The sequence below is a fragment of the Anolis sagrei genome, chromosome 6, assembly GCF_037176765.1.
Source record: "Anolis sagrei isolate rAnoSag1 chromosome 6, rAnoSag1.mat, whole genome shotgun sequence".
Lineage (NCBI taxonomy): Eukaryota > Metazoa > Chordata > Lepidosauria > Squamata > Dactyloidae > Anolis > Anolis sagrei.
Genome location: NC_090026.1, coordinates 74,961,846 through 75,033,934, shown reverse-complemented (window position 1 = coordinate 75,033,934; position 72,089 = coordinate 74,961,846). Strand labels below are relative to the sequence as shown.

General features: G+C 40.1%; 2 protein-coding genes across 34 annotated transcripts in view; one reads left to right on the top strand and one right to left on the bottom strand.

Annotated features, from left to right (window-relative positions):
• CLASP2 (cytoplasmic linker associated protein 2) overlaps window positions 1-3,226 on the bottom strand; it is a 153,907-nt gene extending 150,681 nt beyond the window's left edge. For 20 of the 32 annotated variants that reach the window (XM_060781713.2, XM_060781719.2, XM_060781695.2 and 17 more), the window contains exon 1: window positions 2,384-3,225. In XM_060781713.2, the coding sequence (XP_060637696.2) occupies window positions 2,384-2,578 (195 nt within the window). In that variant the 5' untranslated portion in view covers window positions 2,579-3,225. Of the gene's footprint in view, window positions 1-2,383 lie in introns of all 32 variants that reach the window. The other 12 variants (XM_060781692.2, XM_060781697.2, XM_060781694.2 and 9 more) reach the window with 2 other exon arrangements.
• A 26,980-nt stretch (window positions 3,227-30,206) lies between these two features.
• Window positions 30,207-65,757, top strand: PDCD6IP (programmed cell death 6 interacting protein). 2 transcript variants are annotated; one of them, XM_060781690.2, is made up of 18 exons: window positions 30,207-30,559; window positions 35,344-35,398; window positions 35,960-36,029; window positions 38,763-38,890; window positions 39,899-40,052; window positions 41,012-41,112; window positions 45,403-45,519; window positions 47,166-47,388; window positions 49,922-50,045; window positions 50,833-51,010; window positions 52,745-52,856; window positions 54,019-54,188; window positions 56,790-57,038; window positions 57,211-57,345; window positions 58,687-58,781; window positions 60,275-60,410; window positions 60,704-60,882; window positions 64,751-65,757. In XM_060781690.2, the coding sequence occupies exons 1-18, from the start codon at window positions 30,345-30,347 to the stop codon at window positions 64,923-64,925; spliced, it is 2,616 nt and encodes an 871-aa protein (XP_060637673.2). In that variant the 5' UTR covers window positions 30,207-30,344; the 3' UTR covers window positions 64,926-65,757. The 2 variants fall into 2 exon arrangements, with proteins under 2 accessions (XP_060637673.2, XP_060637672.2); XM_060781689.2 differs by having other exon boundaries at window positions 45,388-45,519.
• The last annotated feature ends 6,332 nt before the right edge of the window (window positions 65,758-72,089 follow it).

Sequence of the window (72,089 nt, the reverse complement as noted above, 5' to 3'; positions counted from 1 at the left end):
GATGTCTGTTGGAAACTAGGCATGTTTATATATCTTTGGAATGTCCATGATGGGAGCCAGGCTTTGAAGCTGCAAGGCCGTTAAATGCTAATCAAGGTGGTCAATTGCAACATTTACACTTGCCTCAAACACAAGAGTTCTTTCTCCCACCCTGGACATTTCTGATATATAAAGCTTACTTGCCTATCTTCTAACATTCCTCACAACATCTGAGGATGCCTGCCATAAAAGTGGGTGAAACATCAGGAGAGAATGCTTTTGGAATGTGGCCATACAGTCTTGAAAACGCACAGCAACCCAGTGATTCTGGCCATGAAAGCCTTCGACAACAAAGTGATTGTTGTGTTGTCGAAGGCTTTCATGGCAGAATCACTGGGTTGATGTGAGCTTTCCAGACTGTATGGCCATGTTCCAGAAACATTCTCTCCTGAAGTTTCGCCCACATCTATGGCAGGCATCTTCAGAGGTTAATGGATCTGTTGGAAACTAGGCAAGTGAGGTTTATATATCTGGAATGTCCAGGGTGATTATTGTTTCAAAAATCCACCCAACGGGCAAGATAGGGACCAATTCTTAACCCAGGGCAATAGTACAATTATACTGATATGTGTGTGTGTGTGTGTGTGTGTGTGTGTGTAAAAGGAGTGACTTGAAAAACTGCAAATTGCTTCTGGTGTGAGAGAATTGGGATAAATAAACTTTATTTTTGGGTTGTTGTAGGTTTTTTTCGGGCTATATGGTCATGTTCTAGAGGCATTCTCGCCTGACATTTCGCCTGCATCTATGGCAAGCATCCTCAGAGGTAGTGAGGTCTATAGGAACTAGGAAAATTGGGTTTATATATCTGTGGAATGTCCAGGGTGGGAGAAAGAACTCTTGTCTGCTGGAACTAGGTGTGAATGTTTCAACTGGCCACCTTGATTAGCATTTGATGCCCTGGCAGTTTTTTGGTGCGGCTTGTTAGTGCCTGGGGGAGTCTTTTGTCTTGTCTTAAAAACTTTATTTTTAACCTGCCCTCTCTCCCTGGAGGGACCCAGGGCGGCTTCCAAAAAGGAAAAATGGTCAACATTTAATGCCATGTGCAAATAACATTTTAAAACAATTAAAGCAAACAGTTTTTATATTGTTTATACGGTTTTATACTGTTTATATTGTTATTATTACATTACTGTTCATTGTATATTTATGTTTTGATGTGGGCGCCATGGGGTGCCACTTTGTTAACTGTCTTGAGTCCCTCTGCAGAGGTTGAGAAAGGACGGGATATAAAAGCCCTAAATCATCGGAGGTCGCAACGACCATCCCAACATGACTTACTTTATATACCGGGTCCTAGAGAAGTGCACTTGGAAAGGACCAGATGCAGAGCTTCTTCTATTTCTGCCCCTGCCTTATGGAATTCCTTGCCGCCCTACATGAGAGCCATGCATGAGTTAGGGCCTTTTACCCTAGCACTTAAGACCTGGCTTTTTACTAGAGCTTTTGATCTATGTTAATTTTATGAATATCTGTATGTATGTATTTTTATCCATTACAATTTTAGCTTGTAAATCGCCTAGAGCAGGGGTCCTCAAACATTTTAAACAGAGGTCCAGGTCACAGTCCCTCAAACTGTTGGAGGGCCGAAATATAATTTGAAAAAAAAGGAATGAATTCCTACACAAACTGCACATATCTTATTTGTAGTGCAAAACACACTTTAAAACTATACAATTAAAATGTAGAACAATTTTAACAAATATGAACTTATTAGTATTTCAATGGGAAGTGTTCGCCTGCTTTTGGCTGATGGGATAGGATTGTTGATGTTGTTGCTGTGTGCTTTCAAGTCATTTCAGACTTAGGTTGACCCTGAGCGAGGGCCGGGTAAATAACTTGGAGGGCCGTATCCGGCCCTCGGACCTTAGTTTGAGGACCCCTGGCCTAGAGCATCTTGGATGGAGGGCGATTAATAAGTAATTAAATGATGATGATGATAAATAAATAAATAACCAGTCAATAATAAAACAATTGACCAACTTTGGCTAAAACAAGGAACATATAACTCCGTCAGGCCCCTTACCAGAGGGCAAAGCAGCCTTACCAGGCCCGTAGCCAGGATTTCGTTTCGGGGGGGGGGGCTGAATTTTTTTTCAGGGGGGTTCAGGGGACTGAGTCTGAGTGAAAGAGGGTCTAGCCTAGCAAACCTTTTGTATCATTACCCCAATACCCCCATGCATATGGGATATATTGAGTATGGCGATCAGATCATGATATGAATAAACATAACAGTTTAAATAATGCACCAGTAAGGCCTTTTCGCGAACCACCATGAGAATTTCGGGGGGGGGGGGGGGGCTGAAGCCCCCCCCCCCCCCCCCCCGGCTACATGCCTGAGCCTTACCTTATAATTGCTGGAGTTCACCCATCCTGTTAATTCATCAATCACTTTGTCAAGGCGTTGGTGATCCTGCTCCAGATCTGTAGAGACGCTGGGGTCGCTCAGATACTCCAGAAACTCCTGCCCGACCTGCATCCTGCGGCCCACATCTTTCTGTTGCACCTGATCGCAAAAGTAATCCATTTTGCCATGCTCCATCTTTTGTGTGGAGGCCAGAAGCCCACTTTGTACCACTCCTTATTTATCTCGAACGAAGTAGTGTCTATTCCAAACTGCAGCGAGAAAAGTTCTCCAGGGAAAGAAGAAAAATCCGCCCAGCAGAAAAAGGTGATATAAACAAAACCCTCCCAAAGGACAAAAGGCCTGCAAGGAGAACACTAAGTCATCCTGAGTTGCCAAAAATACAAAAGGGTTAAAGGGAGGAGGGTGAAAGGGAGTTTTGAATGGGAGGTTTTGTTTCTGAGGAGGGGCGACAGACAGGCGCGCTGCTGTCTCCTTCCTTCTCGGTGTTCCCTCCACAACTCAGCCTCTCCCTGGAAGGAGGCAAGGGGCTTGCTGAGGAAAGGAAGGGCCCGAAGGAGCCTGGCCGCCTTCCTCCCTCTCAGCGGGACGCCCCTCCGCGCAAGGGCCGAGCTCGGCCGCTCCTTCCGAGCCTTGTGGGAAGCAGGAAGCGGCGGGAAGAAGCGCCTCGCCGGAGCTGAGGCCCAGGCGGAACTTTCATGCTCCCCGCCCGCCCGGCTGAGGCGACTTGAGGGCCGCGCGAGGAGGCGCTTCCGCCGGCTCTCCTCCTCCGTCCTGTGGAAGTTGCGTCCACTTGGAGGCGCCGCCGACCAGCCACTCAGCGGGGGCGTCACTCACCCTGCGGAGGCCCCGCCCCTTCCTTCCCCTTTCGCCGCGCACGCGCTCCCCGCCCCCTCTCCCTCCTCCTTTCCCTTCTCTTTTTTTGGACTACTAGGCAGGCACACTTCCTCTCCCGCTCCTGCGCATGCGCCACGTCCAGACACCATGTGTGGATTTGTGTGTCTTCGCGCGCGCAGGCCACGCCCCCTTCCCTCTTTTCTCCACGGCGCGCGCCTTGCCCGGGCGGCGTTCCAAGCAAGGTGCGTGCGCATGCGCCCGGGGTCCTCACTGCACCTCTTCTCCAGCCGCCGCCCGTCTTCCTCTTTCGACTTCCTCCGCCAATAGCATCCTACATAAGATGTGACCTAGCTTCATGGTCGTCTAGCAAGGTGCCTGTACCTTTTTGTCTACATAGGGACCACCACCAAACGCAGCATTGCCCAAACATGAATCAAGCAAGCAACGTGAAAGGCGCTGCAGACTACTTCCGCCAGAGAAGTCAGTCATAGCAGAGCACCTGATGAACCAACCTGGGCACAGCATATTATTTGAGAACACAGAAATGCTGGACCACTCTCACAACCACCATGTCAGACTACACAGAGAAGCCACTGAAATCCACAAGCATGTGGACAATTTTAATGCTACTCTGCTGCTGAGTATGCATGCTCAGTGTGGAACACATCTCACCACACTAAAACAGTAGATGTGGCTCTTAGTGAGACATGCCGCATTATCACGGGGTGTCTGCGCCCTACACCACTGAAGAAATTACACTGCTTAGCCGGTATTGCACCACCTGACATCCACCGGGAAGTAGCAGCCAATAGTGAAAGGACCAAGGCAGAGACATCTCCAGCTCATCCCCTGTTTGGGTATCAGCCAGCACGTCAACAACTTAAATCTAGAAATAGTTTTCTAGGATCTACAGAGACACTCGCTGGAACACCTCAGCAAGCGAGTGTCCAAAAGTGGCAGGCTCAAACCCAGAACCTCAACCAATGGCTGATACCAAATGAGAGACTCCCCCCTGGGCACACAGAGGACTGGGCGACTTGGAAGGCGCTGAACAGACTGCACTCTGGCACCATGAGATGCAGAGCCAACCTCAAGAAATGGGGCCACAAAGTGGAATCCACGACATGCGAGTGTGGAGAAGAGCATACCACTGATCACCTGCTGCAATGCAACCTGAGCCCTGCCACATGTACAATGGAGGACTTTCTTACAGAAGCACTCAAAGTGGTCAGCTACTGGTCAAAGGACATTTAATCAACTACCAAACTTGCAAATTTTGTATTTTGTCTGTTTGTTTGTTTGTTTTGTTCTGTTAGAAATGTAATACAATTGACTGGTTGCCCTGACACAACAAAATAAATTTCAACAGAAAGGAGGAAACCATGAAAATGAACAAAATTTGGCTACCAGTATTAAAAAAAAACTCAAAAATTACAACAGCAAAACAACAGAGAGGAAACAAACAAGGACATCCAATCACTTCTCAACAAAAAATTGCCCCAGGCACTGCCAGGCTATCAAATGCTAATCAAGGTGGTCAGTTGAAACATTCACACCTAGCTCCCAACAGACAAGAGTCCTTTGTCCCACCCTGGTCATTTCACAGAAACCCTTTTTCCTAGTTCCAGCAGACCTCACTACCTCTGAGGATGCTTGCCATAGATGCAGGCGAAACATCAGGAGAGAATGCTTCTAGAACATGGCCATATAGCCCGAAAAAAATTCAACAACCCAATGCAGAGAGTGTCTTGATTTGACTGTCTCCTCGCATTCAGAAAGGAAAATAGCTGCTTCTCTGCCAGCTTTGGGTCATGGGTTGGGGGCTGATCTCATCACACTAGAGCAGGGGTCCCCAAACTTTTTAAGCAGAGGGCCAGGTCACAGTCCCTCAAACCGTTGGAGGGCCGGATTATAATTTGGAAAAAAATGAATGTATTCCTATGCACAGTGCACATATCTTATTTGTAGTGCACTTAAAAACAATACAATTATTAAAATGAAGAACAATTTTAACAAATATAACCTTATTAGTGTTTCAATGGGAAGTGTGGGCCTGCTTTTAGCTGATGAGATAGGGTTGTTGTTGTTGTGTGCTTTCAAGTCGTTTCAGACTTAAGTTGACCCTGAACAAGGGCTGGGTAAATGACCTTGGAGGGCCACATCCAGCCCTGGGGCCATAGTTTGAGGACCCCTGCATTAGAGAATGAATCTGCAGAACTGTGGGGTTTGCAGTTTAGGGAGGATCATAGAATCCTAGAGTTGGAAGAGACCTCATGGGCCATCCAGTCCAACCCCATTCTGCCAAGAAGCAGGAAAATCGCATTCAAAGCACCCCCGACAGATGGCCATCCAGCCTCTGTTTAAAAGCCTCCAAAGAAGGAGCATCCACCACAGAAACTATTCTTTTTTAAAGTAACATCTTCATAAGGGAATACTCAATAAACCTCATTGTAACCACCAGGCATCTGTACTGTGTATATATTATTGAAACCATCATGCTTATGTACCTCAAAAGAGACAAACAAACAAACAGTTATTGTTTCATCTTATGCAAAGTCTCACTCTCATCTTTAAACCCCAACATAAATAGAGCAAGGCACCTGAACACAAAAGGTGGCAGCATAAGGAGACTTTAACTACCTCACTAAACCACAAACCCCAGAATTCTGCAAGGGGTAAAAACCGGATTTAAAGTGGATTCATTCCCTTTACATGTACAATGGCACAGTCTGCGACTGGTTTGGGAATGCAGTGCAAGTTATAATAAAAGGTAAAGGTTTCCCTTGACATTAAGTCTAGTCATGTCCAACTTGGGGGATTGGTGCTCATCTCCATGTATAAGCTGAAGAACCGGCATTGTCCGTAGACAAGGTCATGTAGCTGGCGTGACTGCATTGATTGCTGTTACCTTCCTGCAGAAGCGCTACCTATTGATCTACTCACATTTGCATGTTTTCAAACTGCCAGGTTAGCAGAAGCTGAGGCTAACAGTGGAAACTCACCTCACTCCCCAGATCTAAACTGCCAACCTTTCGGGCAGCAAATTCAGCACCTCAGCGGTTTAACCTGCTACACCACCGGGGGCTCCATATATTATAATTATATTATAACTATATTATAATTATATTATAACTATATTATAATTATATTATAATTATATTATAATTATATTATAATTATATTATAATAATCTTTATTTATATCTCACTCCATCTCCCCTAAAGGACTCAGGGCTGCTTACAACATAAATAAGTACAATAAATAATATGCAAAATAAAATAAGATAGATAATAACGACATGTCAATATAAAAGAGAAAACAAAACAAAATAGACAAACAATTATCAGTATGAAACATTAGTTAAAACACTGGTTCCTATAAATTAAAGTTATAATTCTAATTTAATTTAATTGCTTGGGCCATCGTTTATAGATTCCATTTTCTGAGAGTGCATCTATTTATTACTTAATATTTCATTACTTAATATTTATGCCTACATAACTTATTCTGGTACCAACTCTGGGAAGAGTTGTATATGCTATAAAATGTCCAGAAAGACAACTTCTCAGCTAAATCAACCAAATTTACCAGGTAAGATTTCTGTGAGAAGCCAAAAACTAGCAATAACATTTACCGGGCATCCTGCTCTCCAAATATGCATTATTGTGGAGCCCTTGTGGCACAGTGGGTTAAACTGTTGAGCTGCTGAACCTGCTAACCGAAAGGTCGCAGGTTTGAATCTAGGGAGCAGCATGAGCTCCTGCTGTTAGCTCCAGCTTCTGCCAACCTAGCAGTCCGAAAACATGCAAATGTGAGTAGATCAATAGGTACTGCCCTGGCAGGAAGGTAACGGTGCTCCATTACCTTGGAGGTGTCTATGAACAGCGCCGACTCTTCGGCTTAGAAATTGAAATGAGCACCAACCCCCAGAGTCGGACATGACTGGAACTAATGTCAGGGGAAAACCTTTACCTTTACTTGGCCACAATAACACATGTCACCGAAGAGAAGTGTTATTAAGAAGAAAAATCACAGAAAACAAATTTTGGGCCCCATTCTGGGCTAAAAGCCCAGATTTCAGAAAATGGCTTGGAACACCAACCCACTAGTCTAAATGGGAATGACCACAAGCCAAAACCATATTCTGAAATCCATTGAGTAGTTACAAATTCAAAAGAGATTGTGGAATTCAGTAGGTTAAATGTTTAACATAATTAGATGTTATTGATGAAATAAGCCACAGAAACCACACTGGAGGACAGATAAAAAACCCCATATTCCAGAAAAATACCATGAATGCCAACTTCCTAGTAGGCAAGATTAACTGAATTCACCGATTACACATAAGTAGATGGCAGTGATTCAACAACCAAAGCAAAATCCACCCCTCAACAGAACACAGATTCAAGTGGTCTTTCTAGCCTTAAAAATGTGTCTCAGAAAAGGGATTTCACAACATGACTTCAAACAGTGACAGCATTGCTTAATCACATGTGACTAGGGGAAAATAGCACAAGCTTAAAAAACCTGTATGGAAACTACATTCCAATACCAGTGCCAGAGAAAAGAGCAAAATCCACCATGTGTGGATATCTGGCGGTCTCTGATACTGGATACTAAAAAAAAAACAAACCCAAAAACCCAATGTTGCAACATAAATTTTGATGCTTCTAAAGATGGAGTTGTTATATCTGTTAGTACATTTCACCCTGTTCCCATGAGCGCCAACATTTATAAATATTGTTCAGGCACAGCAAAGTGCCGCATGTGTCTTGAGACCAGAACCATTAAGTCTTGGCTGGTATAAAATTGTAAAAAAAATGTTGCTGGAGAACGTTTTCCCAGTACAACTTGGGTATACTTTTTCTGAAATGCTTGGGACTAGAAGTTTTCTATATTTTGGATTCCCCCCCCCCCCCAGATTTTGAAATATTTGCATATGCATAATGAGATATCTTAACAATGGGATAAACATGAAATTAATTTATATTTCATATACACCTTCTACACATTTCTAAAGGTTATTTTATACAGTATTTTAAATAATTTGCACACGAAAGAATGTTTGTGTGCATTGAACCATCAGAAAACAAAAGTGTCACTATCTCAGGGAACAACTTCACCGACCATTTAACATAGATTGAATGAAAGCATCTTGAAAATGCAGTGTTCAAATGACGTATGGCATGAACATGTGCAAGAATGAGCTGTACAGGCCCTAAACCAGGAGAAGCAATCTGAGGCCCCATCAACACTTACCATTTAATACAGTATGAAACTAGTATTGGAGAAAGTGGTTTCTTCGTGCAGATGATTAAATAGCATATTCTGGATCCAATTTGAGGCTCGGATGACAAAAACCACAAAGCATTGGTGCACAGTGAGAGCTTGTTTTTGTTTGTTTGTTTGTTTGTTTGCTTTTATGGGAGTTCATTGTCTGCCCACCAGAGTTTGAAACTAGCTTCAAATTGCATTAAATGGTCAATGTTGATGGGACCTGAAACAACCCCCATAACGCACATCAGCACATGTAGGTGTAAACCACACCATATGGCAAAACCAATTAAAGGATGTGGCAATCTGCACATGCCCCATGGAGTGAGGGCAGTTGAGGGGAATCATCATCATCATCATCATCATCATCTTTATTTCTATACTGCCCTATCTCCCCGAAGGGACTCAGGGCAGTTTACAACAGAAAATTGACAAACATTCAATGCCAGCATAACATAACAAACAAATCAAATCATAAACAATAAAATAAACTCACATGGCGTGTATCTACATGTAAAATTAATGCACTGTTTTAATTGCCATGGATTAATGATAAGGAATCTTAGAGTTTGTAGTTTGATGAGGTGCACACACTCTTTGGCAGACAATCATAAACAATAAAATAAACAACATCAAGTGTACTTATAGAACAACTCAAAAATAACAAACGTAGACATTTAAATATATAAATCAAACGTTTAGAACATGTTTACTACTAGATCTAATGATAGCAAACACTCAAAACATTAAAAGTAAAAAGGCATTTACAAGTCAACAGGGCTGAGGTGGTGTCCAAGTCAGAGTGATTAAGGTGCTGGCCGAAGAAAATTAGAGGACCTATAGAGGTCTAGTTACCATCCCTCTCCCACACCCGCCTCCCCATAATATCCACCCCCATTCTTTATGTCCTCCCAGAGATTCCCAGATCCTCACAATTAAGGAGTCCTCTGAATACTGTTCAAGGATAGGAATGCAACCCAGCTCTTAATAGGGGGGAGGGGGTATAAACTGTGATATGAGGTCCTTTGGGGCGTGTTTTTTCTCGTGCTGGTAAGGTGTCTCTATCCATGTTGGTAAAAGTCCTATAGTGCCAAGATCTTATTGATTGGCTTAACTTAGTTGGATTGCAAAGCAGGCTCTGGGTCTAGTGCTGGCTGTTTTATCTGCTGCTGGCATCAGGTGAGATGGCACAGCTGTGAGGGCCACGCCCAGTATGTTTGGAAAGGCTGGCCCCAGACAGGAGTTATATTTATTTATTTATTAAAAACTTTTATATCCCGATCTTCTCTACCTCTGCAGAGGGACTCAGACCGGCTAACAGCAAAGATTCAGTGGTAACCCTGAAAATCTAAAACATAATACACAACATTAAGTTACCAATTACATTCCATAAATTACATAAAATTACATAAAAGCTGTTCGCCAGGATAAAATCGTGTCCAACTCAGTCCGTATGTCCAGTCCATATATTGTGATCAGTACCATTAGTCGATTGCCGGTCTCAAACATCATTCCACAAATCTACCCAAATCCTCCATCACCATGAATCCACAGATACTTCAGACCCTGGAATCAAATTGGAGCTGAATTCTCATGTGTATATAAGCACCACTCAGGACACGACCTGGCTCCAGGACTATGTATGATTAGGTGCACATTTGCTTCTCTTCTGCCTCTGCTGCTTTCATCCTGCATTACCTGTGCCCTCAGCGTTCCAGATAAGGGATTCTCAACCTTTATTTTTACCAATGGGTTTGTGTTTTCCTGTGATTAATTCAGACATTGCCAAGCTTTATTATCAGGACAGTGCTGTGATTTTGAAAAGTCTTTGTGAGTGCATGATCCCCTTCTGAGTTGATTCTAGATTTAAGAAAAAGAATTACAACACTCCTCAGGGACTGGGTTTAGTGAAAAGACTGCAACAACATTTCTTCTAACCAGAAAGTCATCCTAAACCTGTCTGTTCTGCACACACCCAAACCGCCAGAACATTAACTTCTGCTACATGTAGTATCATGTTCTGAAATGTGCAGAGAAAAGGGGAAAACGAGTGAGACCTGAATCATAGTGTTATGGTGTATGCCCGTCTCCTGGCAGAGATGCTTCCATTCAGAGTAATTTTAGGAATAGGGGGGCAGTTAAGGGAATTTCCCCCTTTTCATTCCCCAAGGCTTTTTCTGCCCTGCAACATACTGTTAGGTGCTTGCCAGCCCTCAATCTGAGCATATGAGAATGATATAGTTGAGAAGGGAGAGGTTATTTTTTAAAAAATGAATCGTTCCTTTCTAGTGAAGTGTCTAAAACAAATTTTTTTTTGAGGCAGATCATTACTCCCTCCTACTTTTCCCCAGATGCATCCTTTAGTCTCCCTGTCTCTTATTTTCATTTGAGGCAACCAATTGTTTTCATGGGAAATAGTAATACAATATCCTGTGTCGCTCCACTCATCATTTTAAACTAATGAACTCACACAGGCTGGGTCTACACTGTCATATAATGCAGTTTGAAACTGCATTGTATGGTCAGTGAAACCCAGTACAATGCAGATCAAACTGCATTACATGAGACTACACTGACCATGTAATGCAGTTCCGAACCGCATTATATGGCAGTGTAGATAGAACCACATTTTGCCTGATAACTATAGGTAAAGGTAAAGGTTTCCCCCTAACATGAAGTCCAGTTGTGTCCGACTCGGGGGGTTGGTGCTCATCTCCATTTCTAAGCCAAAGAGCCGGCGTTGTCTGTAGACACCTCCAAGGTCATGTGGCTGGCATGACTGCATGGAGCACCGTTACCTTCCCGCCTGAGGGGTATCTATTGATCACATTTGCATGTCTTTGAACTGCTAGGTTGGCAGAAGCTGGGGCTGACAGTGGAAGCTCATGCCACTCCCGGATTAGAACCTGAGACCTTTCAGTCAACAAGTTTTTGATAACTATACAGATCCTTTAAAAATCCTATACGCCCAGCTGCCATCAAACGAAAAAAAATACTCTGGACATTACACAGATATATAAACCTCTCAGAACCCTAAACCTCTGAGGATTCCTGCCATAGATGTGGGTGAAATGTCAGGAGAGAATGCTTCTGGAACATGACCATACAGCCCGGAAGACTCACAACAACTCAGTGATTCTGGCTATGAAAGCCTTCGACAACACACACAAAATAACCTTTTAATAAACTTCCCAATGTCTCCATACTAAATATGTAGAAACCAGCATCTTGTTTTGGTTGACCCCTAATTTGCTTCCAAGATAAGTGACATACAAGAACCTGCATTGATTCACAAGGGAGAGATATTCAAGTTAAAGGGTGAGAGACAATAAGCTCTCTTTCCGCTGGCTGAGGAAAATATGACTCTGAAGCTCCCAACCCTTTTAACTCGCAGCAAAATCTGAGGTCTTGACTTATGTCATATTTCAAACTATTTTTTCTCATGGGTTTTACACATTCTTTCCATACGTCACGGCTTGCTTTTTGACAATTAGCCATTTTCTTTTAAAGAGACAGCTGTGTTGTGGTCATACTAGGTTCTACCCTCTCGGCACTTCAGTATTATAAAGGAAACAATCATATTCTTTATTAGCGCCATAGAGAAAAAAAAGCTGTCCTTCTATACCGGCACCCAGAACAGATAATAATAATATAACAGTATGAGAAAATACAGAAACCGCAGGGTCAGTTCAGTAAGCCAGTGTGAATCATAAAACAGCAATTAGATCCTGTTAGATAGCAAATGGGACTTACTGGGCAAATAAAAAAAATCATTTGGTACCTAAAAAACATGACAGTGGGCACTATGTTTCTCTGTGGAGGACATTTCATAGGTAAGATACCAGAAACAGGACAGTGTAGACCAGTGTTTCTTAACCTTCCTAATGCCATGACCCCTTAATACAGTTCCTTATGTGGTGGTGACCCCCAACCATAACATTATTTTCATTGCTACTTCATAACTGTAATTTTGCTACTGTTATGAATCATAATGTAAATATCTGATATGCAGGATGTATCTTCATTCATTCATTGGACCAAACTTGGCACAAAGAACTGCTACATCCACATTTGAATACTGGTGGGTTCGGCAGGGTGTGTGTGCGTGCATGCATTTTGTAATTTGTCATGAACCCCCCCCCCCGGGGTCCTGACCCCCAGGTTGCGAAACACTGGTGTAGACCTCCAGATACTGGACTGCATCTCTCCCCTTATGACCAATGGTAAGGAATGCTGCATGTTGTAGTCCAACAAACTCCACTGGGCCATATTTTTACCACCTCTGCTGTATAGTTCTATGTGATAACCACCATATAGAGAGCCAGCATAGTGTAGTAGTTTGAACATTGGACTATGATTCGAATCCTCGCTACGCCATGCAAACCTACTGGATGACCTTAGGCAAGCCACAGTATTTCAACCTTAGAGGAAAACAAATACAAGCATCCTCTGAACAAATCTTGCTAAGAAAATTTAATGATAGCTTTGCCTTAAGCTTGCCATGGAGGTATACAGCAGCAACAATGACCTAGAGCAGTGTTTCTCAACCTTCCTAATGCCGCAACCCCTTAATACAGATCCTCATGTAGTGGTGATCCCCAACCATAACATTATTTTTGTTGCTACTTCATAACTGTAGTTTTGCTACTGTCATGTAAATATCTGGTATGCTGGATGTATTTTCATTCACTGGACCAAATTCGACACAAATACCTGATATGCCCCAATTTGAAAGCTGGTGGGGTGGGACTGGTTTTGTCATTTGGGAGTTGTAGTTGCTGGTATTTATAGTTCATCTATCATCAAAGAGCATTCTGAACTCCACCAACAATGGAATTGAACCAAACTTGGCATACAGAACTCCCATGAACAACAGAAAATACTGGAAACGTTTGGTGGGCATTGACCTTGAGGTTTAGAGTTGTAGTTCACCTACATCCACAGGTGGACTCAAACAATGATGGATATAGAGCAAACTTGGCATGAATTCTCAATATGCCCAAATGTGAACACTGGTGGAGTTTGGGGAAAACAGACCTTGACATTTGGGAGTTTTAGTTGCTGGGATTTATAGTTCACCTACAATCAAAGCGCATTCCGAACCCCACCAATGATAGAATTGGGCCAAACTTCCCACACAGAACCCCCATGACCAACAGAAAAACCCGTGTTTTCTGGTCATCTTTGGTGACCTCTCTACCACCCTCTTGTGACCCCTCCAGGGGTCCCGACCCCCAGGTTGAGAAATGCTGACCTAGAGATATATTCAAGAACTGCTAGGATATGTTCCTGATAGTCAGTTGCACATAGTAATTTCTCAGTTGAGTTGAGTCTCAACTGATAAATATTGCAACGGGTATGAATATATGAAACGTCTTCTTTTAGACAATACATTGATTCTTAATCATTGTTTAGAAGTTTTGGACCACTCAGCAAAAACTCAGTTGGATGACAATGCAAGGTCACAATATTCATACATACAAACACATGTGCTTTCGAATTGTCGATCAACTTAAGGCACCCCCTTGAATTTCAAAAGGTTTTTTAAAAATAGTTCTACACAGACACTATATTCCAGTTAGGAAGCAGATTAAAACAAACTGGCATTGCTGTGCAGTACCTACATAAACTTTCCAACCATAAGTCTGAGGGCCCTTTCACACAGCCATATAACCCAGAATATCAAAGCAGATAATCCACAATATCTCCTTTGAACTGGGTTATCTTAATCTACACTGTTATATAATCCACTTCAATGTTGATTTTATATAGCTTTGTGGAAGGGGCCCGAGGCTGGGATGGTGGGTATAAGTATTGCACTGATTGCAGATCAGAACCAGATCTAGGAACCACAGTATCCACAGTTAGACAGCCACCAAAAATGTTCCTTTTTCTTAACCAGTCTGTTGAAATGTACTGATCAGAGTGTATCCCAGTTTTGAGCCCTGCATGGAATATACTCTGATCAGCTCCAGGACATTATCTGGCTTGTCCTGGACTTCGTAGTGAGTTTTAATGCACTGTTTATGGCTTGATGTGTGCTTCAGCACACATTGGGAGCATACATTTTCTAGAGAATTAACCCTCAAGACGGCTTTGAACTGCATTATAATATCTGTGTAGAACTGCCCTAAGGCAGGGAATACTGAAAAGTGGTGTTTTGCCAGTTTCTTCTTTTGAAATATAGCCTACAGTCCTTGAATTTAATTAGTGGTTTCCTATCCAAGTCTTAACCAAGGCTGACTTTGCTTAGCTTCCAATATCAGACAGGATCTGATGCCTTTAGGGTAGTTAGGCCTTGGGGAACAATAGTGACATCAAAATATTGTTTATTTTCTGCTACCACCATCACAAAGTGGCTTCCTTCGTGAGCTCTCACCAGTGCTTCATCAGACTGGTTGCATGTTTTCCTCCCTTTGCATTCTTAGCTTTAAAGTACTTCAATTATCATCCAATAAGTCTGGAGTAATTAAATTTTGAGAATTGTCTATCTTAATTAAAAACGACAGTTCGCTAAGGGAATAAAAGGGATAGGTTTTTAATGGTGTGCTTTTTGTTGACTTTGCTATCATAGATAAAGGTAAAGGTTTCTCTTGACACTAAATGTAGTCGTGTTCGATGCTGGGGGAGTTGGTGCTCATCTCCATTTCTAAGCCGAAGAGCCGGCATTGTCCATAGACATCTCCAAGGTCATATGGCTGGCATGACTGCATGGAGCACCCTTAGCTTCCTGCGAGAGTAGTACCTATTGATCTACTCACATTTGCATGTTTTCGAACTGCTAGATTGGCAGAAGCTGGGGCTAAAAGCAGGAGCTCACCCTGCTCCCCAGATTCAAACTGCCAACCTTTCGCTCGGTAATTTCAGCTTAAACCGCTGCGCCACTAGGCTATCATCTTTTAATTGATTTTAAGTGGTTTTAATTGTGTAGATTCTTTGTTTTAAAATAGTACAGATACAGAAATATATGTGGATTTTTATGTTTTTAATCTGTATTGGTTTTAATTTGTCAGCAACCTTAAAAATGGCAACAACAATATGAATACACTTATTGAGTTTTTATAAATGCTAATTAATTGATGCAGTTTATTTTCAAAACATATTGAAGAAATGTTAAGATGAAGTTGCATTTGTAACCTATTTGATACTGTAATTTAAAACCACTTGTTCGATGACAAGTCCTAGTACTTAATTTTGATGAACGAGAGTCCGCCTTCTAATAGCTTTTCATTTTTTACAAAGCCAGTATATAGTTACTAGTAGTTTTAGTCGATCAGCCATGACACTACCTTTCTCTTGCTTGAAAACAAATAGGATGTAAGCCTCCTTGAGTCCCCTTGGGGTTGAAAAGGGCGGGTATAAATATGATAAATAACTAAATCAAAAGCAAAGTGAGTCCCTTCTGTGGAAGGAAACGATATAAGAACCATTTGCTTTGAATTTGTAGAATTTCATATACTATCTCAGAAGTATTATCTTGTTCTGCAAACCTTTTCACTTGGACATTAGTGTGTGAGTAAGAAGCAAAGGGTGTGGAGCCATTATCTGATGAAAAAAGGTAGACAATTTCAATATGCCTTTCTGTTTGGCTTAGGAAGAAAAATGTGTATGAATGAAATATGATTTCAATGAAGTGCTGATTTTATTAACATCTTGGCACACATTTTAAGCTGACACCAAATTCCTGGGCACCTACATAATATTAATGTGTTTTCCCTTTGGCACTTTGCTTTCCTTTCATTTTTCTGATGGCACTGGAGCTCCCTCTTGTGGTCTATGTATATATTTTATGGAATCTGGAATAGTTGCTAGACTAGAGCATGTTGATTAAGATGTAGCTACTCCAGTTACATTTATAAGGTTACATTTATATTAAGATGTAGCTACTCCAGTTACATTTTTTATTGTGTCAGACACGACTTGAGAAACTGCAAATCACCTCTGGTGCGAGAGAATTGGCTGTCTGCAAGGACGTTGCCCAGGGGACACCTGGGTGTTTTACCATCCTGTAGGAGGCTTCTCTCATGTCCCTGCAAGGAAAGCTGGAGCTAACAGACAGGAGCTCACCCCATCTCACGGATTCGAACCACCAACCTTCAGGTCAGCAGTTCAGCCAGCACAAGAGTTTAACCCACTGCGCCACCGCGGCTCACCTAGAATTTGGTTACTTCAGCTGCATTTATAAGACTCACCTTATTTATAAAGCCACCCACGAATCTGTTTTCATTCCACCCCTCCTTGCTACATACAGACACACAAAAAGAGCAATGAGTTTTTTCCCTGGAAACTGTGGAGGAGGTTTTAAAAAATGCATTAAAGCCTAAAAATAACTGTTTGGAAACTACAGAAAATTCAGAAGCATACAACATTGCATGGCTTCTTCATTAATAACATTTTAACCTACCTAGCATTTCTTCTAAACAAATCTCTCAGTGTGGGATCCAAAGAGCAATAACTTCCTCCTCTTTCAGGCCCCTTCTACACTGCCATATAAGATCCAGATTATCTGCTTTGAACTGGATTATATGGCAGTTTAGAAGCATATCATCTAGTTAAACTGGATTATCTGCTTTGATAATCTGGATTATTTTATTCGATAATCCGGATTATATGGCAGTGTAGAAGGAGCCTTAGTCTAGCATCCCTTCTACGCTGCTTTATGAAATGCAGATTATCTGATTTGAACTAGATTATATGGCAGACCCATATGATCTAATTCAAAGTGGATAATGTGGATTATCTGATTTGATAATCTGGATTACATGGCAGTGTAGAAGGGGCCTCAGGCCCCTGCTTCATTGTTATATAAACTGCAGATTATCTGCTTTGAACTGGATTATATTGCATTGTAGACTCATATGACCCAGTTCAAAGCAGATAATTTGGATTATTTGATTTGAAAAGGCCTCTTCTACCCTGCCCTATTCCCCAGGATCTGATCCCAGATTATCTGCTTTAAACTGGATTCTATTAGTCTACACTGCTGGATAATCTGATATAAGAAAATAATCTGTGATCAAATCCTAGGATATAGGAGCAGTATGGAAGGGGCATATGAGACTAAGATTGGACACTAATACTTAGGGCCCTTTCATGCAGCAATATAACCCAGAATATCGAGGCAGATAATCCACAATATCTGCTTTGAACTGGGTTATCTGAGTCCACACTGCCATATAACCCAGTTCAAAACAAATAATGTGGTATTTTCTACAGTTGTATGGAAGGGGCCTAGGCATCATCCACACAGCATCCAAAATGCGGGCCCTCTCAAACTTTTACCTGAGGCATCCAAACGCCACCTCAGGTAAAAGCGAATTAATTTGGGACAAAGCAGGAAAATCCTGCTTCGTTTTGAATTAATTTGAGACCTGGAAGACACGGGTCTTTCCAGGTGTTGGCCCTGTGTGGATTGGGCCTGGGGATCACTTAACATAATTTCCGGCCCAATTCAGACAGCTGTCTCAGGATTTCCAGTTTCCTGGAGCCCGAAAAACCCAAAACAGCACCCCCAAGCCCCCCCCCTCTCCCAGGGCTAAAAAATAAAAATTACTTATCCAGCCACCATTAAAATGGTACAGAAGCTCTCTTGGTGCATCGTTGTTCCACTACTGTTAGTTGTAGGCAGGTTCCAGTTGTCATATGTTGCCTCCACTTTTCGAAATTTCTGGAAACTTAAAATGGATTAAGACAAGGCATGTAATATACTTGTTACATATATATTTTCTGCCTTCTTCACTGATCAGTCCCACAATGGCTAAATGTCACACAGACATGATCCTGTTAATCCAGGAGAAGCTACCTTAGCACTGCCTTCTCTCAAAGTAAGCTAATTTGGGGAAACCCAGAACCTGACTTAGGATCCGGGCTTCCCCCCAACTTCAGGATTGTCAAGACAACTGGGCGAGTTCCTAAATGGAACTAGTGACAGTTGTCTGACTGCTATCCCGCATCTCGAGCCTAGGTGGCTCAGGGATGCAGGATAGCAGAGACCTGTTGTCTCCTCTCCGCATGTCTCAGCAGTCCCCAGCTACAACACCCCACTGGTGGGTAGTCAAGACCCTCTGCTGCCTGCGAGGTGGTTGAAAAAGTCCATACTGGCCATCATGTGGGCCTAATCCAGGATGTCGAATTGGGCCCAAATTAGTGATCAATATAGAAAAAGATCCCGAATTGTCTTGCTAAAAGGAGCTTAGAACAAACTTGTAGTTATGTGAAAGTGATTAACTTGGTTAGTAGGAATAGTCAGACGCCTGATTTGCAATAAGACCAGACCATGGCAAGGGTGTAAATTTTGTATCCAATTACGCTGTCTATTCCAGATTTTATTACTTCTTCCAAGGAAGCCAATTGTTGTGTTTATATCTATCTAAACAGTTGCCCATGTAGTATCCCTATTATATATGCATACAAAAATGAAAAGTTAATGTAAATGAGGCAGTGAAACTGTCTTTAGCACAATTCATTGCTCCTCCTAATTTTCAAAAGAAAAAAGTCATAACGAAAGCATCTAGAGATGCAAGGGTGCTGATTCAGCCTTGTGGTTGTTATGTGAGGCATGGAGCTGATCTTGCTTAATGCAGCCTTGACCTATGTTACCTGAAGTTGCTTGATACTCTGGAGGTTTCCCAAAGCCCTGGAGTATCTAGTAATTGTGGGCCTCTATAAACAACTGTGCCGCTTCCCATTGGAGAAGCTGATTACATGCCAACCTGGGGAGAGGGGATGACACCTACTTTGCCTGCTCCCAACGTATCATAGCAGTGTTAGCCAGGAACCATGTCATCAATGAATAGGTGGGTGGGAAAAAAGAGCATTGGGAGGTGGCCAGATAGGGGTGTTGTTTATATGGGTAACTCCCCATCTATATATATAAATTTGTTAGGGGCATCCAACGAGGAAACAAAACTCAAAAACCCCCCAACGAAACTTAACCAAAATTCCCATGCCCATAACACAACCCACAAGGTACAAACATATCTACTCAAAATGAAAAAAAACACAACAACACACTCACAAAACGGCAAAACAACAAAACTCAAAAAAACCGCAACGAAACTTAACCAAAATCCCCGTGCCCATAACACAACCCACAAGGTACAAACATATCTACTCAAAATGAAAAACAACACAACAACACACTCACAAAACGGCAAAACAACAAAACTCAAAAATCCCCCAACGAAACTTAACTAAAATCCCCGTGCCCATAACACAACCCACAAGGTACAAACATATCTACTCAAAATGAAAAACAACACAGCAACACACTCACAAAACGGCAAAAGAACAAAACTCAAAAATCCCCCAACGAAACTTAACTAAAATCCCCGTGCCCATAACACAACCCACAAGGTACAAACATATCTACTCAAAATGAAAAACAACACAGCAACACACTCACAAAACGGCAAAAGAACAAAACTCAAAAAAACCCCAACGAAACTTAACCAAAATTAACCAACGAAACTTAACCAACTTAACCATAACACAACCCACAAGGTACAAACATATCTACTCAAAATGAAAAACAACACAACAACACACTCACAAAATGGCAAAACAACTGAGCATGCGCATTGGCGCCCAGCCGCAAGTTCCCTGGCGCGCGCACATGGCCTTCCGGCCAACGTTCCCTCTGCGGAAACCATGCCCACTCCAAGCCCCGCCGCGCCACTTCCCGAACACACACACACCTCCTGCCGCACACACACACGCAACCCCACACTCCATCACTCCCCCCGCCGCCGCATACACACACGCAACCCCACTCCCCCCGCCGCCACACACACACACGCAACCCCACGCTCCATCACTCCCCCCACCGCCGCACACACACACGCAACCCCACTCCCCCCGCCGCCGCACATACACACGCAACCCCAAGCTCCATCACTCCCCCCGCTGCCGCACACACACACGCAACCCCACGCTCCATTACTCCCCTGCCCCAATCTTACCTCCTTTTACTTCACGCCACCTCCAAACCCCACCCCGCCCCTTCCCGCCCTGTCAAAATCTAGGAAAGACAGGAAGGAAGGAAAAAAGGAAGAAAGAGAAAGGGAGGTAAAGAAAAAGGGGGGAGGAAGGAAAGTTAGAGGAAGAAGAAAAGGAAAGAAAAGGAAAGATGGAAGGAAAGGAAAGAGAGACAGCAGAAGAGAAAGAAAAAGGGGGAAGGAAGGAAAGAGATAGAGAAAGAAGAGGAGAAGGAAAGATAGGAAGGAAGGAAGGAAGGAAGGAAGGAAGGAAGGAGGGAGGGAGGGAGGGAAAGAAGGAGAGAAAGAGGGAAGGTTGGCCACAGCAATGCGTGGCGGGTAAAGGTTGTTATTTCTATGATTATTATGATGCTATTATTCCTATGAGACCCTTTTAGGGGGAATGGGAGAGGTGTCAGGTCCCAGAGGCAATGCATTGCATTATTGTTATTGTTATGATGGTGGTGAAATAAAAGGAAATAAAAAGTGAAAGAAGGAAGCAAACAGGGAGGGAAGAAAGGCAAAGGAAGAAAGGGGGAGGGAATGAAGGAAAGAGAGAAGGATGAAACCAAGTAGTGAAAGAAGGAAAGAAAGAAAGAGGTAGAGAAGGAAGAAAGGAGAGAAAGGGGGAGGAAAAGGGGGAAGGAATAGGTAGGGACCTCTCTTTCATAATAGTCCAGATATCTACCTCAACTTTGATAAGTTTTACTATAGGCCACAGCAACGCGTGGCAGGGCACAGCTAGTGATCATATATAGGATATAGTAGCAGTCACTGTAGTAACTGGACCATATGGATTCATTTATTCCTGGAGGGATGAATGAACTCCAGTTCCCAAACTATGAACTGGAGGGATGAATGAGGTCCATCATAAAAAGCACATACCATAATCAAATCACTACTAAAATCCCATCTATACTACCGGATAATGCAGTATAGAGGGTGTATTAGCCTGAGGTGTCCAAATGTTGCACCTGGTTAATGCAAGTTAACCCATAATAAACCTGTTATGGGTTATTATGAGTTTTCTTTTGGGGTGACCAAAATATCTGCAAAGATCCAGATCTTCACTGAACTCACAGAAGCTTTCCTCTGATTACAAAGACCGAACTTGCCAAACACATTGAGTTTCAACAAAAAGTTCTTTAACTTTTGTTAATGCAGCTTTTACTTTTTTTTATTATAAAAGCAAACAGTCTTGCAAAGTGATCTTCCAATTTAAAGAGCTAGCATGGAGGGGAAACATCAAAGAAGAGAAATGCGGTATCTATCTCTTGCCTGTTTCTTTTTCTTTTTCTTAGTTTTCTGTTTCAGTGTGTTGCAAACAACAGTAAAATTCTAAAGTCTCCAGGAGATTCAAGAGGAATAAAATTGGCCTTCACCAAGTTGCCTGCACTGGTTTATATGATCTGCACATGAGACAGATGTGCTACTTAATTATGGAACTCCATTCAGGACTCACTACTGCCAGTGGCATGTAGTAGGTAGAATGATATTCAGATCCTTACTTGGTTTTGAAACTTATTGGGTGATGTAGATCAGCTGGTGTTACTAATTCTAACTTACTTGCAGGGTTGTGGTGTTGGGAGGACCATATATTCAAATTTTGTTCTGATTTCTGAGAAAATTAGGATAGAAAAAGATAACAAATAAATGAAGAAAAAAGTGGCATCACTTGAATAGGACATGTGCCTTAGTATGACCGGACATATCCAGTTCTAAACTGTATGATCCTCAAAAGTGCCCCCAACTCTCACTCTTGCTGAAGTGGCAAATACCTCAGTAGCATGTGTATGGGATCATGATTAATTAAAAAGAATTACTAGGCAATGAACACAATGATTTACACAAATCAAACTGAAAGGTTGAATCACATGCATGAGTTATTATTAAATTGTCTGTGCAGCAGCAGATGTCTACTCTGGCTTATATGTTCTGTATTTGCATATATGCTAAACAAAGATTTCGAGATACAGCAAACCAGGCATCTTGGGTATACAGTATATGATTTCTAGAGAGTAAAATAGGTATTTTTACATAGTCATCTTTAAGTTAACTTTCTGCTGCAGACAAGTCACATTATTCTTGTTCAGTATGCTAATTCTCATCATAAAAAATGGGAAATACAGCCTTCAGTATGAGGTATCGGCTTGCAACAGGGAAATGAACTGCTTCATTATGATGAGTCACGGGCACCTTGATGCTAACACACACCCTGCTGCTGGAGGAGATAAAAGTGTTTAGAGGGTGTGTGCATTTGAAGAAAATGTAGAAAAGTTGACTAGGTTTACTGTGTCATATACTGCTAGGACAGTCAAATGATTATTCTCTTTTCTCAGAAGGCACATAACCTCCGTCCTATTTTACCTGTAGGTTGATTAAAACCTTATGAAGTCGTCAAAATAGGTTGGATTCATACTGGCATCCCCCACTATTATTTAACATCTTGAATTTAAGATTAGGAGGCACAGAGGCAGGCATATCATGAAAACATTGAGCAAGGAAGCAGCTGCTACACAGTCCTTGGTCCTGCTATTGCAGTCTTTAAGCCTGATTAAAATGTTTGCACTCAAGACAAATAAGAATCATGATTAATCAAGACTTGCCCCTTCACCATCCCCAAAGTCAACCTTCAGTTTGAAGCCCTTGCAAATGTTTTCTTTGTTCTCACCCTAATTAAGAGTTTCCCAACATGGAAAATAACCTCTCTCCTCACTCGGCAGCCAGTGAACACTCTACCAAGGTAACGCTGGTTGCTCAGGTAAACATATGGCCAGCAGAAGCAGGTGGCAGGTGTGGCACGTATGCTAGGGAGGGAGATGAGATTTGTGAATAGAAATGTGCTGAATAATTTTGTGCATATTTTGCTAGAGGTATAAGCATCTATCGATTACATAACACTAAGTACTTAAATAAAGGTTGAGATCATATGGTTCTCTAGATACTGTTGGATTACAACTTCCAGAAGTCTTAGACAGCTCAAGAATTCTGGGAGCTGAACTCAGCAACATATGGAGGACTGCATGATTCCTAACCTGTTCTTAAAAAATACTGAAAGGTAGATATGTAGTGATTTCAGCTAGGACCGGGGTTAAAGATTCTGTGCCGGGCAAGTGCATAGTAAACCAGAATGGACAGGACAAACAAGCTCACCAGGTTGAAGGCAAGCCACAGAGGTTTATTTCGATCTGGCCAAAAAGGATGCTGGTAAAAGCAATTTGCTTCAAAAGGTACAAGCATAAGCATACAAAGAAATAAATTACATCTTATACAGTTCTGGCAGCTATTCAGATTTCCTGCTCCCTCCCCTGATTGGCTGGAAAAGAGGCAAGCTAGGATCCGCACCAGGATTGGCTGGGGATTCCCTTGATGTCACAGCCTCCATGGCAGGAAGAACAGCAGCTAGGGATTGGTCTTTTCAATGAATCAATCTGTTACAGAGATGACCTTTGGGAAAGCATAGTTCAAAAGGAAACAATGGTGAAGATACGCTGATGAGTTTCTGATTAACTCGTGTCCAACAAGTCAAATTTGTCAAAATCCAGTTATTGCAGGGACAGAAAGTGAGGTGAAATCTCCTGAACAGGGGCACAAACAGCAAAACAAACACCACAGGGATGTTCCCCCTTCTCTATGCTATCCTATATTTTTCAACTTAAGAAGAAACCTACTTGGGGACTGTCTGTACACCCATTTCTATAAGAGCAATCCATAGTTTTTCATGATCTGCACCAGGCATGGACAAACTTCAGCCTTCCAGTTGTTTTGGACTTCAACTCCCACAATTCGGGAGCTGAAGTCCAAAACATCTGAAGGGCCAAAGTTTGCCCATGTCTGATCTACACAAACAAGGGCTTTCTATAAGGCACAGGCTGATTTTCTTCTGAAATTCCATTATCCAACATAAGTTTGCAATATGATCCCTTGTGCATTTTCCTATTCCAAACCCAGCTTAGATATCTGACATCTCTCTTGTTCCATACACTATATAAGTCTTTGTTGTAGAATTTTGCTCAAATTGGAAATTAATGTTAGTGATTAAGTTATTGCAATCCCTGGTGTCCCCTACTGGAATGGATATTAAGCCATTTATATATGTTCCATTTTCTGTTTTACAGTGTTTAGCTTCCCCTTGTTCATGCTTCTCATGTTCTATGTTCATATAATATTTGTTGTGCAGCTTTGGACTTTCTTTTCCCCTCTGAGCAAGTCAGGAGCTGAATGTTTTATCAGCTTAAGTATAGTTTCATTATTAACCACAGTACTATTCATAAGTAGTCCTCTGCTCTTCCCATGTAACTCATTGAGGCCTTCTCACCTGGACAGCCCATGTTCTGGCACTATCACTTGTTTTATTGTGGATTATTTATCAAAGGATTTTAAAACTTACACCAAATATAGCAGGGGTCCTCAAGCATTTTAAACTGAGGGCTGGTTCACAGTCCTTGAGACTGTTGGTGGTATGATTGTAGTTTGAAAAAAAAAACCCAATGATTTCCTATGCACATATCTTATTTATAATGCAAAATACATGAAAGAACAATGCAATATTTAAAATGAAGGACAATTTTAACCAACATAAAATCACCACTATTGTTATAGAAAACAGGTAGCCTCCAGAAATGTTGGGTGAGGATAGATGCCCAGCGTGTACCACCACTGAAGTCAGGATCAAGGAGACACACCGGGTTAAGGCAGCAGAAACAGAGGTTTGTTTAACTGGCTAGATGGATGTCAGAACAGCATAATCACTCAAAGATCTGACATGACCCATACAGAGAAGCATAGCATATTTTATACATTTGACAGTTATTCAGACCTCCTGTTCCCTCCCTTGGTTGGTCAGGAGACATGCCTCCTAGATCCGCCTTCTCATTGGCCGAGGCTACTTCCTGACATTAGAAACCGGGGTGAAGAGCTCCATGGTGAGAAGAAAGAACAGTTTGAATTGGTAGAGTCTGTTGCTTGTGCCCACCTCTGGGGTGTGCAAGCTCTATTGTGCAGACTAGAAATAATGGGTACTTGGCACTAGTGGACTTTGTAGCTTGGAATAATCTTTTCATAAAGAGTAAGGCTTAGGAAATCGGAAAATCAATTAAGTGAGTAAATAAAGTTCTTTATGAGATCTGGATCCTGGGGGTTGCTGGAAATCAATCTCCCAGCAGGTAGTCCCCTTGCCCACTGGAAGAACCAGTGTTGTTTCCGAAAGTAGGTACATAGTCCAAAGTCACATAAGCACTGCACAATATTAATTATAATAAATTATAATCTTTGGGTACGGTAGATCTTGCACTGGTTGTCTGCATTGCAAGGGCTCAGTTGCAAAAGCAGAATGGTAACATATTGGAGCTGGCAGTTTGGTCATGAAAAGATCCATGATAGTAAAGAGTTCGGTAAGAAAGGAAAAGAAAGAGACAACCCAGCAGACTCAGCGAGGAGAGCCGAATCAATTTGTTCAAGAAAAGTGGGATTTCATATGGGCATTATATTGGTGTTTCTTGGGATGACAGAGTTAAGGGAATTGCATTTTCTTTATTTTATTTATCTTAAGGCTGAGAAAGTGAGACTTGAACAGTGAGGGAAAAGACAACCCAGAGGTTTTGGAGTCACATCCTAATCTTGGCTCTGGGTGCTCCCTTAGAATCACAAAGGAGGGTTGATCAGATTAAGGTGTTTTAGGGTTTTCTGTGAAGGGTGCAGGCATGCCTTCCCATCATCTGGGGTGGACTTAATACTTATTATTTAATATTCATAGTTAACATGGGTTTGAATGAGGGTTTTGCTCTGAGGAATCTTGGCTTAGGTTAGGGAACCTTCAGAAAGACAGGGACAGGATTCCGTAACCACTGAAACTATACATAGAGAGAAATGCAGTTTTGATTGCTTTGCATCTAGTCCAGGGCAATATAATAAAATATGGTGGTCAATTTTTTATAAAAGTATTTCAATGGAAAGTATGGGCCTGCTTTTGACTGATGAGATAGTCAAGTTAATTAGGATTGTTGTTGTGTGCCTTCAAATTGTTTCAGGCATAGGGCAACCATACTTCTAAAGTTTAGGGTAGGGGTCAGGTAAATGATCGGCCCACGGACCTTAGTTTGGGGGCTCCAGAAACACAGGGTACAAAATCAACATATAGTGGTAATAGCATGTAAATTAAAAACTCATGACTCAGAATTGACTCGGTAGGCCTGCCAGAGGAGTTAGGTCTTTAATTCTGTTTTAAATTCAGACATCTCATTTAGAAGGCTTCAGGAGTGGTTTACTGCACGGTGTAGCTCTGGTGCCACTGCTGTTGTCTGAGAGATCCTGTGCCAGTGCCACCCACATTACTGCTGCCACCCAGTAGCTGTTAGGCACATTTAACATGGCTTCTCAGCAAAAGCCTATTTGACATGTGAGACCCTACCAGCACTGATAAACATCAGCATAGCCTCTTGCCTTAGATACATGCAATTTCAGCACCACGGAAACGTAGTGGATTCCTGTCTTATCTTCTTATTATTGCATCCATATAATGCCCGAGCTAAGGTATACATAAGCTTTAACTATTTCAATGTCATTACCCACTCTAAAGTGATTTTAAAAATATTTTACTATAATTCTGGTTTTGTACAACCCCCCTGCCCCCCACAATAAATTTAGTCAATAAATGTTCCAAGGTTTCAGCCCAACACATTTTCAATTAGAGTTTTCAATTAGAGATAGGTTTTGGTGTGTAACTTTTATGGAGGTACAATCTAGGCCCCTTCCACACAGCTCAATAAAATCCCACATTTTCCGCTTTGAACTGGGATATATGGCAGTGTGGACTCAGATAACCCAGTTCAAAGCATATATTGTGGGATTTTCTGTCTTGATATTCTGGGTTATATGGGCTGTGTGGAAGGGCCCAGAATATCAAGTCAGATAATCCACAATATGTGCTTTGAACTGCCCCCCCCCCTCCACATAGCTGAATAAAACCTTAAATTTTCTGCTTTGAACTGGAATACATGGCAGTGTGAACTCTGGGTCCTTCCACACAGTCCTATATCCAAGAATACCAAGGCAGACAATCCCACATTATCTGAGTTTGGACTTAGGGCGGATCCAGACAGGCCTGTTTCCCAGGAGAATCCGCGTTTTCAAAATGCGGATCTTCCTGAGGACCTGTTCACACACATCCCAGAAAGTGCGTGCTTTCTGAGGTGGGTGTCCAGATGCTCTCACAGGACTGGCCTGTGAGAACATCTGGAGGCCCTAACCCTCTCCCCTGAATTTTGAAAAGTAAAACAAACTTATCCGGCCTCCAGTACACTCCTGGAGCAGCTCTTCTGGCTGGTAGAAATGATGCGGCAAGAAAGTGGATGGGGGGTGGGGGATTTTCCTCCCCTCCGCCGCTGTCCTGGCGCGTCATTTCTACCAGCTGGAAGAGCTGCTCCAGGAGTGTACTGGAGGCCGGATAAGTTTATTTTACTTTTCAAAGGGATCTCGAGGCTTCGGGGGAAAGGATTGGATATTCCCACAGTTTTTCTAATTTAGTTTGGAAAATTGTGGGAATGGTGCCTGGACTGCAGTCCAGACACCGGAAATAGTGGGTTTATCCAAGAAGCCGCAGAATAAATCCACTATCTAATTAACTACAAACCAGGGTTTTTACTGGTTTGTAGCGAATTACTTTGGGACTGTCCAGAATGTTGCCTGGACAGCCCCCTTTTTATTGTGGGAGTTGATGTAGGTTTTTTCGGCTATATGGCCATGTTCTAGAGCAGTGGTTCTCAACCTGGGGTCCCCAGATGTTTTTGGCCTACAATTCCCAGAAATCCTTACAGCTGGTAAACTGGGTTCTTGTAGGTTTTTTCGGGCTATAGGGCCATGTTCTAGAGGCATTTCTCCTGACGTTTCGCCTGCATCTATGGCAAGCATCCTCAGAGGTAGTGAGGTCTGTTTGAAATAGGAAAATGGGTTTATATATCTGTGGAATGACTGGGGTGGGGCAAAGAGCTCTCTGCTGAAGCTAGGTGTGAATGTTTCAGCTGACCACCTTCATTAGCATTTGAAGGCTTGGCTGAGCCTGGGAAAATGTTCTGTTGAGAGGTGTTAAGATGTGCCTGGTTGTTTCCTCTCTGCTGTTTTGCTGTAGTAATTTTAGAGTTTTTTAATACTGGCAGCCAGATTTTGTTCATTTTCATGGTCTCCTCCTTTCTGTTGAAATTGTCCACATGCTTGTGGATTTCAATAGCTTCTCTGTGTAGTCTGACATGGTGGTTGTTGGAGTGGTCCAGCATTTCTGTGTTCTCAAATAATATGCTGTGTCCAGGCTGGTTCATCAGGTGCTCTGCTATGACTGACTTCTCTGGTTGAAGTAGTCTGCAGTGCCTTTCATGTTTCTTGATACGTGTTTGGGCGCTGTGTTTGGTGGTCCCTATGTAGACTTGTCCACAGCTGCATGGTATACGGTAGACTCCTGCAGAGGTGAGAGGATCCCTCTTGTCCTTTGCTGAACGTAGCATTTGTTGGATTTTCTTGGTGGGTTTGTAGATTGTTTGTATGTTGTGTTTCCTCATCAGCTTCCCTATGCGGTCAGTGGTTCCCTTGATGTATGGCAGGAACACTTTTCCTCTGGGTGGATCTTCATCTTTACTCTCGTGGCTTGTTCTTGGTCTTGCAGCTCTTCTGATGTCTGAGGTGGAGTATCCATTGGTCTGGAGAGCCCAGTTGAGGTAGTTCAGTTCATCTTGGGAGGTGGGGTTCGCAGATTCTTTTTGCACGGTCTGCCAAGGCTTTAATGGTGCTTCTTTTTTTACTTGGGTGATGGTTGGAGTTTTTATGTAGATATCTATCTCTGTGTGTGGGTTTTGTGTAGACGGTGTGACCCAATTGTTGATCTGGTTTGCGGATGACTAGGACATCTAGAAAAGGCAGTCTTCCTTCATTTTTTTTCCATTGTGAATTGGATTTTTGGGTGGATGCTGTTAAGATGGTCCAGGAACCTGTTGAGTTCTTCTCCTCCATGGCTCCAAATGGTGAAGGTGTCATCCACATATCTGGACCATATCGTGGGCTTTTTGGTTGCTGTCTCCAGGGCTTGTTTTTCAAAGTGTTCCATGTAGAAGTTAGCTATGACCGGGCTGAGAGGGCTCCCCATAGCTACTCCATCTGGTAAACTGGCTGGGATTTCTGGGAGTTGTAGGCCAAAAACATCTGGGGATCCAAGGTTGAGAACCACTGTTCTAGAGGCATTCTCTCCTGGCCATATAGCCCGAAAAAACCTACAACACAGTGATTTCGGCCATGAAAGCCTTCAACAATACAATAAAGATACTGTCTGGACAGGCCCTCAGATAACCCAGTTGAAAGCAGATATTGTGGGATTTTCTGCCTTGATATTCTGGGTTATATGGCTGTGTGGAAGGGCCCTGGGTTATCGGAGGCCCCTTCCACACAGCTGAATAAAATCTCACATTTTCTGCTTTGAACTGGAATATATGGCAGTGTGGACTCAGATAACTCAGTCTAAAGCAGATATTGTTGGCTTTCCTGCCTTGATCTTTTGGCCTGTGTGGAAGGGCCCTTGGAAACACCGGAAGTGTGTGCAAAGCCCGGCGCTCTGGAGAGTGGGGCGGAGCGATGCAAATCGGGGAAAGGCGATTGGGCGGAGCGAGGGAAATCAGCGAAAGGCGATTGGGCGGCGCTGGAGTGGGCGGGGCCAATGCCTCCCGACGCTGAGCGCGTGACCGTGACGCCGCTGGGCTGAGGACGCCGTCGCCGCGACTCAGAACTTTCACGTCGATCCCGGAAGTGAGTTGGGGAGAGCGGCGAGAAGTCTCCCGGGCGGGCAGGCGGGTGGGTCAGGCCCGAGGCCGCCGAGGAAGATGGCGTCTCCGTCGTCGTTCATCACGGTTCAGCTGAAGAAGGCCTCGGAGGTGGACCTGGCCAAGCCGCTGGGCAAGTTCATCCAGCAGACGTACCCGGGCGGGGAGTCCCAGGCCGAGCACTGCCGCGCCGCCGAGGAGCTCAACAAGCTGCGCAAGAGCGCGCTCGGACGCTCCCTCGACAAGCACGAGAGCTCGCTCGAGACGCTCCTGAGGTGAGGCGAGGCAGGCCCGGGAAGGCGGGAGTGGGGCCAGGTGAGGCAGGAGGGAGAGAGAGGCGGGCGGGCGGGCGGGCCCAAGGGTTGCCTGCCTGACTGGCTGACTGACTGAGAGCGGCCGCACCCTGCCTGGCGAGGGATCCTTCCAGAGCCGCCTCCTGGGCCTTTTTCAGGCTTCTTCCTCCTCAGTCTCCCTTCTCTCCGTTAAAAGCTTCAGGCCCCACAGCGTTTCAATGTGTTGCAGTCTAGTAAACATTAGGAAGGACTTCCTAAGGGGGAAGAAGGGGAATGTACTGCCTCGGAGTGTGGTGGCCTCTTCTCTCGAGTTTTTTTTATGGATGGCCATCTATTGGGAGTGCTTTGATTGTGTCTGGGGTAGGACTGGATGGCCCATGTGGCCAACTCTAGGGTTTTCGGAAGCGCTGCTGTTTCTCTAGAGCAGGGGTCCTCAAACTTTTTAAACAGAGGGCCAGGTCACAGTCCCTCAAACTGTTGGAGGGCCGGATTATAATTTTTTAAAAAATATGAATGAATTGCTGTCCACACTGCACATATCTTATCAGATTTTGGTCTTCATGGGATCCTCGAACCAAACTCCAGCAGATGGCTAAGGGTATATATTATACTTGCGTTGACCTTAGGTATACATTGAGCATGGGTTTGAAAGCCAAAAGTATGAATTTTGACAAGTCAAAGCTAATTTAAAGGTTTCTGAATGTTTTGGGCCTGGTGGTTATGGTACAGAAACAGGAATTGTGGGAGTTGAAGGAATTGTGGGAAATGCAGTCCAAAACACCTGGATGGCTGGAGTTTACCTACATCTGTTTTTGCTTCTTCTCTTTTGGGCTACTCGGAACAGTCAGAAGAGGTTTAATCATGAGCAAGCAAGTAAAAGCCCCCGTCTAGATTGCTTCCTTTCTCACTGGTTGCTGCTGCTGCCCCCTCCTCATTTGGTGAGGCTTTGTGTTTGTGTTCATCTTTGAGTTCTCTCTCTGGCTATGGCATGCACCTCTCTAACATCTTTCAGGCAGCAGGATGGCCATGGTGGGCCTGAGGGCTGATAGAGACTGTGTCATTTATAATTTGAAAAACAAGAAAAAATAATGAATTGCTGTTCACACTGCACATATCTTATGTGTAGTGCAAAGAACACTTAAAACAATACAATAATTAAAATAAACAATTTTAACAAATCTAAACTTACTAGGATTTCAATGGGAAGTGTGGGGTAGCTTTTGGCTTTTTTTTGTCGTGTCAGGAGCGACTTGAGAAACGGCAAGTCGCTTCTGGTGTGAGAGAATTGGCCGTCTGCAAGGACGTTGCCCAGGGGACGCCTGGATGATTTGATGTTTTTTTTATCATCCGTGGAAGGCTTCTCTCATGTATTGTCGAAGGCTTTCATGGCTGGAATCACTGTGTTGTTGTAGGTTTTTTTGGGCTATATGGCTATGGTCCAGAGGCATTCTCTCCTGACGTTTCGCCTGCATCTATGGCAAGCATCCTCAGAGGTAGTGAGGTGATCAAAGAATATGGCAAATACTTTCGGCTCTCTGTTTCCACAGATTCTGCACCCATGGATTCAACTATCTACAGTTTATTAAAAAAAAAATTCCAAAAGCAAACCTTGCTTTTGCTACTTTATATAAGTGACACCATTGCATATAATGGGACTCAAGCATACACAGCTTTTAGTATCCCTGGGATGCCAAGGGTCCACAGTGGTTGCCAAGGGTCCTGGGTAGCTGCTTAAGGTGCCAGAAATCTCTTTGTTGCTTTCGTTTTCTAAAAAAAACAAACAGATGAAGTTGGTATTCACTAGAGATTAGCCTGAAGTAGACTCTGCTGTTACAACTTCTGCTTGAAATCACTAATATCCCTCCCCCTCCTTTTGAATGAGTAAGGCAAATACCTTCTTGTGCCTATGTTTAACTGCTTCCTCAGGGAGGACAAAGAGCGTCATTGAGCTCTGCTGCAGTTGGGAATCATAAGTCCAACAGTACTAAAGGTGAAAGGTGTGTAAGGAATCAATAATGCTTAATTTCAAGTTTCCACAACAGGATAAATGTTATATGTTTGCTGTACACAAAATTCCCCTTTTACCTTAAAGAAGGGTTTTAAATGATAGGTACAAGTACATTTCTTTTCTTACAAGTTTTGATTCAAATGTCTCAGGAATTGCATTGAGCAATGAGGATGTTAAAGTTGATAATGATGAATCATAGAGGTTGCATGTTTTTTGAACACGCCTATGTTGAAAGAAGAATGGATCAAGAAGAATCACATGGAGGAGTTGATAGTATTCTTAGTGTCTAAACTTCTTTTATCTAAAGGCATTTCACATTAATTCTTCATGCACATTGGTTTTTTACAGAAAGCTTTTTCATTAGCTTTCCCGAATGTGAAAACACTCCTTTAGAGGCAATAGAGACATTTCCCCTGATTTTTCTGCCCTTGGTTTTCTGATTTGAATGCAGTGTTTTAGAAAACAAGAGTTAAATTTTACTGTTTTCTACTATGAGTGAAGTTCCTTGCATGTTCTAGATCAGTGATTCTAAACTTTAGTCTTCTTTGGATTTCAGCTCCCAGAAGCCATAGCTGCCTTTGAGTGATTAGAGGATTCTGGGAACTGAAGTCCAATGCTCCAGAAAGACTATAGTTTGAGAAACAGTGTTCTAGGCAATCACTTCTTTGATTGGTAGAGAAATCAATTTTTCTTTATTACGATTTTATAAGTGGACTAAGAAAGTATAATTTCAGTTGTCTAAATTGCCATATGATATGTGTAAATGTATTTGGACAGCCTCCTCACCTATATAGGAGTGCACAAGATACTTCCTTTCCTCTTTTTCTTGGCACATAGGAATAGCAAAACTGGTTGAAAAGTGGTTAAAACCTCGAGATACCAAGAAAAGGTTCAGCGTCAGTGAATGGATTGTATTGCAGTTCATTCTAGTTCCGCTGTAAGGTGTCAGATTCAAAATAATAGTCTTACTGGCACTGTATTTCCTCAGTGACATCTTTTATTATATGCAAAAAGCACTGATACTTTCATCAAAGAGCTGAATGTTTCCATACGCCTGGATGACCAACCATTTTTTTAGGGGAGGGATTTGTTTTTTTGTATAACAATTTTTTTTCTCCATCTCATGTCTGAGCCAGCTATGAAATCCTTCAGGAGCTCACAGAAGGTAGTCTATGTAGATATCTTCAAGGGATATTTTGGTAAAAGAAATGCTCTTCTCTTTTACTTTGAATTAATTTTTATAAACAAGAAATGAAGATTTTTGTCAAACCACTATGAAGTAATTTGTCTTGGATATCCAACATTGCAAAGTAATAATTGCCCTATTCCCCTTTAGCTTTGATTACTTTTCTGGTTCAGTTGGTGTTCACCTTTATTCTTGAGAAATGAAGCATAGAAATCAAGTCAGGTTATGATTCAACAGCTCATGTAGATTTTCCAGTTCTAAGACTAGTTGAACAGCACTGTGTTTCTTTGTGTTGCTTTTTTTTTGTCGATAGACAAGTCTTTTACAGCTGAGCCATTAAAATCCTAAAATTGAGCTATCCACAACCCGCAAATATTTTTTTAATTCCCAAAGACAAATCTTAATTTTGCTAGATTGTATAAGGGACACCATTTTACTATACCACTTCATACAATGGGACTTGTACATCCACAGATTTTGGTATTCATGGGACCCTTGAACCAAACCCCAGCAGATGGCTAAGGGTATATTTTATACTTGCGTTGACCTTAGGTATACATTGAGTGTGGGTTTGAAAACCAAAAGTATGAATTTTGACAAGTCAAATCTAATTTAAAAGTTTCTGAATGTTTTGGGCCTGGTGGTTATGGTACAGAAACAGGAATTGTGGGAGTTGCAGTCCAAAACACCTGGATGGTTGGAGTTTACCTACATCTGTTTTTGCTTCTTCTCTTTTGGGCTACTCGGAACAGTCAGAAGAGGTTTAATCATGAGCAAGCAAGTAAAAGCCCCTGTCTAGATTGCTTCCTTTCTCACTGGTTGCTGCTGCTGTCCCCTCCTCATTTGGTGAGGCTTTGTGTTTGTGCTCATCTTTGAGTTCTCTCTCTGGCTATGGCATGCACCTCTCTAACATCTTTCAGGCAGCAGGATGGCCATGGTGGGCCTGAGGGCTGATAGAGACTGTGTCATTTTAACAGTTGTGGTAGCTCCAGAGCAGTCTTACAGGCTGTTCTGACACTTGAGAGGTGGAGAAAATGCGCATGCTGCTGCCACTGGAACCTGAGAAGGTGCTTAAACAGGAACACAAGAGCAAGGCATTGTTGGCTTAGGAGAGAATGATAGTGTAACCCACAGAAGCAGTGAGATGGGAGATGACCTAAGCAAGATGGGGTGATCTTCCATTTGCTTATTCCTGAGTAAAACACCCAGTCCGAGTTGCTCAGAAGGGAAGAAGTTCAGTATTTCCTGCTAACTTAAAAGAAGTGCCCACACACCCTCTGCTCCCTCCAAGGTGGGAAAGCAGCAAAGGCCATTTTTGATCAGGAATTCAAAAGGCGAGAAAGAGCACCATGGCAGATAGAGGTACCATGTTGACCTGTGTTTAAGTTAACACAGGTTGTTTTGGTCAGTTTTTTTTGAACAATTCTAATTTATACACACGTATATATGGTATTTCATGAAGCAATTTTTGTTGAAGACCTTGATGTCTTATATCTTAGTAAAGCAAACAGCACTTTTAGCCTTATACACTTCCACTAATCCCTGTTTCTTTTTTTTAAATACTAATTTTAGGTACTATGACCAGCTGTGTTCCATAGAACCAAAATTTCCATTTTCTGAAAATCAGGTAATGTGTTGTGCCTCTTTAACATTATTCAGTATACAGTGAAATGCAATGAAAGGGAGTATAAAACTGGTTCTAAATATATGACACTTTGAGACTCACTTTTCCAGTCATGTAGATGAAGTTGTAAAGTCATATGCTTTGATTTTTTTGAAGTGTGTTAGGATTTATAGGTGCTGGAACTTAGCCTTAGAAAGAATGAATATAACTCTGCACTTTGAAGCCATTCGTTTAATAACAAGTTTAAACATTGTTCATACATATACTTTTTGCGTAAATGTATCTGAAGGTATTACTTCAGCTAGAATGCTCTAGAATCAAATTTTCTGACACAACTGATTGGCATTGTTCTGCTGCATTTCTTTATAAACTTTGGTTCTTTTTAAATTGTGTGTCTTCTGATCATTTTCTGCATTATCTGTTATGTTCAGTTTTTCTGTCATTAAGGTATAGGTTCAGATCTGTACAGAATATGCACATTCCTGCCTAGTGTAACTTTCTGGTATATATCCACATTCTCATTTTTTTTTAAATGAAAAACAATATTGTTTTCATGTTTCCTAGATCTGTGTAACCTTTACCTGGAAAGATGCTTTTGATAAAGGATCACTCTTTGGGGGCTCAGTCAAACTTGGTAAGTAACTACTATAGAATCAAATTTGAATAGGTTTTGTAGTACTGAGGGTATGAAACAAACGAGTTAACTAACTCATCTCTAAGTTCGTTATATTGTGTGTGTATGTATGTATGTATAATATATATATATATATATTACACTTCAACCTTATTTTATAGTTTAACTAGTTATATTAACTACTTAAAAAGGTCAGATACAAAGAGAGGAATCTTCATATGCTGTGTATTCCCTTGTGTTAGATTGATGAAAGTTTTAAGCACAGCCTAGAGCAGATTTGCACAACATTTATTTTATTTATTTACGATATTTATAGCCCGCCTTTCTCAGCCATACGGTGACTCAAGGCCGGTTACAGATTGGCACAATTTGATGTCAGGCATTCATAAAAGTGCCATTAAAAACAATCAACATTACAATATAAGACATATATAAAAAACGTTAAAGCATATAATCATCAATGTTATCCTGTTAAAAACGTTATCCAGTAACATTGTCTGGCCATTCCATGTTCATCATTCATAGTTCCGTGTTATCTATTCCGCTACATTGTCAAAAGCTTGCTCAAAGAGTTAGGTCTTTACTTTTTTTCGGAAAGTCAGGAGGGGGCTGATCTAATATCCCTGGCAGTAGGAAAGGGACGAAATTAAAATCAGTGAAACCGCTGCAGGCCCCAGATAGGTTTTTGCGTTTCACTGCCAAGTAAAGATATAATTAATGAATAAACTATTGTGCAAATAAACCATATTATAAAAAGGGGAAGTTTCAATTAATATTAATATTAGGAAAGTGCTTATTTATAATGCAATCACATTAATGTGGGAAAAACACATCTTTTAACTCATTTTTATCCAGGGATAAAATGTCTGTTTTAACTCACTTCCAAGGATAGAATGCCCATTTTAATTCACTTCTTTCCAGGGAAGCACCATACTTTCTAACTCACTTCTATCAAGGGAAGCATGTGCAGCCAGCAAATCCAGGTGGGGGCGGAGTTAAGGGTGCAAGGGAGAGTGTGACGTCTTCATTTGTAGATGGTGCTCTGCTTCTAATGAATTTGCACAGGCAAACTTGAGGCAAACCAACCTTCCCCTGTAACAAGTGGACTCTCACTGACTTCTCTCTTAAGGACTTAAGCCTGGAGTCTCCATGGGCCGCAGGGAAGCCCTTTGTCGGCCACATCTAGCCCACGGCTTGCATGTTGTGCAGGCAAGAACATAGAGGAAAATCCGCTTCATGTTAGAGCATTATTTTGTGCTCACCTGTTTCCCATTTGAAAAATACTCTGCATTTCTTCAAGGGGAAACTTTTGCTGCCTTAATATATTTCAGTACTTTTATAAATAGAGTGATTCTTGAATCCTGTTATGATTCAACATGAACATTGAACATGTTAGTTTCGAATATGATAGCTTAATTTGTATATTCTAGTGCTTGGAATATAATTATCCTTTTACCTGTGCCATGTTGTTTTTTGTCTATTTGATCTATCCTGGATTGCCACTCTAAAATTTGGTGAGAGAAAAAATAGTTGTTAACAGTGGTACACATGTAATCTTTGTTTTTGGCAAAGTCAGAGGACCTACAGCCTGATTTGTTGACTACTATTATCTAATTATTGCTGTCTATCTGCATATGCATAGTCAAATACATAGTTGATTTTACAGCACCATCATATGTCAGGGCAAGTGACAAAGGACGAGATGGACCATATTCCATATCCATTCAGTTCTGTCAGGCATCACAGGCAAAAAAAAGCTGTAACAAATAGATACAGATCTTCTACCTAAACATTAGGAAGAACTTCTGTCCCCAAGAGCAGTTCAGTAGCAGAATATGCTGTCTTTTGGTGTTGTCTCCTTCTCTAGAAATGTTTAAACAGAGGCTGAATGGCCATCTGTCATGAGTACTTCGATGTGTGTTCCTGCATGGCAGGGGATTGGGATGGATGGTCCTTGTGGTCTGTTCCAGCTTTATGATTCTACATCAGTGGTTCCCAACCTTTGGGCCTTCAGGTGTTTTGGATTTCAGCTTCCACAGTAAGCTGGTGAGCTGACTGGGAGTTTTAAGTTCTTTGGAATGAATTAACCTTCTTTCTATTGTTTGCATTTACTACCTTTCTGCTAGCTTTAATAGGTGATAATTAGAAAGGACTCTGGCAACCTGTACCTGGCTTGCTACATCAAAGGATTTTTGGGTTTGAATCTGGAGAGCAGGGCCGGGTGATTATAGATGGCTGCACTGCCATACCTCATGCAACAAGAAGTGATGTCATACCACATACAGTCTTGTTTTTGGCTGACTTCTTTAGTTTTGTAGAAGATTATAAGATGGGGCTTGTGGGGGGCCAACTGCCATGTTTTTCTGTGTGCTGGACTAAGAGTGAAAAACCATCCTTCAACCCCCCCCCCAAACCCCCCCTTGTGCTTCAAGGACTGCATTTCTAGGTCATATAGATCACATACCATGGGCTGCATTTCCCTGCTGTAGAGCAATGAATGTTAGTTCCCTTGGACATAACCACAGGAATGGAAGATTTGTGCCACAGCAGTCAGCCCAAACTGTTGAGAGTATTTAAAGGCAATTGCTATTATTAAATTAGTTTAAAGAACAGTCCAGAAGTGAAAGAAGAATGCTACCGTTTTCTAAGCATGTTACTTAAAGTTTAAATTAATACATTACTTGGATACTTAATCTCATTGAGACACTCTGTTTTGTGTATACTTTGTTTCAGCTCTGGCAAGTTTAGGCTATGAGAAGACTTGTGTCTTGTTCAATTGTGCAGCATTGGCTAGCCAAATTGCATCAGAACAGAATCTTGACAGTGATGAAGGTTTGAAAACTGCTGCTAAGCATTATCAGGTATGGCTCTTCCCTTTATTGAATAGAATTTTGAAATTGCTTGCAGTTAGTTGAAATCTTGATTGCCTATCTTAAGATTTCATGTTTATAATGCTTTATAGCTTTGAAGACCACATGGGATTTCCTTATTAGGATAATAATGCATTTCACCCTGGTCTGATTTGCAAGTTTTTTTAAATAATCTTCACTGAAAACTAAATAACGTTAATATTTGGGTTTTTTATTATGACTTTTGATAATATTCTAAATAAGGTATTTTTAATCTTACTGTTAAGGGATTCATTGTTGGAGGCTTCCATACACCTGCTGTTATGGGGTTGAATCAGAATCTTCCTTGTGGAAGTTTTGGAATATTTCCTTTCATTTGTGGCCATTTGAATTTTTCCCAGACTTATCCTGGAGGCTTTCCCACATAACTGGATTTTGATGGTGCATAGGGGCTTCAGTGTCAATGGGAAATTATTCCCTCCTGCTTCTGCTGAGTTTCACTATTCATCCACTCGAAGCTCATCATGGGATCCTACCCATTGAATTCAGTGGGATTAAAACTTAAAATGTGTTAGCTTGGCATTTTTAGTCTTGTTCAGATTTCTGGAAGTGAAATAAATTTAGTGTTAGTAGAGCTAAAGTTAGTAATGGTGGGCATTTGCTGTGGGGTCAAGGGCTCTTTTTCTCTCTTTAGGATGTAATGGGGGCTGTGTACATTGCCATAACTACGAAAATAACAAAATGGAAGTGGTCAGAGTCCACTACTAGTTTTGAACAATGAATGTTTGCAGATGTCACCTGTAACCTATTCAAAGGGTGAATTAATTTCCGGGAGAGACAATTCATGGGAAAGAGATTTGTCAAAAAAGGGTGTTCTGTATATTCTGAAGGGATCAAGAACTACAAAAACAGCTTTAAGGACACATCTGTGATCCAAGGGCCATGTGTTCATCTGTGGTATAAACATTTCATGGTGGAATCAGTTATACATTTGTAAAAGAGTTTTATTTTTCTCTCAAGTTTGCTAGCGGTGCTTTCCAACACATTAAAGATACTGTCCTGTCATCACTAAACCGAGAACCAACCGTGGACATTGCTCCAGATACAGTGGGCACATTGAGTCTTATCATGCTGGCTCAAGCTCAAGAAGTCTTTTTTCTAAAAGCTACCAGAGGTATGTCATACACTACTTGGGAATTTTTACATACCAAAATATTTTTAATGGGAAATGTTTCTCTTTAATTGTTTATTAGCTTGTCTTCCTCCCAGTACTGGGGACAAAACGGCTCATACTAGGGTTGAAAAAGAAAATTATGTAATTTATTCCAATTTAAGTAAATAGATCATCATATTAAAACAACTATCAAATTAAAACATCTGAAACCCCCCCAAAAGACATTTGGGTGGGAAGTACAGCACTCTCATTAAAACCTTGTCTCTGAAGTCAGTGAGTTGTCAAGTTCTTGCTTGAATTAAAAAGTCTTTACATGCTACAGCAGTTAGGAATTATCTTCTACATTGTATAATTGTAGTGCTTGAAGAGGGTTCGATGTAGATGCTCATGAAGGGGATACATTCTGAAATATTAATTGTAAACCTTTTTCAGATGTGTAGGGAGCTTTTGGTATATACTGAGGGTTGGCTCCAGGAGTCCCAGAGATACCAGAATCCATGAATGTGCAAGTCCCATTATTTATAGTGATATAGTAATATGATGTTCTTTATATAAAATGTCAAAATCAAGGTTTGTTTTTGTAGTCTCATCTTGACAAGTTTTTGGTATTACTAGGGAGTCCTGAAACCAATCTCTCTCAGGTACCTAAGGCTGATTATATTTTAAGTACGGTATATTTCAAAAATGCTGTGGTTGCTTTTATTTATTTATTTCATACGCATTTACCCTGCCTTCTCCCCCCTAGGGGGGACTCACATAAGCACCGTATGATGCTATCATCATATAAATAACTATACTTTTGGAGTATAGAAAACATTCAGAGTTTTAAAATGTGTAATAGTATGTAACCTGACTGAATTATATTTTCCTGATATAAGTTTAATCAACATAATACTATTTCAAGACCTGAACATATTTTCAAATATATCATTTCTAATCACTTTTGTATTCCATTTTAGATAAAATGAAAGATGCCATCATAGCTAAACTTGCAAATCAAGCTGCTGATTATTATGGTGATGCATTCAAACAGTGTCAGTACAAGGATACCTTGCCCAAGGTTAGTATCTTCATAATAATGACTATTTAAGAATTGTAGTAACATGCTGTCTGTTGAGATGGTTATATATTTGGGTTTGTCTATGACAATCTCAAATATATTATTATGCATGTTTGTTGTTTGTTTGGAGGGTGGGGTGGAATGAATATATGTGGTTAAGCTTTTTAATGACAAGACATGATTGCAATTAATATTTTATGTGTTCTAAAACTTGGAATGTACGAAGATTCATTCCAAGCTTATCATTGTGGCATTAAATGTAAATGATCAAATAGAATTTCTAGTTTTACTCAATTCTAACATGGGGTGTTTCTGGCTTTCTTTCTAGGGCTGTGGTCTATTTATTTACTTCTTGAAAATGATTTGAAACTAATGCATGCCCTTAATGGGATTCATGTTTGTCTTTACTGTGGTGTCCTCTTACATGATCAAGAAACTTTAATTGGGATTGGCTTGATGACAGTATGAATGCTCTGCTCCTTAATTTCATGACTTTCTGAAACACAGGGAATGAATACAGAACTTCTAATAGGCTCATACTTAAAAAAAGTTTATATTCTATATAATTGTTTATGTGAAGCATCAACCCTACACTTTATATATGGGCCATTTTCCTCTACATTGCAACTGTCAGAACATTCTAATACATCAACATGGATAGCTTCTTTTCTCCTTTGTGGCAGAATTCTTTTATGAGTTGAGCATATAGTGTTGTGTTAAATAAAATTGTGATTAATATTTGCTGCTTATTAAGATACTGTGTATGTGATATATACAGTCAAGTCAATTTCACCTTATTTCTTACTCTACTTCTCAGGTCTTGTAAATTCAGGGCAATTGTTTTATTTCAGTCGGTTCATCCCTTGCTTAGTCTTCCTCTTTTCTTATTGCTTTCAAATTAATCTAGCATTGTTATCATTTCGAACGAGTCACTTTTTCTCCTTATGTGTCCAAAGTATAATAACTTTAATTTCATCAGTTCTGGTTTTAGTGAAAATCCAAGTATTACTTGCTATGTACAAAGTATCCATAAAGCCTTTCAAACTAATTAGTATTGCTAATTTCAGAAAAGCTTTGTTTAACTTAAAGAAATATTCCTTCATTTGGAGAACTCTTCTGATTTTCTTTTAACACCAGGAAGTGTTTTGTGCCCTTTAATGCGCAGTTAGGCTTCTTAGTAATGGCGTTCCATGGAGTCCAGCTGGCCACATGACCTAGGAGGTGTCTACGGACAATGGTGGCTCCTTGGCTTAGAAATGGAGATAATCACCACCCCCCAGAGTATGACACCACTAGACTTACTGTCAAGGGGAAACCTTTACCTTTACCTTAGGCTTCTTTAGTACAGTTAGGAAGTTGAAAGAGAAGTGTTAGTGTAGGAAATATCTTGGAAGATGTGAAGGCATATCTGTCCCTGTTTCAATCAGCAGGCTGAATACAGTATCTTGTAGCAAAGCCCATTCCAGGTCACTGTCACCCAGCTGCATAAAGATGCGAAGGCCAATTGAACCCCTCCACAAATGGGAAGCCATCCCTTATCACATCACAGGAGGATATATAAGCCAGATCGGCTCTCTGTCTGTGACTCTTTGACAATTCTGCTCAATAAGATGACCCTTATTTCACTCTAACTTATTTGTCTTATTTTGCAGTTGGTATTCAGGATTTTCCTTAGTAGTTTCTGTTTTTACTGAAAAGTTTCACAATGATATTTTATGGAATTCGATTGTTGTATAGATGATTTTGTTTATAGGCACAATTAATGAGATGATAGAATGAAGAAAAACTATTTGGGGAGAGAGGAGTTCTAGTCTGCCCCATTCTCTGCTATTCTGATTTTCAATATGATTGGGAAAAACTTCCAAAACATTGTCTTGCACCTGCACCAGTAATGTCTGTATCAACCACCACTTATTTTTTACATCTGTAGAGCAGATTCATGACTTTGTCTGGAGAAGTAAGAACTCTTGCAAAAGGGCTCAGTTTATCATGTACAAGCGCTTTTAGGGAAGTGGTGTGCAACAAAGAATATGTTCTCTGGCTAATTATTGATAGTGAGATAATTAGGAGCCTCTTCAACTATTATGTGCACATTGCTTTATTAAAAGGCCAGTTTTACATTTTCTTCCATTTAATGTATTTTAGGTGTGCATTTGCCATGAAAACTGGCAATGTATGTAATGATTGGCAGTTACATAGTTATGGTAGCTTCTCTTTTGTGTGCCGCTGTAGCACAAAGCATCATCCTTTCATCTCTGATGGGTCATGTGGTTATGTATTTTAAACTGTTGTTCCCTGTCTCAATGCATAAGAAGTAGCAAGTAAGAAACTATTATTATTATTATTATTTGCTACTGTTTCTATCAATCGGGTGCATGAGCATGTTCAGTAATTGCCATTTAGAGAAAGTAAGCTGCAAAAAGAAAGTTTTTTTACAGCGAAAGTGTGAGAACAAAATCTTTGTATATAGAGAAAAAGCAGAGAAGAAAGAAAAGATTAAGTTTAAAAGAAAGAAGAAAAAAGAAAAGAAAAAATAATTAAAAAAGATAACAATTGAAATAAAATACAAATCAAAAATAGAGAATATCTAAAAAAAATAGTCCACGGGAATAGAGATCCTCAATCCCCCCCAAAAAGAGAAAAAAAATAGTGTATTTAAAAATTGACTTCCATCAAATCTTTGAAGATCTTTAATATCTTTCCCCAATATATTGTTAAGTATTGCTTCCCTATTTAGTTCTTCTTTGACTGCAGTTTTTCCTTTTCAAGTAATAATCTCTATTTTCTGTTGTCTAAAGTAACTTTTTACCAGGTCCCAGTTTGTATGCTTCTTTGGAATTCCTTCGTTTGGCGACAGCCAATAAGTTAGTTCATCCATATTCATTATCTCCAGTATTGTATTTTGCCAGTCTTCTTTCCAGGGTATTTCTTTCTGTCTCCAGTTTTTAGCAAATACGATTCAAGCTGCGGTAGTTAGGTAGTTAAAAAGTATTTCCTTATTTTTCTCTCCTTCAAAATCGAGCGTTCCTAACAAAAAGAACTCTGGTTCCTTTTTTATTTGTATTTTAAGTATCTTTTGTATGTCATTTTGTATCATATTCCAAAATTCTTTGGCTTTTGGGCAGGCCCACAAAGTGTGAAAAAAGGTTCCTGTTTGCTGGTCGCATTTCCAACATTTATTCAATGCATTTTTATAGCATTTTGAAATCTTTTGGGGTGTAATGTACCATCTGTGTACCATTTTAAGTAAATTTTCTTTTAAGTTATAAGAATAGGTGTATTTAATTTTTTTATTCCAAATTTTCTCCTACTAATTTAGTTGTATTTGGTGGCCTATATTTTGTGCCAACTTAATTATAGATTCTTTTATCTGTTCTGTTTCTGTAGCCCATTCTAACAGTTTTTAAATAGATTTTTGTAATTAATTTATTGGCCGTCTTCATAATGTTGTCCCAAAAGCCATCATTGACTGCAAAGTTTGGTTCTTTGTCTATTCTATAACAGTCTGTCAGTTGTCTATAATTGATAAATGATAAATTGGTATAATTTCCTTTCACTTCTTTTTCTTCTTTTAATTCGAAATTTTCTCTTTCTTTCTTTAGGACATCTCTATATGTAGGCCAGGTCTGCCATCCTAATTCTCTTCTGTGAAATGATTCTAGGGGTGACAACCACAGTGGAGTACTGCTATATAGCCTTTTTTGTATCTTTCCCAAATTTTAATTAGTAATGGTTATTAAAGTTTTTTTTCTATCTTAATTTTGTCATACCATAAATAGGCATGCCAACCCCGTCTTAAATTGGCACCTTTCTTTTTGATTCTTACAAAACTTATCAATAAAAATTATTTGAGGAAGGAAGCTACACAGATACATTTGTGACCTGGATCTTTACTATGTGAACATAATGATTCACAAGTGCTGACTTTTCATAATTTAAGTTCTAGGTGGCTCCTTTGTGTGATTGGCTGGTTGGAATCTGTGTTGAAGTTTCCAGTGCATTATTGAGCCTTTTAAGTAAGCTAACACACAGAGTGGTTTAGTTTAGTTAAAATCCTAAACCATCTTAAAATGTCTCAAATTTCAATATAGAGCAGTACTCATACTTCCACCAAACCTAATCCATAAAAATCACATGGCTGTTCCCCTCTACTCATGTCATGTCTTAACTAATCCATTAATTGGGTGACTCTAATGTGCTGTTCTTCTTCCTCTTTCTTCCTGCATCCCATGTTGTCTGTGATGGTTTATGTGGTTGGACTTTTCCCCTGGTCAGTATTTTTATTTCCAGGAGGTGTTTCCGCTTTTGGCTGCAAAACACTGCATAATGCAGGCCAATGCAGAGTATCACCAGTCCATATTGGCAAAGCAACAGAAGAAATTTGGTGAGGAAATTGCAAGATTACAAGTGAGTAAATCAGTATTCTTTTTAAACAGGAAACTTGCAACTACTATAATTGCACTTGAATACGTTTTTACAAATATTTTAATAACATATATTTCCTCCCAGATATTTATTTTCAGCTGTTTTGAACTCTTTTCTCAACTGACTTTGGCAACCTGATTAATATTCATGACTGAAATATAATAACCTAATTACAGCTAATATTAACAAATGAACTTCATCTTGACAGGAAGTCGTGAGTGATATTGGCATATAATAATGGCATTTGTGCATGAAACTTGTTACCTGAGAATCCCTCGGTATTCTTAAAAAGTGATTTCATGAGATTTAAGACAGTAGCACCTACTGCTCAGTGAGGCTTTAAATCTGGTGGATTGCATATTTCATTTTGGTAGAAAAATATTTCTTAAACCTAAATGATTTACTCAATACAGATGTTCAGAATAAGATGCTGCAATTCTAGTGCATCAGTAGATCTCCAGATAAACATTCATAGAACTTTTCTGCTTCACCCTAATTTACATAACGTTTGAATGGCAGTAGGGAGACTAAAACATGCCCAACTGGGGGAAGACATTGACTGCAGATTGTGTCTTACTTTCAAAACATATGTACTTTACGTTTCTGCTGGTTAGTGGAAGAAGAGTGCATGGCAGAGGTCAGTTTAGGCCCCTGCAATCGGTTTACCGAAGAAAGCGATTGATCCCATTGAGTGACCAGACCAAGTATGAAGCCGTCTTCCTCACCTTCCAAAAGCATTTGCTTGAACTTCGTTCTGATTGTTTTAACTATGTTACATTTTATGAAAAGGCAGCAAGAAGAACCATATCCTTTCAGGGTCACCACGAGAGATAAAATACATAAAAAATGCTTAGACTTGCAAAGTTAATCAAGATTTTGGTCTCCATAACTGGCATCAACTCTTTGATGTAGATAATTCAGTGTGCAGGCACAACTGTTGGAATATGGGAAGGTTAAGGTTGGCATATTTCAAAGTTATGTAGGTGGTCAACCTTTTAAATATGCCATGAGCAGATTTATGAAACCATTTGTAATTAGGTCTGTTTCTATAGCATCTACTTTGTTTGGCAGCAGACTAGAGAATAATGAAAACAGTGTGGGGGAAAAAAGGCACAAAATAGTGTTTGATCTTTCCTTTCTGTATCAGCATTCCAAGTACTTGAAGGAGGAAATATCCTCTCTTAATCCTAGTGGCTTTAAAATATTAACAAGAAAACATGAATTAATGTGTTTCCATATGCTTGTATTTCTTTGTTCATAAGCTTTTCATGCTTCTTGTTCTTCCTTATCTCACTGAAATATTTTGCAATTTAGCATTTGCATTGAGGAATTTGGCCTAGCTTAAAACAAAGGTTTTTTAAAATTTAGGGTGCATCTATATGACATGAAGTTCTTACTGTTTCTGATTACATTAAAAAAAGAAGACCTAAACTTGATTATAGGAGATACTGGAGTATAAACTCCAAGCAAAATCTTTGTATAATATGCTATTTGTGTAACTTAACACCAAGAATGTGTGAACTCTTCAGTTAAAAGTGTTTGATATCTTTGTGACCATGCGCTTTTCAGTCACAACAGATGTGTTAGAAGACAAGTATTAACTTGAACTTTTGCTATTTTTAACTTAGCATGCTGCTGATCTAGTAAAAACAGTGGCATCTCGTTATGACGAATATATAAATATAAAAGACTTGGCTGACAAAACCAACCGTGCACTTACAGCTGCTAAGAAGGACAATGACTTTATATATCATGACCGGATTCCTGATCTTAAAGATCTTGAGCCCATTGGGAAAGCCAGTCTTGTAAAACCTACTCAAGTTGCTGTCCCTTTGAGCCAGAAATTTACTGGTAAGTGACATATTATTGCATTCTATCCTTAAACTTGAACAGTGGCATTGTAATTTTAAATTATTCCTTTTTTCCTCCCTGAATGACTGGGACAGGAAGTTGGGTGGGCGGGCAGTATTTTCTTATTAATGCTACAGCATTGTTGGGAAGTAGGTACAAGCAGTGTGGTTAACTTGCCCATCAAACACACTATCATTTCTCTTCAACAGTCAGTGCAAATATGCTTCATTTTTTAATTAAAGGAATGCAGGTGCCCTGTTCTTTTTTGGACAACTACCAAAACATATAAACGGATCAGCATGATGCAGCTTTTCAGATGTTGCTTGACTGCAGCTCCCAATTGTCTTAGCCAGAATAATCAGTGAAGGAGAATACTGTGAGGTTGCAGTCCAGCAGCATCTGGAGTGCTGTGCAATTCTTTGTCTCGGATATGAATGCTAATTATCAGGTGTACTTCAGAGTTACCATCTTTATTTATGTCCCTTCTATTTCCTTAATGCCACTTCAGGCTGGATCCTATTCCACTTATGGTTGAGAGAACAATATGTAAGTGTGGTTAATGGGACTCCAGCTGTGCAGCAGGAAGGGGCTGTTGGGTGTGTGAAAGAAAGCACATTAAATCACTAGAGCCTGAGCTTGGTTTGTGGAGTCTCTCTTTGGAAATGGATACAAGAAGCTATAATGTACCTTTGTTCATGGAAGGGGTAGTATCTGTCACCGTTGTGTGCAGTGGTAGTAACCTGTCATTTTCCTGTGACGTTTTCTGTGAAAAATAAAACTTGTGTAAATCTAGATGTTGACAGTTAAAACATGGGCATATCTTTCACACTGCAAGTGCTCTGAACAATAGCCATGCATGTTCAAATTCTCTATATGTATTTCCCCAAGTCATGCACTAGTTGTATGTCTGCCTTGGGCTGTGTGCAGTGTCATGATGATATTGTTTCAATACTCAGAGTGTAGTTGCTATTATCCTGCTTATTTAATTATTGTTTCAGAAGTGAATTGAGAATACAGTTATAATGTATTTAAAAACACAAACAAAGTTAAAAACTTGGCATTATACTAGATTTCCTTTTATCAGAAGCTGGCCATTTGGAGTGCCTCTGGTGTCACTGTGAAAAGGTCCTCCGTTGTGCATGTGGCAGGGCTCAGGTTGTAAATTGTCTGTGGTTTGCTCTTCTCCACACTCACGTGTCGTGGACTCCACTTTGTAGCCCCATTTCTTAAGATTGGCTGTGCATCTCATGGTGCGAGAGCACAATCTGTTCAGCATCTTCCAAGTTGCCCAGTCTTCTGTGTGCCCAGGATAGAGTTCCTCATCCAGTATCAGCCATGGATTGAAGTTTTGGGTTTTAGCCTGCCACTTTTGGACTCTCGCTTGCTGAGGTGTTTCTGCAAGTATCTCTGGATTTTAGGAAGCTGTTTCTTGATTTAAGGCATTGGCATGCTAGCTGATACATGAACAGAGGACAGAGGATGGGCCGGAGATGTCACTGCTTTCGTCCTTTCATTACAGGCTGCTACTTCCTGATGGATGTCAGGTGTTACAATGCCAGCTAAACAGTATAATTTCTCCAGCAGTGTAGGGCGTAGACACCCTGTGATAATGTGCCATGTCTCATTAAGGGTAACATGTACTGTTTTAACATGGTGAGATGTATTCTACACTGGACATGCATATTCAGCTGCAGAATAGCAAAGCACAAAGACAGATGTCTTCACTGTATCTGGTTATGATCCCCAGGTTGTGCCAGTCAGCTTTTGTATGATATTATTTCTAGCACCCACTTTTTCCTGATTTTCAACCAGTGCTTATAAGTCAAAGCATGGTCGAGAGTAACCCAGGTAAGTATCCTACTACTTCATAATGCTTTAAGAAACAAAGTTGTACTCCTCCTGCTTCGTGTCATAATGTAAAGATTACAGCTTCTTTAATCTATCTTTACCTTTCTAGATAATTTCAGTTAGAACCCCCTCTTTAGAAATACATAAACTTAGACTCCTAAACTGCAAATTCAGACAAGTGGTAAGATTAAATGTTGAGGCCAGAGGCCAGAACCGCCCCATCCATCTTAACATTTAGGAAACGGGTGAGGACGTGGCTGTGGAGTCAGGCCTTTGATGACTGAGACAACACCATAGGACCCTGGATGGAAGTTGATGTAGATCCATCTTAATAGGATGACTGACCACTGTAGTTTTATATATAGTGTTTTTAAAGTTGTTTTTGTAATTTGTGATATATGATATTTTAATGAGTGTATATGTTTTTATGGCTGGAAACTGGGCTGAGTCCCTCAATGAGGTTGAGAAGCTCAGTATAGAAAACTGTGAAATAAATAAATAAATAATGTTTTGTCAATGTGGTGGTTAATATTTTCAGAGAAAAGCCTTCTATCCCAGAAGGCAATGGGAAGTGTGTGCTGTTGGTTTGATCTTTTCTAGATACGTACTTCTCAGTGAGCTTGGTAAGAATTAATATATATATATTTAAAAAACAACTTGTTAATAATAGCAATTGTCTTTGCAGATCTGTTTGAAAAGATGGTTCCTCTGGCGGTGCAGCAAGCTCTTACCCTTTACAACCAAAGAAAGGCAGACTTAGTTAACAGATCAATAGCCCAAATGAGAGAATCCACCAATCTAGCAAATGGGTAAAACGATTATTTTGGTATCTAATGTTTATGAAACATTATCTTGTTTCCAGAGATGAAAAGGCAGGCGTGTCAAATTGTAGCATTATTTCTTTTCAACTCCAGCTACACTTGGTTAAGTTGTGGCTTTTTGTGGGGTCTCTTGGATTATATGAACTTTATGAGTTAAGGGGCAGTAGACACTAGCCATAGCAGGAGAAGCCCTGGTACACAAGTTCATCTTTGGATACACTCAGCCTAAATTAATAGCAATTAATTCCTGTTGAAATCAATTGGTCAGGTGTGAAACCTCAATGATACTTAAGTTTAAACCACTTTGTTGTTCTTTCTTGGTATGCCAAAGATACTGATGCTACTTTCTTCTTAGTTTGTATATTGCTAAAACTGGGTAAATAATTTAGAGCAGGCATTCTCAAACTCCAGCCCTTCAGCTGTTTGGGCCTTCAACTCTCTGACAATTCCTTACAATTGAATACGCTCATTAGGGCTTCTGGGAGTTGGAGGCCCAAACAGCTGGAGGGCCGCAATTTGAGGATGCCTGATTTAGAGAGTTCAAGGGTGGCAATTAAAAGAGATCTTCTTTTTATTAACATATCAGGTACTTTTTAGTGTTTTGTAGTAGACATAATCAGCAATTGGTCTTGACTAATAGGTTTTGATGAGCATGTTTGAAAAGAACAGATACTCCATTTTTCTGTTAATACTTTTACTTTCAACAAATCATCTGCTTGGTGTCAGATGACTGTAAGTGGGTTGATAAAAACTGAAATTTGTACTTTCATTTCAGTGTCTTAGCTTCTCTTAACCTCCCTGCTGCAATTGAGGATGTTTCTGGAGATAGTGTTCCTCAGTCCATTCTGCAGAAGTCTAAGTCAGTAATTGAACAGGGAGGAATCCAAACAATCGATCAGTTGATGAAAGATCTTCCTGAATTGCTACAGAGAAACAGAGAGATTTTGGATGAGGTATGTTTTACGGTAATACTCATAGAGTACAGTTTTAGAATAGACCTCACTACCTCTCAGGATGCTTGCCATAGATGCAGGTGACATGTCAGGAGAGACTGCCTCTAGAACATGGCCATATAGCCCAAAAAAACCTACAACAACCCAGTGATTCTGGCCATGAAAGCCTTCGACAATACAGTTGTAGAATATCTTACTTGGGACCATTTTGGGACCATTTTAAATCAGAAACCACTCAGAAAGCTCACAAACATGTCAACAGAAAATAGCCCCACAGCCATGCCAGAACATTCTACGGCTCCAAATTCCTTCATTTTCCTCATAGTCCTTCTCAAAATAGTGAAAGGAATTCACTATTGCTACTTTGAAAGGGATGGTAGAGGAAGATGATGTGTGAGAAGGTTAATTGTTTTCTGGCCTCTGCACATGTTGACCACACTTGTTTTAAACCACAGTATGAGTGTTGAAATTCCATGTAACATTTTTAAAGGGAAAAGGAAAGGTTTTCTCTAATGTTATGTCTAGTTGTATCCGATTTTGGGGGGTGGTGCTCATCTCCATTTCTAAGCTGAAGATCTGGCATTGTCAGTAGACACCTCCAAGATCATGTGGCCAGCTTGACTGCATGGAGCGCCATTACCTTCCTGCAGAAGTAGTACCTATTAGTCTACTCACATTTGCATGTTTTTGAACTGCTAGGTTGGCAGGAGCTGAGGCTAACGGTGGGAGTTCATCCCACTCCCCAGATTCGAACCACCAGTCTTTTGGTCAACAAGTTCAGCAGCTCAGCAGTTTAACGCACTGTGCTATCAGGGGGACCTTATTTAAAAATGATGTTAAAGCAGCTTTTCAAGAATTACAACTCCACAGATTTTGAAGAACTCATAACTTGGCCTGGCTGAGTGTGGCAGATAGAAATTGAAATCCAGAACTAGTGTAGGAGATCATTTTGGGAAATGAAAGCTTGAAATTAGGTAACTTGAATTAGACTGGCTGCACTTGTCCAGTTATTTCAGTGGGAAGCTAACAAGGTGTAGCACAGGCTGGCACAACCTGTGGTCCTCTTAAGTGTTCTGGACTTCAACTTCCAGAATTCCTTGCCATTGGAACAGCTGGCTAGAGCTTTTGGGAGTTGGAGGCCCAAATGCCTGGAGGGCCGCAGGGAGTGTAGCAGTTCGAGTATTGGACCACAACCTAGGAGATTAAGAGTTTGAATTTTTACTTAACCACAGAAATCCACTGGGACACGTTTGGCAAGTCATACTCTTGCAGTCTCAGAGGGAATGCCAAGGTAAACCTTTTCTGACTGGATCTTGTCAAGAAAACTTGATAAGTTTGCCTTAAGGTCACCGTAAATTGGAAATGACTGGAAGATGCACAACAACAGCAACAAGATTTTGGTGTGTCATACACAAACAGACATAAACACATGCACATTTGTTTTATTGTGGTGCCTAACCCTATTCTTGCAATGTGATGGTTGCTAGTATTAGACATTTAGCACAACTTATAAGCCTTTTTGATCTCTGTGCACTATGTTAGATTTAGTCTAAAGATAATTCAGCTTGGGTCCACATGAAATCATGAGGTTTTTACTTCTTATTCACTTATTTTGCGTCATCATTAATTTAATGGGAGCAAGTTTCTGCTGACTTATTCTGGGCCTTGCCTTTTATTATGTATGACTTCAAACCAGTTCTTTAGAAATAACATTTTTTTTTACAAAAATCCTAGTCTCTACGGATATTAGATGAGGAAGAAGCAACAGACAATGAGCTGAAAAATAAGTTCAAGGAGCGTTGGCAAAGGACACCATCAAATGACCTTTACAAGCCTTTGAGGACAGGTAATATTTATGTGTTCATTCATATTCATAATTGCTGAGCTTTAATCCAAAAGGCATTTTTAAAAGGAGGCACATGAAGCAACAATGCAGTACCTCTGGGCATAAAATCAGCACAATCTGCTTTCTATGTGATGAAAGGCTCTATCTCCAAAGAAGCTCTTGAATAAAAACAGTGGGGTAAATATAACCAAATGGCAGCTGTAGCAGAACTCTCCCAGCTTTCTTCTTCTATATCCTCAAATCTAGCTCTGGAGGTTTCCTAGATTTCTGAATCCAGCTTTGGTGTACATTGAGAAGTGACCACTGTTTCCCATTTCTTCTTGTGTTCGTTAGTGTAATGCAATTGTTACATACTGCACTTACATACTGCATGTTACCTTTAGGTATGCACAGATAATTTTTACTGTAATAGCTGCATTTCTGACACAGTCATCAACCATATTGACATCCTTGATTTGAACTAATTTGTGCCAGTGTGCTTAAAATCTACTTTAACCAGTTGTGGCTGACTGTGTATGGCTCAGTATAATTTAAATATTACTTTTTTAGATCATAGATTATTAGAAGTGTAGCACAATAATCTTAAAATCAAATGCCTTTGCTGTTAGAAGCTGCTTTTGTGGTTTAACACATCTATAATGCAGGAAGAAAACTTATCTACAAATCTTGTAAAAATCTGTACAAAATACTTTCCAATGGAAGAAAGCATTTATAGATTTATTTTTTGGGATAAAGTCATTGTGGTGGCGCAGTGGGTTAGACCCTTGTGCCGGCAGGACTGCTGATCAAAAGATCTGTGGTTCTATTCTGGGGAGCAAGGTGAGCTTCCATCTGTCAGCTCCAGCTGCTCATGCAGGGACATGAGAGAAGCTTCTCACAGGATGGCAAAACATCCGGGTGTCCCTGGGCAACGTCCTTGCAGACGGCCGGTTCTCTCACACCAGAAGTGACTTGCAGTTTCTCAAGTCGCTCCTGACACGATTTTTTTTTGTATTGAAGTACCCTTTTCTTTTGTACTTCCAATTATTGCACAATTAGTGAGCTGCATGACCTTTTTAATGAAATAGAATAGAATACCTGAAACACAGACTTGTTGCACTATTGCTGTACAATACAATATTTCATTATCTCTGAGTATCAAATGTCTCTTTTATTTTTGTAGAGGGGGCAAATTACCGGAACATCTTGGACAAAGCTGTGCAAGCTGACAAACAGGTTAAGGAGCGATATCAGTCTCATCGAGATACAATTTCACTGTTGTGTAAGCCAGAAGCAGAGCTGAATGCAGCAATTCCTTCAGCAAATCCAGCAAAAACTATGCAAGGGAGTGAGGTATGAACAGATAGCTTTTACTGTAATAGCTGCATTTCTGAAACAATCATCAAGCATATTGATTTGTGATACCTTAGGCTTGAGGATCATTATTCTCATGAGTTTTATTCTTTTTTGCATAACTAAGTTTTATTTTGTTTTCAAAAGAACAGAAAACCCTCAAAGAGTAGAAAAAGGGGGAAAAGAAGGGAAAAATAAGGAAAAATAAAGATGTAATATGTTAATTGCATCACCATGTTAGTTAATTAGTTCTATACATAAGTATATTGTATCATCAGATACATAGAGGTGTGTGTTGGGAGGAATTATCATTATACATCTATATATATATATATATAAATGTAATGTTCATTTGTGGGATTAACATAACTTAAAAACCACTGGACGAATTGACACCAAATTTGGACACAGTACACTTATCAGGCCAACAAGTGACCATCACTCATAAAAACACTGAAAAACACAACAGAAGAGACTTAAAAAGTTAAAAAACCCCAAAAAATACATTACAACGCATGCACAAAACCACATATATAAATGCAAACACACATATATACACATATACAGAAATATATACACACATATACACAGAAAGAAGGAAGGAGAGAAGGAAGAAGAGAAAGAGGGAAAGAAGAAGGGAAGGAAGAGAAGGAAAGAAAGAAAGGTAGAAAAGGAAGCAAGGAGAGAAGGAAATAAAAAAGTGAAAGAAGGAAGGAAAGAGAGAGGGAAGGAAGGAGAGAAGGAATGAAAGAGAGAAAGAGGGAGGGAAGGAAGTAAAGAGACAAGGAAGGGTGGAACCAAAGAGCAAAGAAAGGAAGCAAAGAAACAGAGAAAGATGAAAGAAGAAGGGAAAGATAAAGAGAGAATAAAGGAAAGAGGGAGGGAAGGAAGGAGAGAAAGAAAGGAGAGAAAGAGGGAGGTAAGATTGGCCACAGCAACGCGTGGCGGGTACAGCTAGTATTTTAATAATGGAAGGAAATGAAGTAAAATGTGAAAAAAAAATCCCACTTTAACATCATTTCTGACAAGAATACTAAATTGTCCTTCCGGATCAGCATTCGTTTCTTTTATCTTCTTTTATTGTCCCTTCTTTTCTTGTTTTCTCTTCCAACACTGCGTAATATTCCTTCTCCTTATTTTATCAGTTAACAAATTTGAATTCTGTTTCTTTCTACGCATGATCGCAGTCAACTACACATCTTAATGTTAATTTAATTTGTTAATAGATTAATAATATGTAAATATTTATTATACTTATCTATCATTCTGTCTTAAATGCTTTTTTTTTTATTACTGAAGGTCCATGAGTGTTTTACTTTCATGACTTTATCTCACTTTTTAAAAGATCATTTTTAGGCAATATAGGAAAGACCTAGCTACGTCTAATCATTGTTCTGGCAATGATAACATGTGGAGTGAACTAAGAGTATAGGCAGCCCCTGAGTTACAAGTTGGAGTCACGAACACCCAATTTATAAAGAACATATTGATACGAGCAATGCAGGGGCAACCAACTGGGGAGTGTTGGAGCTAGCTTCACTGATTCCTCTGCAGCCAAGGTGAAGGAGGCTGGTCAAGGAAACTGATACAGGGTCTTTTTCCCTTCGTCTCCAGACATGGCTGCCGTGTCTTGGCTTCCTGCCTGCCTCCCTCGCCCTTTACCAGAGCCTTGGTTGTAGAAGAAAGAGGGAACCTGTCAGCAAGTTCCCCCCATCCCTTCCCAATATCACTACTTTTGAGACTTTATCTTTTAGTTTTTCCATCTCCAAGCAACAGCTTTTATTCACTTAGTATTTTTAGCACTTTATAATGAGGATAGAATGTATAGTGACCCCCCTCTTCTTGCTCCCTTTCACCCCATTCTCATCAAGTAATCAAATTTGCAGGACCAAATGCATTTTAAAATTTGAAATGATAGTACAAAACATTAACGTTGTATTAGGAAATATTGTTTCTAAGGCCAAACTTGAAAATGGGTGTGAGAATTTTAAGCAGCTTAAGGAGACTTTGAAAATTGATTGGGGCTTGTGACATGTCTCACCAATTCTCATAACTTCTCTGAAACTATTATTTAATTGTTTGTTTGTTTGTTTGTTGGTTTACTGCATTTTTACCCCACTCTATCCGCAACCCGAAGGGGTCTCAGAGCGTTCCACATTGAACATAAAAGCATATAAAATACACAACACATTAGCGTTAAAACATAAAAGAACATATAAATATATTTAAATAACTGTTACTAAGTGGTGCAGAAACATCAGGCTAGTTAGTGTTTTGTCAAAATAGATAGTTGTAGGATGAAGGCTTTAGATACCAGATATGAGGGAAAGAACCTTATTTGAAGACACAGCTTTTTCAGAAAGTGAAGAGCTGATCCTACTCACTAGTATCTCTCCAAACCATCATGTCACTGATACCACTTAAGGTGCAAATAAGGGCTTCAGGCTGTTAATCACACTTTTATGTTTTATTGCACAAGTCAGTAGTTGAAGAAAATAAGTATTACACTCTCTAGATCTGTACTTTTTTCTGAGGCAGACTAGAAAGTTAGCAAATGACTCAAAGTATCAAACATGAATTGACATATTTTTTGTTACCTAGGTGGTTAATGTCCTAAAATCTTTCCTGAATAATCTGGACGATGTGAAAAAGCAGAGAGAGCAACTTGAGAATGATCTCAAGGCAATAAACTTTGACATGACAACTAAATTCCTAACAGCACTTGCGCAGGATGGTGCTTTGAATGAAGAAGCTATTTCTGTCACTGAGTTGGATCGTCTTTATGGTGGTCTCACTCATAAAGTACAAGAAACCCTGAAAAAACAGGAGGAGCTGCTCAACAACATTCAGGTATTCTTCGTTTTTATTTTTTATTGATATTTTATTGTTTTATCCCACTCCCACCTTCCCCTAGTAGGATATATATTTGGAAACACACAATTGGATCCCAATCATGAAGTTTTAGTGCTTTGGGATGATATGTATTTTGTGCAGTCTTATTTTTCTCTTTTCCTTTTTGTAGAATTCACATCAAGAGTTTTCTAAGATGAAACAATCAAATAATGAATCCAATTTAAGAGAAGAAGTTCTTAAAAACTTAGCTGTAGCCAATGACAACTTTGTGGAACTTGTAGCCAACCTGAAAGAAGGCACAAAGGTATAATAATATCATATATTGTGTAATTTTCATTATACTTGTTTTTTTGCTTAGATATCTTATTAAAGTAAGTCCTGACTAATACCACTACTATTCGGGTCAAGGTGTTACAAAAACCCACTTGTTTAAATGTATGGCATATATTTCAAAAGTGCAAATCTTGTAACTATACATTTTGAAAATGTCTGATGGATTATATCTCATAGAACAGAATTTTGATAGATCTGGATTATGTTATTTTTTCCTATAGTAAAAACAACAAACATTTTTTAAAAGAGAGAAATTTTAATTAAATTGGAATAATGTTATTATTTGAGGGTGATGATCAGAAACAAGGAGATGTTAACATATTTCTGTTGGAATCTGGGTTCCTCTAGTAAGGAAGTAGGTAGATAAGGAAGAGAGAATATCTGCGTGTTATATTGGGGCACATTGTTGTAAACACAGCATTCCAGGAAGTTGGTTTTCTTTCTGGAGTTGTTGCTTAGAAGCAATATATTCATATTGTTAATTCTAACATTACTTTCTTTTGAACACTAAGGGAGAATGTGAAAGTTGCATTTTTGAGTTATAAGAATATTACCTGAGGGTATTTTAGTGACTTTATCCTCTCCACACTTTTAAATAGTGTTGCCAATGACATACTAGTAACATGTTTCTGGCAAGAGCAATGAATTCCAATGCAAGAATATGTGTTACTTCTTTGCTATTAGTTTTTATAAGTAACATATTGCCTTCGATGAGTAGTCTTCTCTGTCTGTAGGAATTGTAGGAAAATGCTTTAAGCCGCTTCAGATGGTATCTCCATGTAGCCTGGCATTGCCTACTACTGTGACAGTGCCTCTTGAATGCAGAGAGACTTGCACTTGCTGCCTGATCTTTTTGAGGATGCAAGGGATTGCGTTTTTGAATGTAGACCATGTGCCTCATTACCAACCTATGGTCCATCTCACCCATGGCACTGGGTGAGATGGCACTGAACAAGGAATAAGAGGGGTTTTCAATCTAGAGAGCAAAATGAAATGACACAGCAGAAGAAAAGGAAGCAAATGGAGGGCAGGTAATCAAGAACTATGCTTAATTATTGCAGTTATTAAATGTTAAGTACAATAGAATACAGAGACTATGGGACTTATGCGAAGGCTTAAGCCATTTGAAGTGCCGTTTGAAGAAAATGGCACTCGCTAACTTTATGCCAGAGGTCTTGGGCAAATACCCCCATAATCTCCCTACAAAACATTAAAGATCTTGTAATCTACCTACAAACACATTGTATATGCCAGTACTCAACAAGGTTACGAAGTTTTCTTATACTTGAAAATTCACTGTTTTCTCTCTTAGTTTTACAATGAATTAACTGAAATCCTTCTGAAGTTCCAAAACAAATGCAGTGACATTGTGTTTGCACGCAAAACGGAGAGAGATGAACTTCTAAAGTAAGCTTGCTATATTCTAGTATTAGAGAATATATTTCTTGTTAAATGTTTTCATGAACTGCCATTGTGATAGGAGAGTGTTACAGTCAAAGGAACTTAAACCAGAGCTATTTTCCAAACCAGGCATTCAAGGAGCCTAGAGGCAGCACTGTGGTGGAGGGTGTACCAGGGATTTTGGGCTTCTTTTGAATTCTCCCAAACTCGGCTGAACCAGTTTACTCAGAGAAAGAAAACGTTCTTTTTTTAAAAAAATAAATAAAATAAAGTTTAATACTGTACCTTACCTTTTAGCAAACAAGGAACTATCCTCTTTTCTGAGTAGAGTGATGAAAGGTCTGTTTGAATGCCTGGGTGGGGAAATGATTATAGTGGCAGTCAGCTTTCTCCTTTCTTCAGATTTATTTATTTATTTATTAACTTTATTTATACCCCGCCTTTTTCCCCATGGAGATTCAAGGCATCTAACAATCCCTCAACTTTATTTATTATTTATTTACTTTATTTATACCCTGCCCTTCTTACCCGGAAGGGGACTCAGAGCGGTTTACAAACCACAGCAAAATTCAATACCGCATCATACACATAACAATAAACAAACCATATTAAATTATAAAACAGTTAAAACATATAAATACAATGAGACAGATTAGAAACATACAAAGTGCGGAGTCATTATTTCCATACTTCTTGGTTTTCTTATAGCCATTATTCAGATTGCTAAGTTGAGGTCAAATTCCGTATTACCCTGTTCCCCAAATGTCTTTGTACAGAGCCAGGTCTTTAGCTTTTTCCTGAAGACCAGGAGGGATGGGGACAGTCTATGTCACTGGGGAGGGAGTTTTGTATCTGAGGGGCCACTACTGAGAAGGCCCTGTCTGTCATCCCCAGGGCTTCGGTCACAAGTCGTCATTTTGTCACAAGTCATATTAAAATCCATAATGTTGACCCCCAAACCTGCCATTGACTTCAACATGGGGTTGAAGTATACTTGAGTAATATACAGGTCATGTGTTTACATCAATCAGTAAACCTCATAGTATGCATTCAAGGAACCATATAAGGAGATTTGCTTGTATGATGGAGCATGCCATCCTTTACATTCTCTCTGCAGTGCCATGTGAAACCCTGTCTCAATCATTATTGGAGATTAGGGAATTGCTTCCATACGGCAAGGAGGAACAGAGCAATTAAAGCTCCCTTGACTGAGTGGAAGGCTTGTGCCCAGAGCAAAGTTTTAATATTATAAACAATGATTTTTTTTGTTTTCTTGAATATTTTTGGATTCAAAAGTTTCTTTTAAATTAGACGTGGTATCTAATTATATTAATCTTTATCTAGATATGGTTAAGTGTTATTAGAGAACTCATTTCAGCCACTTAAATGTTGGCTTTTGCTGTCAGTTTATAAAAAGGTTCATTTGACATTAATATGGCAAAAGGTTGTTGCAAAAATCCATATTATGCTTAACATTATAAAAATGTTTTCTTTTTAAGAGACCTGCAACAAAGTATTGCCAGGGAACCAAGCGCTCCTTCTTTTCCTTCTGTGCCTGCATATCAAACGGGTCCTGCTGGAGGAAACAAACCTCCGGCATCATCTGTTCCAACTCCAGCCCCCAGAACCAGTGTGGTAAGCAAAATGACAGTAAAAACCAGTCTATGGTAATAGCAGTATTCTTGTTCTCATTTCAGTATGTGAGAAAAGCTTCAGTTATTGAGGTGTGACAGCACTGGTAGATTTTGTTAAATGAGATAGTGCCTATTCTGTGTCTGGTACCATGACAACTTGACATCGTTTCTGTTTCTACTTGCCTTCCTTCTGTAGTTTTTGAGAACTGTGAGCGTGATAAATGTCAAATATACTGAATAGAACTCTACTTGACTTCCACCCTTGGCTCTGCCTAACACTGCTTTCTTCTTTAGGCTAACAAACCACAGCCACCGGCACGTCCTCCCCCTCCGGTGATTTCTGCTGCAAATGCAGCCTCTGCTCCTGGACCAGCAGCTGCTGGGACAGCACCCCCTTCAGCTACTTCTGCCATGGGCACAGCACCTTCCCAGGCTCAAGGGCCGCCTTATCCGACATATCCAGGGTACCCTGGGTAAGTGCAAACTGCTTTTCCAAAGGTTTGGAAGGGTTTCCTGTGCAATCTAAGATGGACTGTAGAGGGAGCTATTTAGATGATACCTTAGAAACTCACCCCCCATTCCCACCTCACATTGTTTTGGAATGCCTCTCAGCTCTCCAGATAAGCTTTCCATTTGATCACAAGAATGGTGGAAGACTTCTTTCTACCATAAAATAAAATTAAAATCTGGATTTTTTTAGTGTAGTTTATTTTCCTATTATATGTGTATTTTATGTCTGGCTAGCCTAGACCATCTAAGAAAAACATCTATTTCTGTTTTATTGACTATTCTAAAGCCTTTGACTGCATGGATCATAATAAATTGTGGTAAGTTCTTGGTGGTATGGGGATACCAAGTCACCTTGTCTGTCACTTGTGGAATCTTTATAAGGACCAAGTAGCAACAGTAAGAACAGACAACAGGACAACAAACTGTTTCAAGATTGGGAAAGGAATATGGCAGGGCTGTATACTCTTCACCCTACCTATTCAACTTGTATGCAGAACACATCATGCAATGTGCAGGGCTTGATGAATCCAAGGCTGGAGTTAAAATTGCTGGATGAAACATTCACAACCTTAGATATGCAGATGATACCACGTTGATGGCTGAAAGGGAGGAGGAGCTGAGGAGCCTTCTAATCAAGGTGAAAGAAGAAAGAGCAAAAACTGGGTTGCAATTAAACATAAAAAAACCAAGATTCTGTCAACCAGACTGATTGATAACTGGCAAACAGAGGGAGAAAATGTGGAGGCTGTGACAGACTTTGTATTTCTAGGAGCAAAGATTACTGTAAATGCAGACTGCAGCCAGAAATCAGAAGACGTTTACATCTTGGGAGGAGAGCAGTGACCAATCTCAAAAAAATAGTGAAGAGTAGAGACATTACACTGGCAACAAAGATCTGCATAGTTAAAGCAATGGTATTCCCTATAGTAACCTATGGATGTGAGAGCTGGACCATAAGGAAGACTGAGTGAATGAAGATCAATGCTTTTGAACTGTGTTGTTGGAGAACATTCTGAGAGTGCCTTGGACTGCCAGAAGATCAAAAGAGTCCATACTCCACATAATGAGATGACAGGAAAGCTTGGAGAACATAATGATGTTGGGGAAAATGGAAGGAAAAAGGAAGAGGGCCCAACCAAGGGCATGATGGATGTTATCCTTGAAGTGACTGGCTTGACTTTAAAGGAGCTAGGGGTGGCAACAGCTGACAAGGAGCTCTGGTGTGGGCTGGTCCATGAGGTCACAAAGAATCAGAAGCAACTGAATGAATAAACAACAACAAAAAAGCTTAGACCTATGCTATAAATATTGTCTCTTCCTATATTGACTTGTCTGAGTCTAAAGTTTCTGGGGTGGGGGTGGGGGTGGGACTTCCTTTTGGTTCCACCACTATCACATGCCTGTGTTGGGAAGATACGGGAAGGTGACATCTCAATAGCTGCTCCTAGGCTTTTCTCCTTTAAAAGTTAGTGGAATTTTAATGATAGCCTATCACATTTTTAACTGTATCTTGTTTTAGCCTTGAGGTAAGACATGTTCACTTCATTCCCCGGAGAAAGCCAGGATGTTAAACAAATTTGGAAATGGGAAGATGAGAATGGCTATGCAGATCTGTGAATTGTCAATATGATTAGGGTATATATGACCATGTCCCTCTTTCTCAGTGAAGCATCCTCCCATTCTTCCTTGTAGCACAAGAGTAATCATCTAATATCAATGCAAAGATTCTGACAATCAGAAACCAAATTATGAAATTTGAAATTTATATTTAACTAGCCGTCCCCTGCCACGCGTTGCTGTGGCCCAGTCTGGTGATCTGGAAAATGTGTTGGTTTCTAATATATGTAATTCCTTAATGCTTGTGGGTAAATGGACAAGTCGTCATTTTACCACATTTCTTGCTGCTTCTTTGTCAGTGTTGATGTGGAGATTGTCTGGTTTGCCTACTCTGGAACATGCAACATAATTGTCCTTAGTTAAGGGTCCCTTTCAAATCTATGATACTATGTATTGTTGAAGGCTTTCATGGCCGGAATCACTGGGTTGTTGTAGGTTTTTCCGGGCTATATGGCCATATAGCCCAGAAAAACCTACAACAACCCAGTGATTCCAGCCATGAAAGCCTTCGACAATACATTGAACATCTCTACGGGGAGAAACTGTTCCAAGACACACGGAAATTGGAAAAACTAAGGACCAGGAAAGCACATATACTGTGCTCCCTGACTTTCCTTCTACGCTGCAGAGACACAGATACCATCCCACAATTTCTCGCAGCCAAAAGGACTTTCAAAACACCACAGGCTCATTGGATCTATGACCGCTTCCAGAACATGGCCATATAGCCCGGAAAAACCTACAACAACCCTATGATACTATATTTGTGTGTGTGTGAATCATATATATCTATCTAAATCTCTGGCTGGATGGCTCTTTGTCAGGAGGGCTTTGATTACGTTTTCTTGCCCTGGTGAAGGGAGTTGGATTGAATGGCCTTAAGTATTTTCTGTTGGTCACGGGGGTTCTGTGTGGGAAGTTTGCCCCAATACTGTCGTTGGTGGGGTTCAGAATGCTCTTTGATTGTAGGTGAACTATAAATTTTAGCAACTACAACTCCCAGATGTCAAAGTCTATTTCCCCCAAACTCCATCTGTGTTCATATTTGGACATATGGAATATCAGTGCCTTAAGTTTGGTCTAGATCATTATTTGAGCCCACAGTACTCTCTGGATGTAGGTGAACTACAACTCCCAAGCTCAAGGTCAATGCCCACCAAACCCTTCTAGTGTTTTATGTTGGTCATAGGGGTCCTGTGTGCCACGTTTGGTTCAATTCCATCATTGGTGGAGTTCGGAATTCTTTTTAATTGTAAGTAAACTATAAATCCCAGAAACTACAACTCCCAAAGGACAAAATCAATTTTTTTTTAGTAATGGTCACTCCTTGACGGTAGTAGGTGTCTTGTGGCCAAATTTGGCGGCAATTCATCCAGTTGTTTTTGTGTTCTGTTAATCCCACAAGCGAACATTACATTTTTATTTATATAGATGTAATCAGAAGGCATTAAAATGTATTTATTTATTTACAACATTTATATCCCGCCCTTCTCACCCTGAAGGGAACTCAGGGCAGCTTACATAATTGGCATTATTCCATGCCCAACAACAACAACAGTTACAAGCAATTAAACAACAATTTAAAACAACATATGTAAACATTAGACGACTATTGTGCATAGATCCGAAGCCAGATAGTCAAATAATCATTTCTATCAATCCAGGGTCAATTCCAACTGTATTGCACAGATAATTATGCTTGGCCAAATGCTTTTTCCCAAAGCTAAGTTTTCACTTGTTTGTGAAATGACAGGAGGGAAGGGGCTGATTGAATCTTACTACGGAGGGAGTTCCACATGACTGTATAAAACTTAAAGTTCAGAATTTTTTTAAAAAAAAAGTTAATCCGCAACTGTATTAAAATTCAGAAAAACTGCTTTTGTAAAGGAAGCTTGATGGACGAGAAAACAAATGCATTTTAAACGTTTGTTGTGCTACTGTCAATGTTTATTGCTTATTTTTTGTTTATGAGATTTATTTTAACTGTTTTGTATTGTTGTTTGTTATTGCTTTTATTATGATGGATTGTGGGCTCGGCCTCATGTAAGCCGCACCGAGTCCCTTGGGGAGATGGTAGCGGGGTATAAATAAATTATTATTATTATTATTATTATTATTATTATTATTATTATTATCTTACAAGAGGCCTGCTTTAAAGAGATTTTGAGTTGCAGATTCTTAACTCGTGTCCTTTGCTTTTTATTTTTCCCCCAGATACTGCCAGATGCCTTTGCCGATGGGCTACAATCCTTACATGTATGGCCAGTACAATCTGCCATACACACCTTCACCCATGTTCCAAAATCCAGGACAAGGACCATACCCAGGACCCCAACAGCCTAGCTATCCTTACCCACAGCAGCCTAGCTATCCTTATCCACAGCAATAACATATCTGTGAAGAAGCATTGCTTGCTATAATTAAGATAAATTTGCAATAAGCATACTAAATCTTTAGTTCCAATTAGTGTACCTCACTTTATTGAAAAGGCCTGTAACTTTTTTCTCTGGTTAAATACTCCAAATGCTCTGTACTCCCGGCTGAATACTTGTCTGCATTAGACTGCTTGAGAGAGTAACAGGTTGCTGAAAAACCGTATGGACAGGACTGGATTGTGGCAAAGTTTAGGTGTACATAAATTACATTTAAACTAGCCCAGAATGTATTTCTAGATATCGGTTTCCTATTTAAAACAAAGTAAATGGGAAAATTGGGATGTAAAGCAAAATGATACAAAGCACTGGGTGTGATGTAGTCTACATGATTAAATAGGATTTTCTTCTATATTTTGTTGGTTTGTATCCTGAGTTTAGCTACCAATACGTTTTGTTCAATAATCAAGGCATTGTAAATTGTAAGTGCAAAATAAATTGCATAGGACAGTTTAAAAAGAAATTAATACTAGATATTTTTGTTACCCTGTAACCAGTGTATGTTTTTGACATTTGGGCGAGTTGACACTGGGGTTTGAAGCTGAGGTTTCTACTAAATGGCTATGGTTGATTGTTTTTAAGTTCCTGTAATATAAAAACAAGACCATAAATCAAGATATTGTTATCCCAGAATGGAAAGAAAATAAATCAACATATTTTTATTGAATCTTTCAAAGGACTAGCTTTTGAGTTTCAAGGCATTCATCAGGGATGAATTGCAACACATTGCTGTTAAGTTTACTATATATGCCTCTGGCCGACAAGTAAAAGATCTAACATTTATTTTGATATATTGTTCCTGGTTTATTTAATGGTGTCAGTCTCTTTGAAGTGCTAAGGAATCCAGTTGCTGTCTTCAACTTCTCCATCCTACCTCATTGTGTGTGCCTGTGTTGCTAAAACAAGGATAACTAATCCCTTGCATCCTGCCTTTCCTGAGCTCTCTGCAGAAAGCCTTGAGCTATAAATAAAAAAAATTAAATTTATTTCATTAAGCATGTAGTTCAGTTTTGAAAGTTTGGAATAGTGCGAGTACATCTTACTGCAATTCAAACATGAAAAGTTAATACCTCATTTGTGTGGAGTCCCTGGCTTTCCTGTCAAAACTACAATTAATGTTTTTTGCTTCTAGTAACGGATACCATTCGCAGTAGCAAGGATATTCGTGTAGAAATATGTGCTTGAGTAAAACAAACTTTTAAGACATTAGAACTTGAAAGCCCAAGCTTTACATCAGAGGTGAGCAGAATGTACTCTACTGGCTCTTTTTGTGGCTAGTCCCCCTTTTGTTTTCCAGCTTCAAGCTCCCCTTGCATCTCTTCCCCTGGTCCCATTATATCTCTGTACTTTTGCTAGTTGTTTCTTATTTAAAACATTGATATTTCTGCCATCCCAAAGATGTTCCTGTGTGACCCCCTTGCTCATTTCACAAAGCAAAGAATGGCAGACCACCTTCCTAAACCATATTTCTGTGTTTTTGTATCTGTAGATACTTCATCATGCAAGTTAACTTCTCAGGCAAAGCCACATTCCATGTTCTTTATATATCATTTGTTTATATGTAATATGAGTCCTGTTCTTTGTTGCTTGGCAATTTCTTGCCTGGAAACTGGAAGTAAAATAGTAACAAGATATGAAGTAATTTTTAAATTACTATTTTACTTCCAATTTCCAGGCAGGAAATTTTAATAAGATATGAAGTACATTAAGGGCCCTCCTGGTGGTGCCGCAATGGAGCTGCTGAACTTGCTGTCTGAAAGGTCAGCGGTTCGAATTTGAGGAGCGAGGTGAGCTCCTTCTGTTAGCCCCAGCTTCTGCCAACATAGTTTGAAAACATGCAATTGTAAGCAGATCAATAGGTACCATTTTGTCAGGTAGGTAATGGTGCTCCATGCAGTCATGCTGGCTTCATTACCTAGCAGGTGTCTACAGACAACGCCGGCTCTTCGGCTTAGAAATGGAGATGAACACCAGACTTAATGTCAAGGGGAAACCTTTACCTTTTTAATGAAGTAAATTAGCTTATAGAATTGGGAGAGACCAGAGAAGCTCAAACCCTGCCATGCAGAAGCTGGCAAAGATATTCAGCAAGGCTAATTGAGGTTCTATACTTATACTTCCTTTATTGAAGTCAGTTATTTTGTCTCCATTTTTTCCAGCATTGCTGGATCATCAAGTACATCCATTTTACGTGAAAGGAGGGTATTTTTGCCCCTCGCCCCAGCAAATACTGAAACTTTTTTTTTGGCAGTATGCACCTATGTGAATAACACCAGAAAAATAATTTTAATATAGATGCTTTTGTATAGGCAGAAGTGGACATTTTTGGGATTTAATTTTACCCCTTACCTAAAACGGGTTAATTTAGATCAGGCATGGGCAAACCTCAGCCCTCCAGGTGTTTTGGACTTCATCTCCCACAATTCCTAACATCTAGTAAGCTAGCTGGGATTTCGGGGAGTTGAAGTCCAAAACACATGGAAAGCAGAAGTTTGCCCATGCCTGATTTAGATCATGTACTCAAGTATGGAGCAGGGCCCATATTGTATAACTGGCACATTCCTAAAGAGGTTTACATGTTGTTTGAATAGTGCCTTTACATTGAGCCTGATAATAGTTCAAGCGAAGCAAGGTTTTTCATCGCTTATAAAGCCACATCTTTAACTTTTTATAAAAATGATACACTTAGTAGATATGGAACCACAGCCCAAGAACTTCAACTAAAATAAATCTTTAAGCTTATTTTTAAATTATATTCATGAAAATGTATAAAGTCCCATAATCAAGGTTCTCATAGGGCCACAAAGCAAAATCAGTTAACGGGTTGAAGTATTTTGAAACAGTAACAGTAAATAGACTTTAATATATCAAGTGATCTGAAAATTTGTAACAGTTCAAAAACTATTAAAAAGCACATGTGCAGGTTTAAATTAAAGCAAATTATTCTGAAGCTAACAGTGCATTAGTCTTTATTGTATACTAGCTCTGGTACCCAGCGTTGCCCAGGTTATTTGAAAAAGTATTTTTTTAAAAATTTACAAAATGCATAAGGTTGTGGGCGAACTACAACTCACATCATGCCAGGTTAACTCCCTGAAACTCCATCAGTAAGTTTCTCATGTTGGGCAGGTTTGCTCTAGATGCATCACTGGTGAGGTTTAGTGTGATCTCTGGCTGCAGGATAAACTACAGCTCCCACCATGGTGGGTCAGCCCTCAAATCCCTCAAGTAGGTTCAGTTGGTCATAGGGGTTCTGTATGCCAAGTTTGGTCCAGAGCTGTCATTGGTGGTGGTCACAGTGTCTCTGGATGTAACTGAACTACAACTTCCAGAAAAGAAGGTCAATTCCCCCAAATGCCTCCAGTATTTTCAGTTGGTCATGGTGGTTCTGTGTGCCAAGTTAGGTTCAGGGCCATCATTGGTGGGGTCCAGAGTGCTTTTTTCATTGCAGGTGAACTATAAATCCCAGTACCTACATTGGCTATAAATCAAGGTGAATTCCCTCTCCTTTATTTTTCTTAGGCCAAATGTGGTCCAGGTCCAGGTCCATTGTCAGTGGGGGTCACAGTGCTATGACTTGATGCAAGGTTAACTACAACTTCCATCATGTGGAGTCAATCCCCCAAACTCCTCCAGTATGTTTAGTTGCTGATTAGTTCTGCTCTGTTATGCAGACAGAATTGAAAAGAGTAGGAAAGGGTTAAGGGAGAGGCAGTGGGTGGGATCATGCAAATTCCACACCAATGGAGGGAATAAGAAACACTGTGATGTCTGTGGTGGAGGAAACACATAAAATCTAGAATGAAATTGTCCCTGAATGAAAGCATTCCTTGGGTGGTGGGCAGTATGGTATTTTTTGGGGGGGGGGGGAGGACATTGGCAGGGGTTGGGTTACATGTTCATGGCGCTTGCTATAACTTGAAATGGCATTGGAGGGAGGGCTTTTGGTAGCTCTTCAGCACTGTGGGTTAAAGCTGTTTGTGGAAGTGGGAGCTTGTCTGTGGGAGTGGGCATCCCAGCCACATACACACATACATAATTTCACTTTTATTATGGAGATTATAGATAGATAGATAGATAGATAGATAGATAGATAGAACCACTCGGTAAAGCTTTGGTCATGGTTGTGTGAAGGGACCCTTAGTAAAGCATTATGCTGCGAATTTGCTGATACAAAGTGGTCCTCTGAAATGTCTCTTTGGCTTAGAATGCATTTTTATGGTTGTAAATTTTCTAAGTAGGGAAGATTATAAGCACCCTGTGTACTGTGCAATGTGAGGGATCACTGCTAACCTCTCAATTGCTAAAGCTTAAGGTTACCTTAACTTAATAGAAAGTTTTTGAAAATATTGTTCTCCAGTAGAGGGCAATATAAGAACAGTAAATGGAGGAATCGTGAACATTATAGGCTCTTCCAGAAAGTGATGTAATGAACCCGCTACTGTTGTTACATAGCAAATGTAAAGCCAGGCTTACAAAACAGAAAACATCTTAACAGTTCAAAACAATTTTAGAATTCAAACAAAAATTTAAAAAAATCGTATAGATTTTAATTTGATACTAGGCAGATGGTTCAAAAATTAGGCAATGGTCTCTGCTCATTGTTGGTAGGCAGAAGTACCTGTAAGAGACATACACAATTTGAGCAGGTTCTTGAGAAACAAGCTGTTTTAAAGCTCTGCAGAAGCAGCAGCATTTTTGAAAATCATAGCGTCATAGAGTTTGAAGAAACCACCAGGGCCATCCAGGAAAATACAATCAAAGTACTCTTGACAGATGGCCATCCAGCTTCTACTTAAAAACCTCCAGAGAAGGAGACTCCACCACACTAAAAGGCAGTATATTCCCCTGCCATCAGGAAATTCTTTATAATATTTATATGAAATCTCTTTTCTTGAAATTTGAATCTATTGCTCTGCATCCTAGTCTTTAGAGCAGCAGAAAACAAGCGTGCCCCTCCTCAATGTGACATCATTTCAATTATGAAGGTTATTTGGAAAATAAGATTATTTATTTATTTATTTATTTATTTGATTACAAGATTTTTTTAGTACAAAGAATGAATATATTTTAATAAAATTTACATGGATTGTAGCATTGATATTACATTCTTTTCCCACATAATCACTGTTCAGATTCATACATTTTATCATCTGTTGGGTGAGTTTTTGGTGCTTGTGTCATAGAAGCTTCCCTCCGCCTTTTTCAGTCAGTTTGTCACTTTGATTTTTACCTCGTCGTCATCAGAAAAGATTTTTCGACCAAGGTGTTCCTTAAATTTAGTGAACAGATGATAGTCACTGTGTGCGAGATCAGGTCTGTGAGAAGGGTGACTTAAAACATTATTATTTATTTATTTAAAACACTTATATTCCGCCCTTCTCACCCTGAAAGGGACTCAGAGCGGAGCACAACATATATATGGCAAACATTCAATGCCTGGATACAATACATAAACACTAAAAACATCTAAATATTAAAATACACCATTTAAAATAGCACAATTTAAAACCGTCCTAGCCATCCGCATCAAATCCAATTGGCCCTGTCATCTTTCCCATTGTCGCTTCATTGCCCTGTCCCAAAAGCTTAGTTCCACAGCCAAGTTTTTACCATCTTTCTAAAGGACAGGAGGGAGGGGGCCGACCTGATCTCACAAGGAAGGGAGTTCCATAGCCGGGGAGCAATCACCGAGAAAGCCCTGTCTCTCATCCCCACCAATTGTGCCTGTGACAATGGCCGGACGGAAAGCAGGGCTCCCCAGAGGATCTTAATCTCCACAATGGTACATAGAGGGAGATGCATTTGGACAGGTAATTTGGGCCGGGGCCGTTTAGGGCCAGCACTTTGAATTGTGCCCGGTAGCAAACATCCCAACCAAATGAAGTTAACAACTCTTGTGTTGCATGAGCAGTGTGCGAATATGCATTGTCATGAAGGAGACAGACTCCCACCGTCAGCATCCCACGAGGTTTGTTTTGGATGGCCCTGTGAATTTTTTCATTGTCTCACAACATATTCCATACCCATGCTGTCTTGACAATACGTCCTCTACATAAACTGAAACGATTTCATGATGAATCGCAGTGGCACTCATGCCCTTAGCATTTAGGTAGTGTATTACAGTGCAAACTTCACACTTGGAGGGAAACAGAATGAGGATGCTCATCTCTAACCTTCACCACAACACCAGTCGATGAGCTACTCACAACCGGCACTGCTCGTTTGCTTCTGCTGGCTTCCTGCTTCACAACAGTGATACCAACTTCCTCCATGAAAATTCCCCATGAGAGCTACATGCCTTGTAACCTGACTTTCTGGGTAACCCTTGTATTTAAGCATATCCCCTCTCAGCCTTCTTTTCTCCAAGCTAAACACATACCTAGTTCTCTAAGATGATTCTCCAAAAGTTTGGTTTATTTTAAAATTGGTGAGCTCTGTTCCCCAGGTCTAGTCATATTAAAAAAAATCTTAACAGCTATGTTTTGAACTGAAGTAAGTTCTTAACATCTCCAAACAGTGCTAGGCACAATATTTTTGTGTTCTTTCCTGATAAAGAGTACAAGAGAGCTTGTGTTCTAGGAAGGAAACTCACTTTTTAAACAGATTGCAGAGCTTCCCTGCCCTGTATAACCTCAACAAAGACCCACTTTTGAAACTAGTGGGTGATTGCTGGCTTTTTCCAGGTTTGGGAGGAGGAACTTACAGAAATCTGTGTGACACCCTTTGAGAGTTCAAAGAATCTGAAGAAGGTTCTTGGATGCACTGCATTTGCCAAACCCATTCTAAGAGCAACCCTTGGCATTACAATAGTAAAAATTAAATGGGAAAATGATGACTGAACGTCAAAACTCTTAGCTGATAAAAAGTACTCTATCAGAGGTCACCTCAATTTTCAGTGATAAGGGCAGACCCGAGGGTATACTTTCAAAAATGTAATATACTGTATGACTGAGGCGTCTTCCACACTTCTCCTATATCCCAGGATCCAATCCCAGGTTTTCTGTTTTAAGATGGATTATACGAGTCTACACTGCTAGATAATCTGGGATAAACAGAAAACCTGGGATCAGATCCTGGGATATTGGCCAGTCTGGAGTTTCTTGCTTTGATGGTTTCAA

Bases quoted from the DNA above. Each gene is read 5' to 3' on its own strand.
- PDCD6IP (XM_060781689.2), top strand. From the start codon at position 30,345: ATGGCGTCTCCGTCGTCGTTCATCACGGTTCAGCTGAAGAAGGCCTCG. The intron at 30,560-35,343 runs GTGAGGCGAGGC...TACTAATTTTAG, and splicing joins TCGCTCGAGACGCTCCTGAG to GTACTATGACCAGCTGTGTT. The intron at 60,411-60,703 runs GTAAGCAAAATG...TTTCTTCTTTAG, and splicing joins CAGCCCCCAGAACCAGTGTG to GCTAACAAACCACAGCCACC.